Source organism: Myzus persicae, unplaced genomic scaffold (assembly GCF_001856785.1).
Source record: "Myzus persicae strain clone G006 unplaced genomic scaffold, MPER_G0061.0, whole genome shotgun sequence".
In the NCBI taxonomy this organism is placed as follows: Eukaryota; Metazoa; Arthropoda; class Insecta; order Hemiptera; family Aphididae; genus Myzus; species Myzus persicae.
Genome location: NW_019103133.1, coordinates 199,508 through 271,596, shown reverse-complemented (window position 1 = coordinate 271,596; position 72,089 = coordinate 199,508). Strand labels below are relative to the sequence as shown.

The following is a 72,089-nucleotide window of genomic DNA, read 5'->3' as shown; positions in this document are numbered from 1 at the left end:
ATACATATTACATGCACTCAAATTATAAATTCACAAAATGCACTTTTTCAAATGAAAATATATAGTATTATAAATTATATTAAAGTCAATATACTCAATATTATTTATTTGTTGATATTATATTATTAATAGGTAATAAGTTTAAGTCATAGACCTAATAACTAGTTATATGGTTCAAGTGCGTGTATATGAAAATGTATTGAATTATTGTATGTTATATATAAATTATTATACATAGTATATAGTATATACACATATCATTTGGTGCGCAATGGTGTTGTGATTTTAACAGGTAAAAAGGGATCGGGGCGCAATCGTGTTCCAAATTTTTTGCGCAATCGTGGTGTTATTAACCGGGTCAAAAAAGGAAAAATTGCGCAATAGTGTTGCAGCGCCGATATTGGATACCGATTTTGAATGCCGGCTAAAGCCGTTGAAAACCGAAATCGGAAAAAAATGTTTTTAGTTTCAAGCCTTGTACTTAAGTATTTAATCCATTCCTAACTTTATTTACACAGAATTATCATATTATAAAACTGCAACTCGTATAGTTCAATTCACAAAATTATAGTAATAATTTGCTGTATTAGTTAGTATACAATTAATAAAATACAAACTACAAACTGTTTTCTATGAAAAAGTTCTGAAACTAGAACCTTTTCAAGCTAAAATTAAAAATAATATATTTGATTAGAACTTTTTCATTCTTATATTTATTAATTTTTTATTTAGCAGTTTAGTGATGTTGTGATATCATACTAAAGACCGTAGCTCCGTGTTTGTATTCATGATGCAAGTAAAACAATAATATTATCAATCATTGTATACCATAATGGTTAATACTATAGTACAATAATATTTTACTATTGGACATTGGTTGTGATTAATCAAATTAGAACCTTTTCATACAAACGTTTTGTTAATAAGATGTACATCAACTTATCTACATTTTAATGACAAAAATAATTAAATATTATTTTTTTTTATAATTTATATAATATAAATTGGTTCAGTGATTGGTTTTTATATTTTATACCAGCCAATTGCACTAAATGCATTTATTATTTTATTTTTACATACTAACAGGTGGCATCTATTATTACACCCAATGATGTAATCCTATTTTTATAATTTACCTACATTAACGTAATGATAATTAATATGTGTAAAACATGTTTTGCGCAATCCTTCTCAACAATATCTTTCCAATAATATCTATTTTTCTTTAGGCATACTATGTACCATATAGATGGAGTTATTGGTACGACAAAAAAATACTCGAGTAATAATACATATATAAAGATAATTATTATATTGGCCACTGTGAATCATTTATTTTAACAAAATTTATTTACTGACAACCAAAAGTTTAAGAAAAAAATATTTGAAACAAAAATTTAACTCAAATATGAACAGATTACATAAGAGTAAAAGCGCCAAGAGGTTGACAACGACTGCGACCGTGTGCTGATATATTTAAAATTGTCCCAAAACCACCCTTGAATAATACAATAATATAAATGCAAGCCCGTCTGTTGATTTAAAAAAATAATTATTTATTAACCCTTATTGACATAAAATAATTCTCATTATAGAACACTATTTAAAAAGTAAGTACACGAATCAAACAAAAAATCAAGCACTCAACGTAATTTTTAATTTTCAATTAGTTAAATATACATGTATGAATTCATTCGTCATTTCTTGCAGCCAAGACAGTTCCTTATTAGTCCTCTACTTCTGCTCTCAAATAATAGTTTTCAGTTTGCCTAAGGAAATCAATGAATTTATTTAATTTCAACTTTACTAATTATCATGAAAAAAAACTATACGAACTCTATGTCCACGTGCTCGCCCATAAAAGTGCTGTTGGTGCCGTCACACGAGTTCGATGTATAGTCATCCCAACTGGAACATTTATGAGCCACATAATCTTCTTTGGCCCATATGGAGTGTGCGTAGTAATGATAGGCTTTGATGTGGCTACACGAACCCGTAGCTAAGTACGAATAAAATCGAACAATTATATTATATTATATTACTCCTATTTTATGCTTTGAAACTACTACCTAAAAAGACTTGTAGAAGTTGATTTACAATATTTTAAGCGACGAACGTATTTTTGATGAAGCAATATAACCGAAATTATTCAATTTGGTATTCATTTTATTTAATTTTCAACCATAATATTATTGTGAATGGCCGTAAACACTCGAAACATTATCTTAGTAGATACCTATTGACATTGTCTTTTCGAATATATTTTAGATCTGAGCTGAGTAGATCAGCAAATAAGATAAATTTATAAGTTATAAAGCTACAATGATATTATTTTTTATGAAATCTGTACCATCTTTTAGACCAGTAAAAGCTACATATGCTTCAATATTCAACTTTTCGGTTGGTTTGTGGTAAAATTGTATGCGTATATTATTATTCACTATAAGCATAGTTAAATGTTGAAAATATTTAAATTAATATTTCGCTACTTATACCATGAATCTATTTTTAACTCATTTTCGAATGCATTACCTCTGTCTGAAGATCCGCAGCCGGGTTGCCTCTGTCCTCCGTTTGGGAAGAAATCGATATGACCGATTGATTTCGTAAACCCATTTTTGGCACTATTAGTGTGCATGATGTCTACAAAATGTGCATCAGTAATATAGAGCCTGTCGTTTGGGCCTTTGTTTTCGTACTGTGGCTTTGCAGGATCTAATCCTGAAATACATAATACAAATATTTGTGTATTAAAGTAATGTGTATTGTGATTAAATTTGAAAAAATCCTTCTTTGAAAATATACATTGCTCGGAACTATTACAGTTAGGTAGGTATTTACCGGTAATTCGAGGAATCTGATCGGGCAATTCTTTGCCTACGAATCCGACAATGTGAGCTCCCATACTGTGTCCGATCAAATGCATAGTCTCGACCCCTACTGTCATGTTATACGTTATCCTTTTCAGGATTTTAGCTATATCGTGAGCGATGTGTTTGGCTCGTGCTCTTGCAACTGAATATGATAAGTCAGTCGCATACTGTTTCCAATCCACACAAATCACATTATACTCGCCCACCTTAAAATACGCTGAAAAATATTTGATGAACTAAATTGTATTTAAAAACTTCGAATACGTACAAGTATAAGTATACTAAATATACTATATTATCGAAGATTATTCACTATAGATGAAAATAAGCAAGGCAGTAGCAGTCATACCACAAACTCCCAATTAAGATTTATAAACGAAAAATTACTTTTGTAAACAGGTGCGTCATGTGTAGAACTATTAATTATTACGAATATTATTATCTAAAAACTGAATTGACCTAATCTAATAATATATTAATTGTTATGAAATGTAATCTAATGTACTTCTAACAGTCAATATTGGTATCGATTTTATTTCAAATCTATAGGTACCTATATACATTTCAAATAATCAGAAATGATATTTTTCTAACTTTCAAGACACAATAATTATGCAAAATTACAAACTTACAATTCATGTTGCACATACAAAGACTATCTTTTTCTTTAGTGGTACCAAGCCAACCGTGCACTATAACTTTAGTTGGATTTGATGAATTGTACGTTGTAGACTCGATCAAGTGCGGTTCACTTCTGTTTAAAAGTTGACCGTCGGTATTATCTCTAAAAAGGATAGAAAAAAATGCTTTACAAATTATTTTCAATAGTTGAAATAAAATGTTAACTATTAGATTTTTAAACAATTAAACCTCGTGTAGAGCCAGTAAAACACATGTTTTGATGTATGGTAAAGTCCATCATCGTTTTCATCATGAAAGTCAATATCGTCAATGTTTTTTTGGCCATCATTAAATTCGTTGGAAATGGCCACTGAGTCTGAAAACAAAATTTTAAAACACTGATAATTATTCTACAATAATTTGTTTAAACATTTTAATGTAGTTATTTGATCAACTAAAAATATAAGACTGTGGGTAACGCATCATATTGAAAAATCATACTCAAGTTTACATTGAACTAAGTATAGGCGCCTAATAGATATAATAGTTCGTAAAACTAACGACGCACATGAATTTAATTCAAACCAAAATCCTTTCTGGTTTTATAATTTTTTCCTCGAAAGTTTGGTGGAAATAGACGATAGGATTAATTTACATTAATTAATAACAGAGGATAAATTGCAAAAATCACATAAGTACATGTCACATGTTACATACAAATAAGTACGTACAAACAAGATATTATGCGTTGCATTGTTTTTATATACTCAGTGACGAAGTTGTTCAGTTGTTCGTATACTTGTAATGTTGTTTGTTGTTCTTACACCTGTTGTACCTATACGAAATCGTGTTTTTTTTTTTTAATCAAACTATTTAGGTGATTGTTGGTTATTGGATAAATACGATTATCCCTATCAATTTGTATATTCATCGAGCCACTTGATAATTCGTTCTTGTACTATAGGTAGGAACTAACCTACTTATTATATTATATGAATCATAACAGGCCATAATATTATTATTTATTATTAAGTAGAATATTAAAAGTTATAAAATGTAATCGATAAAAATTAAATCTTTACTTCTTCTAATTTATATTATAAAAACATGCACTGTTTATAATAAGTAATAATAACAACTTACCGCTTTGCAATGGAATATCGTAAGCATGAATAAAAACAATCAACAATGTGTTTATAAAAAAATATTTCAAAAAATTAAACATTGCTGTTAACTTATTTTTCAGGATCACAAATATTAATAATATCTATAATATAATTGAATGTAACTGTCACAAAACCCACTAACGAAGAACACTGATTTCTATCGAATGATGATTTTATACTTAATTAACAGATACTTATAATCATGTCAATATAGCACTTATCCATTTAAAAGCTATTTTATTAAATTTCAATAAATTATATAATGTATAGATAACACTATTTATATAACTATTGTATTCTATTTTAATAAATTACTTATAAAAACTATTTTATTTATGCGTTTAATTTTAATTGACTTCATTTCTTAAAAATGTATTTGGTCATACTACTGTCATACGGCTCTGTATGTAAAAAAACAAAAAAAAATTAAAGCGATACATCGTGACAACAGAATGATGCAAATGAAGACTGGATATCATTTGGATCGTACAAAAATGGTGTTGAACATATCAACACGTTCTATGACCGGGTTATAAGACTATAAATTGAAGAATATTAATCATACAAATTTAAAATTACACCACCTATACCAACATATTTACCACAATATACATATACCTACTATAAATTTTAAATTCAGAGGGGGGGTTCTTGAAACACCCCCTTCAATTACCCATATTAACCCAAAAATATATGTATACTAGGTATGTGATTCAGATTTCAAAATACGTCGCAATAATATGATTATTATTATTATACAAATATGTACTATATTAATAATATTATGAAGATCGATAAGTGATGACTAGACAATGGAGAGCTCATTAACGTGTTATATTGAAGTATAAAATTAAAACAGGTTAATAACCTGAGATGTTGAAGCCTTTTAAGCTAATAAAAAAAACAAAATTAAAACACCCTCCTAAAATAAATTCTGGTTACGCTTCTTACTATATAGTATCTAACTATAATTTACAGTGGCTCAAACAAGGTATAACAAGGCCCCCTCCCCTGAAATCTTGTTTGTTTTCCTTGTTTTTGGTTGTCAGCATGTTATTTCTTATGTTTATACGTATTGAAACAGTGTAATACAAAGGCCTTAATCCGTAATTTCTTGTGCATGTATTAAATTTCCATCAATCAATGATAAAAAAAAACCCCCAAAACCAGTGGAACAGTGTTAGTATGATAATGTATTAAAGATAAAATCAACTTAAAAATTATTGTACTACAGACACTACAAGAACTGATTATCTTATCTCAAGTGACTTTCTGTTCCGTATACTGTTCATGACTAAATATATAACTTGAGAGAACCGATAAAATATATTATGTTTCCGGTTCTAAGACGAAATTTTATTATTAGATATGCGTAAGTAGTTATTATACGATCTTTTTATTGAGCATCTTAAGTCTACTAAAAATGCAGAGTTAATGTATATTAAATAATATCAAGGTTAGAATCTAGTTGATAAAGGTACTAAGCTACCGAAGAATAAAAATAATCAAAAAACATTTTACCTTTATTTTGAGTTTTCGATACTGGGTAGGTTAGGTTAATAAATTCTAGGTTGGATAAATGTATTGATTTTACACAAATGTGTGTTTTTAATAACCTTAGGTACTTTAAATGTTCAAAAAATAGCCATATGACCATTTTTCATACATGATAATATATCTATATATATATATATATAAGAACCTATCCTGACTGACTGATTCATCATCGCCTAACCTTACCGGCAAAAAGAACTTAATACTGAAGCAATAAGTTCGAACTATGGTCAGTAGTTTCGTTTTATGATGCAAAGACCGTATAAGAAAGAACTTTCCAAATTTACATTTTAAAGAGTTCCTCAAACAAGGATTTTGAGGTTCACTGTGGACATCGAAATGATTTATGTTTATAAATGGTTTGCAATTAATTACTCTGGGAGATGAGTTAAAACCATACATAAAATTGTAGCGTTTATACAGCCTCAGTTAAAAAAACTATCTTAAAAAAAATGTAAGTTTGTAACTTATATAGGTACTCAAAAACTACTCGATTGATTTCAACAAAAATATCAGATATTATTTTACTTTTTAGGGATATCAGAAAAGTTTAAAGAAAAATTTAAAAATATACCAAGTAACCAAGTCCTAAATCTAATTCACGACTCATGGTTGTCCATCTAGGTCGAATTATTTCACAAAACTAGATAATCTGATTTTCCTGTGAACTGAGGTATATACATTAAAACTGAAATACACCCAAACCGATACGCACCTGTATAGTGTATAGCATTGTATTTTATATTTGTTAATTTTTGGCAAAGTCAGGTTTTACAGCTATGCATCTACAACTATAAATCTAAAGTTTTTGAGCGATTTTTATTAAATAAATGTCCGAATCTGTTGACGAAAGCTAGATCCATTATGTCATACATAGTCTATTTTTTATTAGCTAATTTTTATTTTTCCACACACGAAAAACTATCACTATTTTATTAATTATATTGTTACCATTGGTTATAGAAAATAAAATAGTTACTGAGATTGGATATAATTTTTGACCTCTGTGTTATAATGGTCATGACAAGTCGAATTAAGTACTGTGTTGAAAATCGGAGCAGATTTCATTTAACAGAGTTTAAGATGAGTTAAGTTCAAAGACATTTATTTTGTCACAAGAAACGCCCAAAATTCAAACCCTGAGAGGGGGTAACATTGAATTTGTCACCCAGCCGAAACCACCACTATGAGTATGAAACTTGGTCTTTAGTTTTGTTTTATGGTGTTAAGACACACTGAGAAAGGATTTCCCCAAGTTGTATAAACGGAAAACATTATTTCTTGGTTGAGTTTTTCGGAAAAAAATTATCACACCAATAAACTGCACACGGTTGAAGCCGGGTTATTCAGTTGATATATATATAAATATATATTTATAATTTTCAAAATATTTCTCTTATTCAATTTTTAAGCTATTTGTAGTCATGAGAACTTGGCTATTTTTCTTATTTTTCTGTGATTTTAAAATATGTTTATTTATTCAAGTATGCTAGGCTGACTCATCGTCTTCGCTCAAAATAATTTTCGTATGCGATGATTAATCAACAAATTCAAATTTAACACATCCATTCAAATGACATATTCAACAACTATAGTACAACAGAGTGGTACCCACTTGTAAACCTTTTATAATTTATTTAATTTATAAAATAATTACCCGTAGCTACTTGAAACTTTTGAAGTATATAAATATATTAGTATATTTACATTTTACATACAATGAAATTTTCAAATGCGATGTTCTCGGCAATAATTAATACATCTTACTGCATTACACATTTCATTAATATCATAGAGTACATATACTTAGGAATACCTGTAGCCTGGCTGACCGTCTTCGCTTTTGGCTGTACGACATAAAGGTACAAAAATGACCTATCAATTGCGCCAAAATTAATATTTTATTTAAGTATTAAGTAGATAGGGAGTTATTTAAAAATGTCTATATCTTATAAAAATTATATTATATTAATATTATTATGTTGATAGTAAATTATAATATAGGTAGGTACTTGGTACATGGTGCATGGTACGTGGTACATGGTGCATGGTGCATGGTACATGGTACATGGTACGTGGTACATCAATATTTAATACATTTAATAGATTGGTTGCTTTTTTATAAAAATAAAATCTCGATGATAAATTATAATATACATGCACAATGCACATCAATATTGACGCTTACACGGATGCTTACGAAATAGGTACTAACAATATGTTATAACACAAACTGCTCACACACACTGTCTATTTGACAATCTGTCGTAATCAGATAATACGCGTTATAAGCGATATAAGCGTTTGGAGTTTTTGAGCGATACAGTTCTAAATTTAATATCTGTATTTAATTTCTGGCGCTTTTGTACGATACGACTTTTTTTTCATACCTTATTTTGGCGCTTATGTCTTCCACCGTCGCTTTTGATATCGGTAAATTCAAATTTTACACTACTAACACCTTTACAGTGACCCAGTCGACCTACCTTTATTGTACAGCAGATCCAGTACCTACATGCCCACCTATTTTCGGTAACAATATCGAGAGGGAGAAAAAACCAGCAAGCATTGCAGTAAAAAATTAATAACACAGTGTGTTGCGCGTGTTAACAGTTTTGCCATGATTAATGTTGAATAATTAATTCATATTAATAATATAATATTGGATAGTTAAAAAATATGAGTTTCTGTGTCACTCCGACCTCGACGTAACTTATTTTTAATAACCAAATGCAGCAATTATACAGGTGATCTGTGTTATGCAATAATTTTAAATGCTTGAAAAAATCATTAATTTTATAAATTCTTAGGAATACTTAAGGTTTATTATCTAAGATGTTCTTTTTCAGCTATCAGTAAGGCTTCCGGTTTTTCATATAACAAGTTTTAAGTAGGCATAGCAAAAACGTAGGTAGGTATTGCACATAATATCAATTTATTTCGTAGACTCGTATAGTAGGTATATTGAATCAATGATACAAGTCTAAATGACGATTAGCGAAAATACTTTATTACCAGTTTAAATCATGATATTATAATTTATTAATATATTTAAATTGATTCATTGTACAACTATTATATAAACTATTATATAAATGTAGTATAGATTGTAGAATTTTGTTGTTCGGTCACAGAGAATCGATCAAAAAATCAAAACTAATTTATGTGTTGAAAAATAGACTAAAATTAATCGATATGGACAGTATAAGTATAATAATACATTCACCGAGTATTAATATACAAATCAAATATATATATCACTGACACTTATAATTTTTAATAATAATACAAAAATTGTCCAATAAAGAAACAGAGTTGTACGTCGCCCTGTGTCTATTAATCTTGGACGCACGCATCTAAATAATAATCTCCGTGTTCCCTGAAACAAAACAATTTTATCGTATTTTTACTTAATATTTTAGCAACGGCGTGAAAAATATGTACGAATAGACCACGAACCCGTCTTTGTTTACCCATTCGCCCATCAGATTTACGCTGGCATTGGTACACAGATTCGCTTCAAAGTCGTCCCAACTAGGACACCTGTATGCTATATAATCGTATCTGGACCATATGGAGTGTGCGAAGTAATGATAGGATCTTACGTGACTACACGAACCATCTATATGGACACACAATAAATCACCCAAATATAATAATATACGTGTCAAATTCGCCACCACTGCTATTCTGGGGTCATGCAGGGCCGGCCTTAGGTATTTCGGGGCCCGGTGAAATATTATGCTATATGTCCAACGGACTTTGTCCATTTCTCCAGTCGAAATCCCCCTCCCCCTGATTACTAATTATCCATTTAAAATTGTAAACCGGCCCTGGCGTTATGCATTCACGTTTATACGGGTGTCAGAGTTGGCTATTCATTAAGGGACACAAGTTTCTATACGTCCAGTTAGGCGACCATACTGCAGTAGGTCTACGGAAAAAATATAAAATCAAGCCAATTTCATAAATCAAAAACGACTTTACAGGAAAAACAATTACGCCAAGTAGAATTGTCGGATTTTGATCTTTCTTGAAAGAGTATATACCCTTATTTAAGTGACATCTGACTGTGGTTTTTGAATTGGCTTAAAATAATGCCCGAAATATAAACTTCAAAACATTAGAAAATTTATATGGTATAATAATATATATTATATAAGGACGTTTGTCACAAATTCTGAAAATAGACTTTTGGTAATATTTTGAATCCAATGTGACTTGTGCATTTCAATTGTGCAAGTTTTCATCTTTCAAATAGAAAACAAATTTATTTTTTGTACTAAAAATGCATCGACTTCAAAATCCATACAAGAGCGTCAGTAGGAGGACACCCACTTTAAAATAGTTTTATTTATGAGATTTTAATGAAATGTTGAGAAAAATTAAAAATATTAAACCTAAATATTTAAATACTAAGCTTTAATTTTAATTTACTTACAATTGCCTATATATCGAGAGAGAATAAGTTAATAATATTACAATAGAAATATATCATATTATAAAATTCCACACTATTCGATTTTAAGGAATTATATAGGCAACTCATTATACGTATAACCTGGTGGACTTCTTGTGTGACAAGACTAGAGAGTATGATGATGATGATAGAACTGTGTGTATAAACTGATAAACACAAGTCAATGGTCTTGGACCATAAATCTATTACTGTTTGCAACTTTGTGCATCGTGGATAAAAGTTTAAAAAATATTAATTTAAATCCGATAGTGAGAAAAAACTGTTAAGTCCCATTTAAAAGGCTATGTTTTTTAAACATTATAAAATAAAGCTAATTTAGTACCTATTAAAAATTTGACGATCAACCTGCAGTATAGATATTTTCCAATTTCTAGAGAAGGGAAAACCTATAACTGAAAAAAATTTGAACCTATCGGCTACAATAGTGTTCATATTAAATTATAGTATTTTTTTTTTTAGTTATTGACTAATATTCTAACTAATCACGTTTGTTTGAACTATCACTGCAATTGGGTTGCTTTGATCCTCCATTTGGGTAGAAATCCATATGACCGATAGATTTGTCAAGTCCATTTTGACCAGCGTTAGTATGCATTACATCAACAAATTTCGCGTCAGTCATATCTAGCCTGTCATCTGGTCCACTTTTCTCGTACATCGGTTTTGCTGGATCTAGACCTGAAATCAATTGACAGTAAAAAAATTAATTTCATCGGTGGGTTAGCCAGAGGAGTGCTGGAGGTTATGTAGGCTACCCCCAGAAACCTTAAGGAAATAAAAAAAATATATCTATGATCTATGAAAGTCACTGCAAATACAAATTTGTATAGCCGTACAGGAACTCAAACCTGAAATAAAACCTCAAAAGATTGTAATTAGTAATTAATTAATAAGACAATTAAAAATACGAGTACATAAACAAGTACTGAATGATAAAAAATGTGTTAAAAAATACGAAGTATGCTTAAAATATGTCCATGGGCAACGGTTTAAAAACACCTGAATAGTTAGAATAATTAATAAATAATTGTCAGTTTGTAGTATTTGTGAAATGTTCATTTGGTGATGCGTAATTGCCCATGTGCCAATAATAAGAAACTGAGAACTTAGGTAATGGTGAATTATGATTTATGACTATAATAATATAGTATAATATCGTATTATCGTTAACTTTTAGGAAACGCCGTTAACCCGATCTGAAACAAGGGTTTCACAGAATTATGTAATCGTCAGAAACTCCTGGCATCGTGATTTGGGGTGGACGAGAAAAAAGTGATTATAAAATATTCATTGATCTATCGAACAGGTGAAATTAATTTTTAAAAGCATAAATATTTTCAGAGTGCATCATGTTTGCACGTTTTCAGGTTACCTGAGATCCGATAAAGGCCGGGCAAATTTTTTCCGACATGTCCGGCAATGTGTGCTCCCATACTGTGTCCTATCACGTGAATAGTTTCATAGCAGCCTTCCGTCATATTGTACGTAATCTTCAACAACATCTTAACAATATCCAGAGCAATGTATTTGCTTCTCGCCTTCGCGACCGCGTATGATATATCAGTCGAATATTGTTTCCAATCCACGCAGATCACATTGTATTCGCCCACTTCTAAATACGCTGTAAAATATTTTCTAAGAGTATAATAACTAATAATAATAGTATTGTATAGTATGGGGCTAGCATTTCAAGCACTAAAAAAACATTTTAAGAAATGTGCATGGTGCATCTGTAAACGGCTACAAATGTTTTATGCCTACCTACATTTTTATTAAATCACGCTTAAACCTAACCATAAACAATAGGCATAAAAATAGTAAACTTGAAATTGTTGATGTCAATTTTAAAATGTGTACTTTGAAAGATATATCTAACAAATCATAACAATAAATGCAAAATCCTATACAATTCCAGACCTAATAATAAAAGGTTGATTAGGTATAGACGATTAAATGTTAGAAAAAGGTCGAAAATGTTATTTTTCTAATCACTCTTATTGAATAAGACTATTTACAAACTTACATTTTACATTGTAAGAACAAATGCCCGATTTTTCTTGAGTAGTGCCAAGCCAACCATGCACTAATACTTTAATTGGATTGCTTGGATCGTACGTCGTTGACTCGATCATGTGTGGCTCACTTCTGTTTAAAAGTTGACCATCGCTATTATTTCTAAAATTTGAAGAAAAAAACTTTCAATCGATTGTATTTAAAAATCAAATTAAGATGTTAATTAATATGGGTACTATTTAAAAATAATTATACCTCGTGTAAAGCCAGTAGAATACATGTTTCGATGTTTCGTAATGTGCGAAGTTCTCGTAACCAAAGTCAAAGTCGTACAAATTATCTTCTATGTAATTATCAAATTCATCATTTAAAACGTCAACTGGGTCTAAAAAAAATGACAAGATTAATATATATTCTAAAAATGTGTTTAGCACAAAATATAATATTTTAATGTTCAATCATATATATAATATTATTGAAGTGCGTGAAACTTAATCAAACCCGTTTTTGATTTTATCTTTTCTTCCACGAAAATATAATTAATTTTGCTTCAAATATAGGTTCAGATTATAATTTAAGAAATTGAAAAAATACAGAATAAAAATATTCTATTTATGAAAATATTTCGATAGGGAAATATCAAGGATATTTTAACAATATTCTCCATCACTCGTTTATATACGTATTTAATTTATTTTAATAAGTGAGTATAAACCTCATATATCGATAATATAATTTGCCTAGTTTTATTGCCGAGATAACAAGTGGAAGCGTCATCAAAATCTAAAAGCCAAATTTAAATTATCCTATTCAAATACTGTGCTAATATACTTCTTCTTATCTAATGACTCACACACGCTCACAAAATGTATTCTTGTTTGGGGACAAATGCCTCTAAATTAGTTGGCAAACATGTATTAACTATATTGTTCATTATTTTTATTTTAACATGCAATCCTAAGTAAGTACTTATATGTATAATTATAATTACTTTATATTTTTTCTTCACCGTTATTTTTCTGTAATCAATTCAGATTAAAGAATAAATATGGTAATTACTAATTACCTACATTGATATTGCCTATGTTTATGGGAATATATGGTTTATTTTAAATCATAATATTTTATAAAAATATTCTTGTTATCTAACTTAATTGCAATTATTTGCAATTATACAAATCAATTAAAAATTTTAATTCAATTTTGCTTTTCATTAGAAGGTGTTAATAATTTTCGATCGATAGGTCATTTTAATGTGTAAGTTGTTTTTTAAATTAATTATACATTCGATTGATCAGCGTGTCGAGATAATTTTTTCATATGGTTCGATTAATAAATGTGTTGCTGGAACTCATACCTACACAGTTTAATGCATCACATCCAAATAAAAATGTAATGTATTTTTGCAATATATTATATAACAACTTACCGCTTGCCAATGTAATATCATAAGTAAAAACAAAAACGGTTAACGTGCTAAACAGTATTTTCATTGTAATTGGATAATTTAACAATTTTACTGACATTTGACAGAGTCGTTTTCGCGGTAAATTAAAATTATATTGTAGTCGACAATAATCGAATCGCAACAACTGTCATAAATACAACTAAATATACGACACGAATTTCAATTGAAAGATCCTTTTAACACGCACTTGTGTTTATGTCAATAATAAAATTAATTTTTATAAAATACCCATATCTTTACATACATGCACCTAAATATACATAATGTATTTTAATTGGATTCTTGCACAATAGATAATATTTAGATAACATTATTTGATCAAACAAGGAAATTTATAATGATTACATTTTATTAAATAGTTGTAAATAGTAATTACCTACCTACTAATTGCGTACAATTTAGAAAATAATTAATTTCAAATTCTTTTCTTCATACTCATATTTTATTATTTACACTTTAAGATAAGCATTGAGCATTAATTTTACTCTACAACGATTCTGGAAAAATAAAAAAGCTAAATTGTATTCTTTATAATAATACAGTCACAGTGGTGTTAACTATTATCAATTTGTGTGTATGCATCGTAATTAATGTTGTGTTTATGGTTTTGGTACGAATATTTATTATCATAGAAGGTTTCCAAGAGAAAATTTGAATTCACCCGTCAGCGATGATACATAGCCGAATCAGGTATAAACTAGTGGACCAACATTTTGCACAGTACCTCTGCGCCACTCCAGTCCACTAAACTTAAAATATGTACCTACTTATTAGTTATAACTAATACCCTAGTCAATTTATCGCCCACTCAAACGAAATTTTATTTTTTAAAAGGTATGAAATTCTAGGAAAAGTATTCTTCATAAGAAGTTTGAAATATAATAATTATTAAAACATTTTAATTAATGCTTTCATTAAAAAAAGTAAATATTTAAAAAAATGATACCCATAAGAAACTGTAAAAATGTATATCTTTTTAATTACTTTAAGTTTTATAAAAAATATTTCCAAAAATCTTTAATAATTTTCGAGAAACAGAATAATAATCACCTATTACAAAGAATCGTCAAAAAGATATAATAATATAAATATATTTATATACATATATACAATATATACAATATATTTGAATATACACAAGTAGTATGTAAATAAACAAGAATATTTAACTATAACAAGTAACTACTTATCCTTAATAACATCCATCGTGCAGATGCATAAAATATTAAAATTTAAAGACAGTTAAAACTTTTAACAATGGCTTTATTTATTAATTCATCTATCGATGATCATCATTGGTATCGTCTGATTCTATTGACTGATCGTGACTATCCTATATACACGGGGTATATTTTATATTCTTATGTCATTAAAGGCGTGAATTTTTAATTGTTATGGATCAATAATAGTTATGGAATTCCAAAAAAATTAAATAATACTAAATAGACGTGATGCTTTGTTTTTTAAATGGCAATTATTTAGTATCACAATTTCAAAATGTTTAAGCACGCTGTTTTACAGATAGAAAAATAAACTTTATTTTTTTAAATAGTAACAACAACGTTGTTTGAGTTAATGGCTAAGTTAAGGTTGATTACTAATAGTATTAATTGAAAAAATTGTAAAAATTCATATTATTGTTTAAATATTTTTTTTTTTAAATGCGATTTCATACATTTTTACACACTTATTAAATAAATAATATAATGAGAAAGGTAACCTGCGCGCACATACACACACACACACACACACACACACATAAAATGTATTCGTTTTGGAATGAATACCTACAAACATACTTCATTGATTTTATTTTAATACAAGCAAGAATAAAACAAGTACTATTAGGTAATGTATAATTTGTTAAGCATCATTACATAAATCTTAGTATATTTTAAACTAAGTATTTATTCTAGTTATTGATAGTATACATAAATGCGTTATGCACTATCATTGTTTAAAGGGCTAAGCCCGTCAAATCTTAATAAATAAATAAATAAATAAATAAGATAAATAACCATAATTAATTGATTACCGCACAGTAACTTCGTTCAAAAAAAATTTAAATTGTGATGAAATTCACTACTTAAAAATAAAGAAACTTAAGAAACGCCTCTTCTATAATTTTTTTTTATAAATTTCATACTATCGAATCATTATTATTTAAAAACTATGGATAAAAGTACTACATAAGATAGGTACATTCTTTAGCTACATAACAAACAATATATAGCATCTATAAGCAAAATTTGGAAAACTTGAAATTTCACAACCCCGATTCGCGATAACTTTCTAATGGATTTTTGATGTCCCTTATAAGAGCTCTTTCGTAAATATCAGTGTTCATAAGAAATATTTTACCTATTGTAAGAGTAAAAAAATATGTTGCATATCATATATTATATATTTACATATAACTATAAAATACATCTTTTGATTAATTAAAACTGAAAGATACACATTTATAGGTAGGTATATTATACGATAGCGACTATTGTTTTACTAAGAAATTAATAATTTGAAGAACTGAAATAAGTTAGATATTAACAAAGTATATGAATACCTAAGTATACAATATAAAAACCATAACTACAATTTTTCTTAATAATTTCTAAGAAAGTTGTTGTTAAAATCAATGAATATACAGGAATAGATATTAAAGCTTTAAATTTAAAGATTTTCCTAAGAACGATGAACTTACCTAAACTTCAAACGTCTGAAATTCGCCTTTCGTGGAACGAATGACAACGTCGATAATATGTCAATTTATGTGATAACACCGCACCACACACAAGTCATACATTATGTCTCGTTTCGAGAAGTTTAAAATTAAAATTGTGTATTGCAATCTTTCTTAATATTTTATCTTGCTCCGTCGAGTACCAGACACCAGTATAACTCATCATGTTTTATGTGTATAGTCGTATTGTTCGCAGCTAACACGTAATGTACTCATGTGTGCAATATGCCAATATACGTTACATAATTCGCCAGCTACTTATTAAATATGAATGTAATTTGATTTTTTAGTTCGATGCAAATTGGTATTTTAAGTTTCCAAGATATTTTATCGTAATTCTAAGTTCCAAAATCGCAACTATAATATGGAAAATTGAAAACTGCGATGTGACTAAAAGATATGTAATATGACGTTTACCCTTGTACAGGAATGATATTTTAGAAAGAAAAATATATTTTTAGATATTAATTGATGAGCATAAATTGTTCATTGAGCCACCGAATCAATTGGTGAAACGAAAAAACGATACTCGTCCAGAACTCACGGCTTATCCAGAAATGGATTTGGTTATATTTATTACGATAATTATTGATGTTATTAATGCTTAGTGCTGGCTCGTCAGTTATATTAAATCTATGATGTATACCTATTTACCATTGTTCCGCAGCTGTTTGTATCAACTCTTTTATTTGTATGGGCTAATGATGATCTCTGTAAAGTGGAGTCTGATGCAAGCATGTTCCGATTCTACTCTAAGTATAAAGTTTCTACTCGTTGAGCTTTTTGTACTGCAACATTACGAGATGCTTTTTTTGCTTTGAAAAAAAAAAAAAGAACACGTAACTATAGTAAGAGACCAATAGATAAACATTTAACGGTGCTCCGATCCAATTCTAATAATAGAACTACGAATTATATACCAAAATCCTGTAACTTGCTCGAATCATTAGATTTCCAAAATGCATTAAATTTACTATAAAGTACTCGATTATAGGTAGATAGAGATAGGCTATAGGTAGGAATGATCAAATATTGTATTCCTCTTGATTGTATATAATATTATGATTTCAAACAAAAAAATGTATTCAAATTACCCAATTCTGTATACCTTTTGACTTACTAAAGGTGCGTTTCGAATACCCCTTGATAGTTCCATATAGTGTAGGTACCTATAATACCCATACAATTTAAATTTAGAACACTCAATTGAATCTGTTAACATTTTTCCTGTGTTATGTTTGGGGAAAATGTTTATTTCTTTAATCGACCTGTTAAATTGGACACCTATTAAATTGTGTTAGATCATTTCCTATGTAAATAATAAAAATACTTGACACTTACTTTATTATTATAAACTGAATTAAGCCTATTTTTAGGAACTGTGAAACGAATTTACAACTGCTCATTTAATATTGATGGTAATATGTTAAACTTGCACTATTTAGGAACACTTACTAGGCTTTTTGGAAGATTACAACTAATTAATTGTTGGCGAGAACCAGGATATTCGTATGGATATGACTAAATAATGAGTTATGAGTATACGTGACCTGAGCTCCAAAAGCCAAGAACGAAGAAATTAATTTTTAATTGTGCTTGAAAGAAAGTTTTTTTTGTCGTTAACAAAATAGAGTTTCATCTTAAATTTAAAAAAAAATATAGATTATTAATTATGAACTTGCATAACATACATTATGTGTACAATAAACGTACCTACATCGGTTATCTGCACATATACTTGTATGTAAGCTATATATTACCCACCTCCATAATATAATAATCCCATATAAAAATACATTTGCTTGCTAAAATTGACCTGATAGTCGAGAACTGAGCGGTGGAAACGAAGTGAATTTTGTTGAATTTTTATTTTAATTCCTATGACATAACGCAAAAATAAAATTGAGAATTTAATAAATACGGCAGACAATAGGACTTAGCTTCTAGTTGGGAATACACAATATAATACACATGGGTACCTATTGCAGAATAAATAAACCGCAGACGGGCTGATGCAGTTGTCCGTCTATAGGGTAAATCGCTATATAATAATGATGACCCATTGGACCGGTGTCAATTTTTTTTCATTATTATTCAGTGTGCATTGTGACTGACTACTGCTAGCTGCGATGGCAGTTCGTTATAAAATGCAATTACTTTCGAAGAAAAAAAATCCTAATCTTTGTATACAGATAGGTACAATACAAATATTTTATTATTGTAAATATGCCATTATTATATAGGTGATGTATAGGCATCGCCGTTTGAATCAACATCGGACGAAACATTGGTAACCGATCGGCCAATCCATCATTTTCATCCGTACGGAAATCTTTTATATTACGACTGCGACGAGATTAATGATGGTGTCACGAAATCAAAGTTTATAAAAAATATATTTAAATATTGACTTTTTAAATAAATAATAATGAAAACTGGGAAACTCGCTCTGATGTAAATTAGGTTTCGAGTGTATAGCTGCCCTGCCATTAAGTAGGTCACTGTAATTGATGTGCCTTCATAATATATTGTAGTATTGTACCATATTTGGTAAACATTTCAAGTCGCACGATATTATTATTCCCTTCTGAATTACATTTAAGAAACAAAATCAATTAAACAAATCGACTCTGGAGGTGTTGCGTAAATATTCCCATTTTCAGGTGTTTTTATTGTTAGTTTTTTTCTCAGTTATTCAGAAAAATATTAATAATTTCCTGCTTATGACCATCAATGTGAAAATTGGAGCAAATTGTTTGCTTCAAAACATGATGACAAATGACAATAAACATAGTTTAAGTATATTTTTTTTAAATATTTTATCAACCGTTTGTTGAGCTTATGCACTTCTTGAATGTTGAAACGTTTATAATTAATACAATTATTATTATTTATTTATATATATAATATATATATCATTTATTCGTTTAGATTACATTAATAATATTATAATACTTTAATGCTAAATGAATTTGTATACAATCATTTTATAAGATCATATAAAATCAAAACTACTGATCACAGATATTAATTAAAACGTAAACAATATGTTTGTAAAACACAAACTTTAACATTGTATAGTTAAAGTGTTACAGTGATTATGTATAATATATACTATAGTTAGTATACAAACAAATCAATTTTTTTTTTTTTAATGTTGAACAATACTTCTACGATATATCGATACGAACAGCGCCACGGCTTACACAACCGACAAATAATATTTGCCCGAATAACTGAAAAAAATTTTAAAAATATATGTTGAATCCACAGTACTTTGCTTTTAATCGTATTAATAAAAAGTATTTTAGTATTTAACGATAGAACAAAAATAGTTTTAAAACCACAATCCAACCAGTGATACATAATAAAACATAAAAATAATACAATCGTAGCTATTATTACTAAAAAACAAATACCTCGAATTTGCGAATTCGCCCATGTACGTGTAATTCTCGGGATCTTCGCATTTGGACTGCTCGTAATCTTTCCAACTGTCGCATTTGATCGATTTGAATTCGTCTTTGGACCGAATGGACCGAGCATACAACTCATAGGCTCTATAATGACTACACACCTCGCCGTACACTAAAAAATATATCAAACTCGTGATAATATACACAGTTGAGCTTTATAGGTTTTTTATTAGTAGACAATAGATGTATAAATTCGTTTTTGTAGGTCTCTGATCGCAGTTTCCGTGTTATTACTATGTGTATCGATGAACCACCTGCCATTACGTAATATATATTTATTGTATTTTAAGATGCAATACCTGTTTCGTCAATGTTACAAAAGCACGCATCATAACATGCATTGATTTTGACTTGACATGGCATGCAAAATGTCAAAAACTCACTAAAGATGATATTGATTACTTAAAAGAAGCTAATAACGTATATGACGATGTAGCAAATGCCCCAGCCCCAAAAGATTCTTTCTCAGACTTTAAAATCCAACCAACCCAGAAAATGTTGATCTATTTGATATCAAAGAAATTCTACAACTCAAGGATAGCTTTCAACATGTCAAGGACGATACAGTCAAAAATGTTGATAATCTGAATACTAAATTTAACACTATTGATAATTATTCTATAGTTATTCATTGTCAGCTATAATATTTTTCAAGCATTTTTTTTCAAATCTGTATCTTATTCTTACGCATCTATAGATGTGTAAAACAATAGATTTTGTTCTTTTCCCTTAACCACCATATTTTTTTATATTATTTCAGCTACATTTTTTAACAACTGTGGTCATACAAAAAATCAACATTTTCAGCATATTTTTGAAGATACCTATAGTTGTTTTACACAAATCCATAAAAGGTCGTCTTAAAAGTTTATATTATTACTATTGGATTATCTATATATACTAGATGTTTCCTTCACACTTTTCCGGGTATAGGGCATTCAATGTTTTTCAATTCTCTGGTCTAATTTTACATGTTTTTATTTTGTTCCGTTGCAAATAATTTTGTTCATACAAAATATCATGATTTTCATCATCTTTTTTAAACGGTAAAATTTAATATGATACCGGCAACAAATATTTTCAGAATGAATGTATATACCTAATACTATGGGTATGGTACTATATGAGGTGTATAATAAACCTACGCATATTCAAATTATACAATTATTATTGATCAGTGAACACACGTAGGTATTTTATATTCACCAAAAAAATAATATCACATAGGTTTCGCCCTTATTATTTACCGTTGCCAAATAATCGAGTTGACAGTATAGGTACGATATATAGTCGTATTGATCATACCTATTAATAGATATCATTATCATAATAATCATTATTATTATTGTTATTGTATGCTTATCTACCGTAATCGTATCCACAGCCCGGTTGTTTCGTGTTGCCACCATTCGGATAGAAATCGATAATTCCTATCGGCTTGTGCTGCCCCATCACCAGACGTGTCGTATGCACTACGTCCACGAATTGCGCATCTGTTCTGTCGAGTCTCTCGGCTGGTCGTTTGATGGAGAACATCGGTTTAGCAGGATCCAAGCCTGGAACGTGTATAGGTACGTCGTAAAAAAATCATTATAATATTAAATCTGTCATTTACTTATTATTCGTTTTTTTTTTTTTACACATTTTCTTATTATTCTTGTTCTAAATTGCTGTGTCTATATTACGCATTAATTATCGCATATTTTTTTCGAAATGTCGTCGGGTAAGTGGTTCTAGGTTAGAGTCAATGGTTACACCTATTTGTAATATGTAATATAAGTACAATTTCGGAATAAAACACTATCAGTGACGGGTTTGAAAACTCAAGGATGAAAAAATTGAATTTAATGACTGCAGTATATTATTACATTAAATAATACCAGTACAAGTGTGTAAACGTAAACACAATTGTAAACACAGAACGTGATTTATCCATCAGTAAATTAGATTTACTAATAATTATATACTGTGTGTTCTGTGTATGTGTGTATTTATTCCTTTCCAATTTAAAATCTAGAAGCATATTCGAGGAACCCATCCAAGTGGTCTATTGTCTACATACATCTATATTGTATGTATACAATATAACAATGACAAATTATATTTTCTGTTCGAAAAATGTACGGCTTGTTCAAGATGAAAATTATAGTATGAACATTTCCATTCGAAAAAAAAATAGAAACATCAAAACATTCAGTTCTGTATGGAATTTAACCCGATCTCTTACAAAATCCACACTATACTTTTATTTTTTATTATGATTGTTTTTTTTTTCTATTAGTCATTGTTATTGAGTTAAACAGTTTAATCTTTTGTCGAGTATCCACTCGATGTATTGAATCTAGTCATCAACAATATTTTTAAGAACTGTATCTATTATACCTGCACACGTTCGGCGCAAAATCTGCTTCAAATAATCGGGCACGGGCTTATATTTTGTAGTCAAACACGTTCGAATGGTCTTATTAGATTAAAAAATAATCATTTCTCGATTTCTAATGTGTTAAAAAAGTATGTATGTATAGATGTATTTGTACGATAAAGCATAAAGTAAACGTTATAAGCAAAACGATCGTTTTCAAAAATTTACAAACAATCAAATTCTTTAAAAAACAAAGATACGATAAATGTTAAAAGCTTCGTAACCAGTGCACTACATTTAAGTAAGTATTATATTATACACCTGTCTATTATCATATTGTGTTACATATACCTAGCTTATGTCTTTACCTACTTATACATATATTATATTATATTATCAAAGCCGTAGTCAAGGGGGGTGAACTCCACTCCCCCGAAATTTTTTTTGAAATAAGATTTAATTATTTTTCAAATAAAGATTAATTTAATTTAAATTATATTTTTATAGTTTCATATTTTATTATATAATATAAAATATTTATACTCTAAACCCCCCCCCCCTCCTCTAAATTTTTCTGGCCACGGCCTTGTATATTATTATGTTTTAATTTGAAATTATTTATTATAAATCAATGTACTAAATATTATAGCCATATATATTACACTGTCTGTTTAAAATTTTAATTTTAATTTCATTCCCTAAAATAAAAATCATTATTATTAGGTACCTATATTATTAGCATCATTATTCTATCGGAAAACGTTAACATATGTAACTCAAAATAAATTAGTAGCAATCGATATCGCATTTACATATTATTATATTATATTACCAGTGATCCTGTGCACGTTTCCCTCAAGACGTTTACCGGCATAACCAGCGATGTGGGCTCCCATGCTAAAACCAATTATGTGTACATCGTCGTTGGTCTGAGGCGTGTTTTCCGTCATCGTCATTATCATTTCAGCTACATAGTTTCCGATGTCCTTGCACCGCAGCCGGGCCGTAAAGTAAGCAAAATCCAACGCAACCACGCTCCAGTCCACGCACACCACATTGTAATCGTACAACGCGAAATATTCTGAAAAAAATGTAATGCTTCAACATTGTTTGAAAGAAAATTCCAACAAAACCACAACTTGTACGCTGCCAGGTCTTAGAGTTAAATTTCTATCTAGGACCTATCGCGCTTATAAAATAAATTATTATACTTTGCCCCACCCCCTCCGCTTTATCAGCCTTCAAACATATAGAACATAACTTCATAATGTCAGCTCATTCACGACATCCACTTATTAGGTATCCTTATATGATTGGTCTGAACGGTATACTAAACTTAACTCACTTATTTCCTGCCAATCAATACAACAAAATAAATGCAATTATATAATTTATTTTGCATGATGTGAGTAATTATGGTAATGATTAGATTTAAAAGTTGAAGCCCAAATACATGAAATTCAATAAAATAAAATACTACATACTCGTATTATTATGATGCCCAAATGTTTGCGAATCCGAGAGGGAGGTCGATCTATATTTACAATTCACCCCCTCGGTTTTGCTTTGTGCAAATAGGTAGGTATATTTATATTATTTTTTCCTTCTCAATCTGTTTCATAAACATTTATATCGAACAATAAATGAATGCGTGTATTGGCATAAGGGAACGATTCACTGAATAAGGAATCTTCCCATTGAAGAAACTTCATAGTGCGGCGAGTATAATAAATTGTATATTTTATCTATTTTAATTATTATGTATAATTTTTTTTTTACTATAGTTATTCGAATGTCACTGATATATAGAACATAGTTTTATCAGTGATTTATGTGCAACAACATAACCTGCCGTGAGTAATCTACACTCATTGGGTTTGACTTTTGAGTACAATAAGTAGGTACCTATAGTGTTCCGACAAAATCCCATTTAAGTCCCTGGAAAGATAGGTCATATTTTTTAATTAATTTATCGGGACAAGTAAAATTGTTTGAGTTTTATAATCGTTTATTAAAATATTATTGTACGTTTTATCACATTACACTACATGTATAGGTACTTTATGTAGCTCTTGACGGTTTTTATAATATTATGGTGTCGACACACATCATCTCCACTGAACGAGTAACCTTGGATGTTTGGAGCACTCGACCAGATGGCCTGACAACTTATTCTTAGTAATGATTGAACAAATCAACAAAACTCGCTGAATGTGTCAATTAATCAAGTCTTCGATTGATTGATTGCGAAATAATCTAGTTTTGTCTCGACAAACCGTGACGCTCATCGAATTTTCCAGGCAGACAGTAAGTAAGAACCAAAAACCATTCGTCGTAATGAATCAGAACCGTACACAATGTACACATAAATACCTACTCAAAATATTGATTAAGGGGCCCGCACGTGACCTCTCAAAAACATAAATTACAGGAAAAATTCTCACGCCTTATAGAGTGATCTGATTTTGATCATTTCTGTTTGGTTTTTTTTTTTTAGCAAAAGAAACGCTACTCACATGGTGCATTGGACTTAGATTTAGATTTTGAAAATTCTATTTTTAAACCACATAATAATACGATTTTGAATATGATCAGTCTTCACAAACTTTTATTTCTTATTTTAAGCTACGAAATTAAAAATTCAAGTCCAATGCTCCCACTCACACCAATCATCATTTGCGACTAACACAAATGCCATGGGCGTCAAAATTGTCTAATTATTGCCCCTTATTAAAAACACACAAGCACACAAACAGCCAGTTATTTCGACCAAAATGTTCCAATCTTTTGTCAATCATACCGATGGGCGATGGCCCCAGTCCATATGGTTATGATTTTGTAAAGTGATTTGATTTAGTCTTATGTCTACTTAAATTCAGGTTCACAAGAGTTTTCAAAAATTTTCTTTGATTGATAAAAATTGTATGACATTTTAAATGTTGTTTATTCGAAACTCAAATGAAATATTACCTAAAACACAGGCTAATCAATCTCAAGCAGACATATACTCAAATCATATTCATAAGTCTCATCAAGATATTGTTTCACCGCCGGTATGATTAACAAAGAATACATGCAAATGAGCATAAATTGTTTATCGATCACGGACAGAACGTCGAGGTGGTGACTTGTACGTGCGAAAGGCACAGTAAACATACACTAATAATCACATTTACATAACCCGCAGGCGTGCAATTTTAAATTGTACATTTTGGATCTCCTTAATAACTGTCCATTTGCAATCTCAATAACCCAATTTTAGCGCTTGGCACTCAAACCGACTGCACCGACAAGTAACAACAATAATAAATATAAATTATATTTAGCCAATAGGTACTCACCGGTCTTCAAAGTCAAACAGACGCTCTGGTCGTCTTCGCTGTCGCCCAACCAACCGTGAATCACGATTTTGGTCGGTTTTCCGCCATCAAAGCCCGACGATTTCAAAGATTGCAGGTCGTCTGGCACCAGCCTGCGACTGTTGTTGGGGCGCACTCTGCGAACAAAATTCAAAGATTGTCAAGTTCACGACCGCTGCGCAAAGATGGCGCTGGTCGTTCCGAGAAACAAAAAATAATAAGACTATTACGTCCATCGTCGCGTGTGACAGTAGAAAACAAACTTCCCGTGTTCGCGTTCTACCAATTTTAAGTACCTGGTGCACTAATACTGTCAAAGGGAATGGACAACGAGGAGAAACAAGTTAGTGCCCAAAATATTAATTTATTTTTTCATTCAATAGCGCCTCTGTGCCGTATAACATGTAAATAGTAAATTTAACGTCATATATTATATATAATATTTTTTATTTTCACCGATTTCGGATATTGATGGATTTGATGAACCATAACCAGAGAAAATCAACTCGGCTCGAATAGAACGGATGATAAATTATTCGTCACATCGTTTCGGGAAGTTTTTACTATCCAAGTATACTCTGAAAAGGATTGATGTGCTTGCCGGGTTGCCAGGCGCATTGCAACGTGATGCGTATAATGTTTTTTAATAGTGAGAGTAAATTTTTTTCACAGAGTTGATCTCCTCGAAACACGTTTGTCGCATATTCCGTTCTGAATATCTGAATTCTCGTGACGATGATGACGACGCAGTGAAGATCGAGAATAAATAGTGTGGTCACTGATACTTTAAATTAAAATAGGAATGGTGGCGATCCGCGACTGACCCGAAATAACACTCTATAAGCTTTCCCCCCATATGGGCCATCATAATATACCTATATTATGATCACACGATTGCAGGCTAATGAGTGTTCAACCGTATATTAAAATCAGTATTGGCGACAACTAGTGAGCTCGTGACGTGTAAGCTCCCGCCGTGAAAATGATAAAAATAATGTATGCATATAAGAGGAGAGGTTCAAAAGTTCCATCTAGACGTTAATTAGAAATTAGAAATTGAACGCAGATATAGGTTACCCTCGCAGAACATAAATCCTTATTATTAAGAGAGAAAATATAAATGTGTATGATATAAAAAAATACATAAATGCATTTATTTTTTTGTTTTCGTCGTTTGAAGATTTCTCGAACATCGCGAATCACGCGTTCAACATAATAATAAACCACTGGTTGTGTGAGACAATAACTTTTTTTACGAATGTCAGGTACCTATTTTTTTTTAGAATTATGACATTACTTAAATTGCAATCTTTTACAAAATTACAAAGTTAATAATTTTTTTTTTTTAACTCTTCGAAGTATGCATATTATAATAAGTATTTATGTATGATACAATAATACATTAATACATTAATACATGCGATAATTATGTAATAATCATACATTTAATATTTAGGTAAAAGGTAATAACCTGATAAGTAAAGTAACTACAATTGTAGATAGATCTACAACCTTGTACCCATAATCATAAACAATGAAAGACGAGAAGAATAAGAATATTTATCCTAAAAAAAAAATGAAAACTGTAATATTATAAATGAAAACCATTATCATTTATGGAGTTTATCAAAAATGAATGGTGATTAAATAATGTTTGTTATCAATGTTTTAAATATATTTTATTAATTCCGTTGAACGGTTATAACTTATAACTTATAACTTATGGGCAATTCCTGTGGTGGCAATTTAGTCCTTACAACCTTGCATGTTTCTTGTTATATTTTTATAATTATTATTTGGGACTAATTTATAAGACATCTTTGACAAAAAAAACTACCTATGTTTATTGATCCGTCTAATACCAGTATTACCTCAACACAAATCCTCAACAAAAGTCAACCCCACCTATGCACGCTTATGTTTAAAACTTTTTAATAGCGAGTATAATAAGCTATATGGAATATTAATTATTCAGTTTTATTAAAACTATTGCGCATATTAATTAGGTATAGGAATGAATATTTTTTATTTTGGTATTATGAAGTAACTCCACTGTTTCTTTTCAAGCCTCTGCTACGAACTGTGTTTTTGATCAATTAAATCTGAAAAACAGCTGTCGTCGGAGCAAAACAACGGTTTCATTTCATCCCTAACCCTTACTTTGTATACAACCAAAACGTCACAGATTCGTTAACGCTGACGAGAGAAGAGTCCATTGTAGATTCGTAGTTTTCTGAAATTTTGCCGCGAAATAAATCGTCGAATGAGTTCACTTGAGTCGATGACACTGCAAGAATAAAATAAATATTTCAATACAACAGTCTATACAATATATTATAACAATTATAGTACCTCCGTGGCCGTACGCGCGTATACATACAACGTCACATCTTTAGGTAATAATTAATAATATACAGCGGTCGCCGATATTATTGGACTCACGGCAAAAGGCTACTGACAATTGACTCAATCACCTATTGGACTCAAAACGGCTGGTCCCGATTTGCACGTGAACTAACGCACAGCACACACCAGTTAATGGGGTCATTTTGAATAGAAGAAGGGAAAATCCAATCAACTTTTTATATATTTTTACCAATAATTTATTATTTACATAGCTTATTACAATGGTTTACTACTTTATTTTTGAATGAACAAAATTGTTTCTATTAAATATCAATACATTATTTATACTGTTATACATTTAAATGCTGAAATCTCAATAAACATTTTTTAAGTAAATAAGTATATATTTTTAATTTTGTTGGGGCCTTCTGCCTCATTGACTCGTTCGGTTAATGGTGAGCCCAATGGTCTGGTCCTAACGTGAGTCTAATAAGCGGCGACCACTGTATATACATTATTGTTAAATCATCGTTTAATATACTATCGAGAAAATGTTCAGTATAAACATATAGTTGCATCGACATTATAAAAACGAACATCTCCTGTACACAATATATATTATGTATCTCGTATGGTAAACGACACTTGTTGAGTATTGTCAATGTCGCGTTCGATGAATAGTTTGTGCGAATGTGCATAATATAATATAAGATATTATGATATATACTGACAATGCGCTTACCTACATCCGTTACGGCGATGACGATTGCCAATTTGAATTATATGAATTCAAATCATACACCGATACGCACACGGATGCGGTATTTTTAAACAGAAAATATTTACAATAATATACAGTGAGTATAATATGTTTTGTTGCAATGAATACTGTACTTGGCATGATGGTCGCTTAAATGCATTATATACTGCTACGAATGGAACACGAGATTTGATTTTGAATCGTTTTTCTATAATTACATAGTATGAAAAGTATCACCTCGTGACAAATCTCTTTTGAGGCAGCTGATGCATTTAAATGTTTAACTCGTACACAATGGTGTCAATATCAACGGTGCTAACCTATATTGTTGGCTTACCTTTTTATACATACACCGGAGAAACGTTACGATTTTATCTTTACGATTGCTTGGTGGTCAAAACAACGATTTAGTGAAGAAGCGACATAATCATGATGAACGCTTTTCTCCCCTGTCAATAGGACCTGCACAAACTAATATGGTGGTGAACGGTATTTACCTTAATTGGAAATGTGCATTCGTAGTGATTATTCAGACAACGACACAATGTCGTGTAATGCACGCGGGTACACTAGCTTTATTTTTTGATATTGAGGTTATACGTGACTGTATTTTCCAGGACACTGCAGCGATTTTCCGCTGAGTGCTACGACTATATAATATCTATAATTATATATTTAACAGCAAGCCCTATATGGTTCGGAAGGTTTCTGTCATGACATGATTTTTTTTTTCTATCAGCTGTTTAAAATAACATGTTCGTATGTTCGTTGACGAAATTATTATGATCATTTAAGACCATTATTTTATTTTTGTAAGCACGATAAGCCTTATTGATGGTTTATACATATTACAGGAATTCAACATTTTGTTATAATTATTTCATTAAAGTTATTATTTAAAACATAAAAGAAGTGAGAAAAAATACAATCTATAATATGATCGTTCTAATACTCTCTGCAGGTTTCCATACGCGTAATATTTATTAATCGAATACGATAAGACTTATAATCAACCATTAACGTCATATAATATACCTACTATGCTATTTCCCAAATGATTCAATACATTCTGACTATAATATATTATGTCTTACATTATCATAGACGCTATTGAAACGATATACAAGAATATACAATACACATGATAGGTACAAAACATATTGTATGAAGTACAATATAAATAAGTGTGTAAGACAAGTAAATTGATTAGTAATTATATTGGCAATCGTGCGATGTATGCATAAAAAGCTAAATAATACACTAAAAACCCTGCAATGATACTTCTTTATATTATTTAAGTGTTAAAGTGTGTGTACACGGGTTGTCACAAAAGGTGGTTATGGGGGTTGAAATTCCTCCCGAGTTGCTATTTCAAGGATTTTTCTCGTTTATAATAGTTAATCTACCCAAAAGGAATAGTTACTTATAGGTAATGTTCTCAAACAGTACTTGCCTACAATAATATTATACTTTACATTATTATGTTCTAAGCCGTTCAATTCATTTTGGCACTCGGCAACCGTTACGATTTTTTACAAAAAGTGATCCAAAAACTATATTATGAAATATACTGAAAAAAATATCACAATTTCGATGACTAAGTCATTAAGATATATAGAGTGCCTGGACGGGGGTTATACCGAGGTAATGGTTTATCACTTGTTCGAACGAATATTACTTTTACATGACTTTGTGTGACTTAATAATAGGTAGGTATATAAGTGAAAATTTCATATTTTTTTTCATCCCTGCAGCCTGTATGGTGCGAGTGTGTTTATTGAGACAAATATTAAGTCCTATTAAAAGATAATGTTGGATTCGGTACCCATTTAGTGGTTAGACCAACAACGGTGTTGGTAACAAAAATAACCTATACAGGTACCTAAGTCGTATCCTCACATATGTGAAAACGAAAATCAACACGTTTGATAAAAAAATACTTAATGTATTATTATCTAGGTACATGGAACGGTGATGTATGATTGATTGTGTCAAGGTCACATACTACCGTAATGGATTTATACGTGTCGTGTGTGTATGTGTATATGCAAGTGTAATGTTACTGTCAATTAACAAGTTTAATGTGGTGAATATCGTAACATATATAATATTATGTCTGTATATATAATAATATGTACTGACGGTGAAATATAGTAAAACTGAGATAAGTTTTTGTAAAATTAAAATAATAATAAGTAAGTTTAACAAGATAATAATTATTATACAAATATTAATATTCTAACGAATTTACTATTCAAAATAAGCATTCAATTGAATGCTACTTTTATAAAATACAAGTATTCGTATACCTATTGAATAATGTTTACTGTTTTTTTTTTTTTAATAGTGAAAATCGATGATGGTGTGTCTTATATTACAGCAATATCACTGCAATAGATTACATGAGCTTCGGCATACCTACCTGCCCCCGGAGTAACGTTATTGTTTAAGTCATCGAGACCATCGTAAGAACTGTGTAAAGAGTTCAAACTTTAAAATATACATAGGAAATTTACAAAAAATGTGTTTGACTAAAGACAAACGATACTGAACCGTCGGCTTTAAATCGAGCTAATATAGTAATTTAATCTTATCATTCGGTTAGAATTTGTAACAATAATATATTACGTTTGCAGTCACCCGCAGCGAATCATCAATAATTATATTACTCGACTCGTCAATAATATATTATTGTTATGCATCGAAAACTGGGCGACGTATTCGCACTGGTTACGAGCGATTTTCGTCAACGTAAATGACACGCAAAAAGTTCGATATTTAGAAGGTGGGTATATGAAGCTTTAGTATATAACGCGTTACACAGTCCCCTCCCGAGGAAAGTTTGATTTACCGGGAAAACGGGTACCTATGGAAAAAATTTAAAAAAGTCGGTCAGAAATTCACAGGAATTAAGCACTAATTTTGCTCGAAAAAAATTGCAAAATTCAGATTTTGGAGTGGAGGGGTAACGTACGTATATGCATAATTAATGTATGCGCTACACAGTACCTATATAGGTATAGGTTGGTACTCGATCGTGCCACCGGTATAATATAATAATAATATACAGTATACACGTTTTCCTCTATCGTCTGTAGTTTACTGAACCGGGGTTGTCCATATATATTTTTAATGATTTTTTTTGGAGACACGGTCCAGAAGAGGAAGCGAGTTCTGCAGGGTTTCGGCTGAAACAATGATACAAATGGAAGGTAGCATTATCTGAACTCGTTCGGAACTGACGTGCGAAATTCCTGGTTTTTAATACCTACACGCTTGGAAGTTATGCTTTTTCGGTGAAACAAGACGTTTGTCAGATTTTTGTCGGTATAAAATGTATACCTATAACTACCACTGTATAATATAATAGTGAAAGCTCTGTTTCTCATCGCTCGAGCAGAAATCCAAAACAATTTGATGATAATAACGACAACACGATGACAATGAAGCGTACTAATATATACACACATCACGTACGACAATAGTGTTTTTTACAATAATTTACGGTCACCATGCTCATCACAATGAGCGCATATAGTATATGTAGCACCATAAGCGTGGGCACGGGGTAGTCATAGACACTTGTCTACTCTGAAAACTCTCCCCCCCACACACACACACCATCAATATTCAACAGTATCATGACAATCAATCATTTTATTTTTATTATTAAAATACATTTTTGATATAGTAAATACACAGTTAAATGAGATTACCCCATCCGACTCTGTGCACAACGTAGGCGTGGAAAAAAAATATCATATACGCATATGTGTGTGTGTGTGTGTGTGTGTGTGTGTGTGTGCGTGTGTGTTGTTATCATTCTACGACTACCCTGCCAAAAATTCCCGAGCACATTACACAATAATGTTTTATTATTATCGTAAACACAGTGATGGTCATGTGCTGTATGCGGCGACGGTCGAGAGAGACGAAGCCTCCGACACTCGCACACCGCTCGGTGCAGATCAATAACGCACACCACACGGGCATGATACATATTGTGGTACGACTATCGAATATTTATTTTTTATAATAAAATAATATTATTATTATCATCATAATATTTATGGTGACGCTTGTTCGTGTGTGAACGTGTTGCGCGCGTGATTGGACGTTTTTTACCTATACATATTCAACATCATCACGTCTGCCGAACTGTTCGACTCGCGTGGTGAAGCCGATACCGTGTGCGTGAACACGAATATAATGATAATATATTAATAGTATTGTGACATTAAAATATGTGCACAGTGGTGTAATCAAAGGGGGGGGCATACACCCCATCCACCTACACCACCACCATTATTCTTACGTAATATTTTTGACAAATACTGCGAGATATGTAAAAAATAAATATTTACCGCTTTTATAAAAAAAATCTCCCAGAATAATCAAACTATTAGATTTGATCTTGGACACAATATTATAAATAGGTATAAATGGGTAAGAAGTACCTAAGAATATTTTTTTCCGTAATATACGATGGTCCAGGTTGTCGGAATGTAATATTATTAAGCATATATAACACTAGTCGCTTGACTGTTCTGAAGGTGGATTACCAGAGTGTCGTATTTACGAGCAGTGCAGAGTTCCGATATAGATTTCCGGAGACGTACGTTTTCCCGAAGCTGCTCATAATCGAAAAAAAGTAATAATAAACACTCGCATCATCGAGGAAGTCAAACTGCAGGGACGGAGTAACGCAGTCGGGTATGGAATAAAGTGGAGGGGTGGACTAGACATACAAGACAATGAGCATCTATGTACACGACAGTGTACAACTCGTGTAAATGTATATGAATCGAATACTTATAATTTTTAAAAGTGATTTAAAAATACATTATAAGTTATATCTGTATAATATATTTTAGATACTACACGCCCATCTCAATTGTATAAGCCTATTCAGCATTGCACATTTTTTTTAAAGAAAATAACTATAATACATGATAAGTGCAATATGTCCTTGGAATAGTATCTAAGAAAGGTTTGCGCTCGCATACCTATAATCTTTTATTCTTTTATTCCACCTGTAAACACCTATATTGGTGCAGGTTGAAATGGCCACGGACTTCCCAGTGCACACACTTCTCCAATTTAGTTCTAAAAAAAAAATATAACTCAATAATTGAAGAATATGAATTTTTGTCCAAATTGTATTCGGCTATAGTAAAATGAGTGTATGTTATATATGTTTATGCTGGGGCGTTGCCAGTTTGAACGCAAAGGGCACCCTACACAAGAATTACCTAAAGTCATTTGATCAAACTTTTTTGCCCATTTGAGCTCGATTACAATTTCTACCTTAGAATTACAATAGATCGTTTGAACTAGTTTTGTATTTAATTTGTCTACCTAGTTTATTTGAGCGCATTCGATTTTTACTAATTCGTGTAAGACGAGAATTGTTATGTCAATAAAAAAATCATAACTCATTATAAACGAGCATTTTTTTTATTATAAATTCTTCAATAAAACTTGTTAATAGAAGGTATTATTTATTTAATAATTTTAGTTAATTGATATTTACCCATCATCAATTAAACACTTATTCCGGTTGTCACTATATTATATAACTTTTTGCAGCACTTCCATCATGTACTTAATTATAATACTTATGAACAAATGAATAATTAATGACAGTTGAAATGTTTTATCTAAATGTAGACTAACAATGATATCATAGACGTACTAGAAATGATAAGCTTTAAGCCTATAATCTATTTATATACATAAATGTCTGTCTGTCGGTCTGTCTGTGTGTCTGTCTGTCCTTTATGCCTACCTAAACGGCTGCACCTATTTTGTTGAAACGTTTTGTGTATGTTTGAATGGTTCCCTGGATGTTTTGGATTCACAATTGGACCCAATAGGTTCCAACCCGGGGAGGTGCATTGGTTGATCGAGTAAATCAGGTATAAGCATGCATCAAATCGAATTTTCGTACATTGCCTTCCAAGGTGGCTGAGTTGCACTTCTAGCCGCTCATCGGAGTTTGATTGTGGAATCAAGTTAAACAATTAAATTAAAATAAAACATTATTCATATACCACAGGTGGATTGCCTACCTAAAATCCTATAATATACTAATCGCATTATCACCAGCGAGTCTCATATGGAGTTTGAATTTTTAACAGACAACGAAATGAAGGGGATCAACTAGTATAATATTTATACATATAAGGTAATTCAAATATTTTACAAACCTTAACATTTGGACTATCCAATTTATCTTTTCATCCACTCGAATAAAATAGTAGTTTCCAAAGTGTGTCTAGAAATTACCTTTATATGCCAATGACCAAGAATAAATCTCCTATCTCGAGTTTTCAAAAATATCCTATCTGGAAAATCAGACTCGCCTACCCTCTTATCCTTGATGGTTTTGATTTACCTTAACGATTTTTCCGATATTCTATCCCTTTTGCCATTCCACTATTAAACTATATAGTTAAATGAACCCAATGTGGACCCCTCTTCCTCTTTTTAAAATTTTAAATAATATTGTTGTATTTTGTAAATTAGTATTGTTCTTGTTATCGTATTTATAAATATACTTGTATAAGAACTCAATCAGTCAAATCTAAATAGATAAGTAAATACTATGTCCAAAATAAGGTATCACCCGATTGCGTCCTGAGAAAAAAAGATCATATTTTGTATCCATGGCCCGAATGTATCCTAGTTAATTTAAGTTATCCAGGGTGCATACCACTATATACCACAGGTGGTTATTTTTATTTATTTTATTATTTTAGGTTGCACACATTTTTTCACATTCTCAGAATTCGGGTGAGTGTACTAATAATTTGTTATAACATTTTTTTTATTTGTAGAAGGTATCTATAATTTAACTTCACATTCTTTTTAAATTGAAAACACTGCTAATTAATTAACTAATTAACAATAGTAACTACTCGTCCACTATAGCATTACTTAGCCCATCAGTTCACCACCCACCAGTCGCCAGTTTTGTGTATAGTAGGTATTCAAACTTATTGAACTATAAACGAGCATTGTTATAGTCTGTAGTTATCCACTGCAGCAGTTACTATCGGAGTCAAAATTCACTATGTTTACAGCCGTTAATTACGTAAATAATAGAATAGTGTACATTTGTACTATCATAGTTGATCGTCGGTTCTATGCCTAAGAGTTTTGTCTGCTGACTGAAGGACGGAGGTACTCAGCCACTAAGATTATGTTCAATATAAATATTGTCGATAAGACTGCGAACGAACTCGGGTTATGAAAAAGGTAAAAATTAAAAACGTCAAGTACTCCAGACATAGCGAATAAAACGGCTTAGCCTAGCCTGGCATAACACACACAAATTGGTCATTGAAATCGCGCTCGTATTATGACCAACGGATATGCATATCTAAGCACTTTAAAACATCCGACTTCCGTTTATCATGTTATAAAACGTAAATAAATGTATTTAAATATATAACCATAATATTATGTATAAATGGTACTTGGAAATTAGAACTATTCATATTGTATTGAGATGCTTCGTCAAGAAATAATAATAAACATAATAATCGATCGCTTTGCAAATTATAATATTATATAGATAGGTGCCCAATTTAATTATTACTATTTACGAACGACGTCAATGAAATTAAATAACAAGCTATCTTATGTCTAGAAATGTATATAAAATGAATTGTATAAGTATATAAAAAAAGAGAAATGTGTATTACATGTGTGATACTGCAAAGTGCGGGTACCTACCTACTTGCATAAAGTATTCAAAAACGTATGAGGAAAATATCTGTGCGTGATCTACATTTTTAATTAATGACCTCTCCCGGATCTATTCGTGTCCTCCTTTTTTATACCGCGATTCCCAATTGTTTCAGAATAATTCAATTTAACCCGACAATATAATAATATTATGCACAGGAACGATTACAATATACGACCAGCATAGCAATATTACTATGTATTTAGAATATTATTATTATTATTACAGACGTGGCTTTTGTGAGGTGGACAAAATGGTTTGAAAATGTGTCGGAAAAACGTTTGGAAAATTCATATTTTTAAAAAGGTCGTGTTATAATGTAATGCATATGTATAATCTAGCATTATTATGCATATATATATATATAGGTACGTGACTCGCTCGCTATATTTACTCGCACAACAAACAAACACGATAATCTCACACTCTCACCACTCGGTTCCTTCGCAGATTTATCTCTCTTCGATGAATAATAATATATTTATATATATTAAAATTGTGTAACAACGGTGAAGTAAAAATGTGCCACGCATTAATGACCGTGGAGGCATATTATAATAATATAGATAGGTGCTACTGATTTGGTTTCGTCGACCCGAAGCGTTGAGAACACAATATATATTCGTGTTTGAATTTCGTTCGTTATATTGGTGTCGACGATGTATATACATTTTTTTTAACGGAAAATCGACAGAGGTTCATCACGTACACCATCTCACTGCTCATAATAGTATATTCATAAATAATTGTATAAGTACATTAGGTAATTAATAAATAAATTGTCATAATATCGTTGGAATAACCGTACCGTTACCGATTAAACATTTAAAAAAAAAACCATAGGTATCTACATAATATGTGAGATTCGAGAACAAAAGTCCAATTTTACTACGCTGGTTGTACTTACCGTAGTACGATACCTGCAGCAGGCAAAGGAGAAAAAGCTGAAAGCGGCCGAGTGATGACAGCATCTTGTCTGCAAAAATGTCGCAGCTGTAGTGGGGTATACCGAGGTATAGTAAGTGGTCGCCTCTCGAATTGCAAACGGAAAATGCTAGTATAATATGTCGTCGGACGACTCGGTGGTTTTCTCATTCAGACTATATTGTACACTATAATATTATTATTATTGTAATACCTGCGGCTCGGATCAGCGCACTCGAACAGCAAAACGATACAGATAAAAAATCAATTAATCGATACAATGTTGTACAAATCGATTGGGATTTATTGGCCAAAACACGAAAAATCAATTTACTGCCAAGAGTGCGATCCGGCGATAACTGTATACAATAATAAGTATGCACAATAAAAATAATTTCGAGTGAATCTCGAGCGCGTATCAATAATAATACCTTTAATTGATGTTATAAATTGCTCATATTATGTATAATGTTGCAGATTACCGACGGACGACAGAACTATACGATATGAGAAATCGGAAACTTGAACCATCATACACTCAGGTATCGTAAGTTGTTTCATTTTCACGCACTTAAAGGTTATTAAATCACGATTTATGGCCACCGCAGTACGATAATATACAGGGTGTAACAGAAGCATCAGCCAAAATATGAAAAACTGGTATGCAAAACGTACGAAAAACATTTGGAAATTCTATGGACAGTAAATATTTTATTAAGACTCACGTATGTCTGAAAATTCCAAAAAATAAAATATTTTTAAACTTTATTATGTCTCGAATTATTTTACTATAAAAAATATTGATATTTTAAAAAAAAAAATTAACTCTTCGACTTAAATACAAATTTTTACCATAAACAGTTTCTAAAAGTTAGATTTACAAATAATTTGTGGCTTTTATTGGCAATTTTTGAGGCATTTTTTGAACAAATTATTGGGGTCTTTAAATAAAATTGAAATTTTTTTGTTTCCTGTATTATTAAATAAAACAATACATTTATATGCTGTAGAGCAAGCATCTATTAATTATATATTATGTACAAAAATGTTTTTAATATTGATCAAAACAAAAGTCATGTCATTTGTCAGGTCATTCTATCACACCTTGTATACTTAAAAGTGTCTACATTTTGTCAATGTCACACCGGCCACAATCGTATATAATATATTTTATTGTTTATTTTGTAGTGCAGTCTTCGCAGAAACATAAAATATAAAAACGGACACAATAGCACTACAAGGGAGCTAATTTTCTGGGTTCACACAAACCTGTGCTCGTGCAATTATCGTAGTCAAGTTTTAAGTCTTAAAAAATCGTCGATAGTTGTGAGGCAATAAGACCGTGGACATGGAACACAATACAGTCACATTTCAGAAAAATACGCGGCTCGGGAATATGACAGCATTCGTTGCACATTAATAGTGCAGTGCGGCTGCTGTATTTTTGCGGTGCAGCTGATGACCAAAGAGAGCTAAATAATAGTCATGAAAAGTTTCCGTGTCCCGCTGTCTCGATGAATAACGCCGAGAGCAACATGACCGCAGACAGACTGATGATCGATATTTATAAAAAATAATCTGCAAGATAAAATTTGAGATGATGCAGACAACTATAGTATATTTCACGTCTCTCATATATATACATATATAGGTATATTATATAAAAAATTATCAAGAAAATGTTTTTTCTTTTTTCTTTCAATATTCGATAATGTTTTCCATGTTACTGCACTCCACACTGTACCTACTTATATACAACTGCAATCGCTGCAGTTTGTCGTTAACAATATGTTTATTCTTTTTAAATCGATCTGATTTATTTTGTATTTTTGCATTTGTATAGGTAAAGAGTCAGTGCATTATATACAACTATAACTTAGATAGTTTATATATTATAATATTTACGATGCGTCTCTAAAATAGCCAATTTGGGTACCTATACCTTATAATACGACTAGGTCGTTTTTCAAGATGCAATTTTTATCTCAGATTAGAAATTTGAAACCTGAATGCATAATATTTTATTTTCACTTGTGAAAGTATGTTTATAAAGACTGCTCGTAAATATAAGATAGCTAAAAGAGTCAAAAAACGTCTAAATGCCCCATTTGTATAATATAAGACATTTAGCGGTAGTATAAGACCCGACATAATATTATTCCTACACTCAAATATAATTTTCTAAATATATAAATACTTATTAAGTTATTGTAAACTTACCATTTTTTTTTCGAAATATAATATATACTAAAAGATTTTATTTATGGCCCGAAATTCTTGGCAGCGTAATCTTCAAAGTTTATAAGCTTAAAACACTCGCCATAAATATTTATTCAGTTATTTTACCGAATATATTTTTACAACCAGAACGCTGTTTCGAAAATTGTTTTCATAAAAATTGCACGGATTTTTCAGATTATATATATAGGTACTGAGAACAAACTACTCTTTTAAAAGTAATATTTAATAGTTTTTAATAATAATGCTCCCCGTAAACGTCATAATCATAAATACCTTATAAACTAATATAATTATTATTATTTAGGTACTTACTAACTACTTGTTATTATTATTTTTATATTACGTAGGTATTTAACATTATATTATAACAACATAATACGTTTTATAATAACGACATAATACAAAAACTAAATAACGCCATATTATCATGATATAGCTAATATTACTATTATGGGTGCAGACTGTAGATACGTGGATAAATTTAATAACAAATAACTATTAATACTTGTTGTTCGGTCGGCCGTCAGATATATTTTATTATAATATTTTATTATTTCAGACTTCAGTCGTATCGTTGCCACATATTACTAATGTAAATTATATAAATATAATATAATACTATATATTGTATAGGTGGGTGTATGGGTATTCTGCAGCTGCAGCTTGGAAGTCATTGATCACGTTTCAATTTATTTATTTGCAAAACATTATCATCTCAAATGTGAAACTTAAATTTGTCGTCGCCATTAAATGCAGCACAAAACAAAACAAAAAACTCGCAAAAATAGCGATCGAGTGCTGCAATTATATATTTTAAGCCAGTTATAAAGCTGGTATATAATTTATACGTATTGTATTATGTACATTTTATTACAAAATCACAATAAAAATTATATTATACTATAATAATATATACTATTGTTGTACACATACTTTAGGTGTTTCACTAACTATTCTCATCTCCCTTTTTACCTTTGATAATATTAATAATGTGAGTTTATTCAAATACTGATTTTTAAAACTTTTGGTATACTTTTTAATGTCCGTCGTATGTACTGTCAAATAGATACCTGATTTGATTTTTTAAGTCATTTAGGGATATGCTCAGTAGCATTTTTCTTTTTAAATTTCTATCTAAATAAAAATGCGTACAAGTATAAGTACCTAGATATCTACATGGTTTCTAAAATATTAAAATGTATGTACCTATACCAAGGATAATAGTTTCTATTAATATTAATGGTTTCACAAAAAAACAAAATAGATGTAATATTTAGTCTAATACTTATTATTACGACTTTACAAATTATAAAATGTTGATACATAAATATTATATAATCACTATAATTTTTAAAAACACCATCGCATCCCTATTCTCATAGACCCTATTATGTTAAGTACCTATTTAATGTTTTACAGCTTGAAAGCAACTCGTTTGAAATCATCTGCTTAAGATGAAAAGTAAAAACGGTGAATAAAAGAAGTTTGCAGACCTGACATTTAGCCACAGGACAGTCTTCAAAATTATATAAAAATATTATATTAATTATGCTTAAAATTTCCATAAATTTGAATTTGGATAAAAACAAAATTAAAGGAAAAATCAGGTGGGAGCATACTTAGTGTATCATCCTGTACATAAAGACGTGGTATTACACGAAGATAAACAGTTACCATTTTCGAGGTCGAAGACTCGAAACTTTAATGTTACTATTATGTAATATTAGAAATGCATTTATTATTATATTGATTGTTTAACTTATTATTTTTTTTTTAATTATATTTATCATGAATTTATTTATTTTATATCGACAATAAACAATGGGGCAGACACGCAGGCACTATTTTACACTCGTTTGTGTGTTTCTTCGTGTTGAGTTTGTTCAAATATTAGAAATAAATACAGTCCTTTTATTTATTTATTACCGTTGTGCTTGATTTTATTCCAAATTTTTAGAGAAAATGATTTCTCCATAAAATTATAGTTATAATTAGTTTTCGCTTTGAAAATCAGAAGAAGTAAAAAGGACACATAGAGAGAGAATTTTAATTTTGTATGGAAAGTGAATTATTTAGGGTAATAGTGACAATGAAATCGATTAATTAAAACTCAGTTAAAAATATATTTATTAGAATTTTTAAGATTATTCAAGATAATTTTTCGATAGAAATAAACTAAAGTTGATTAATCTATATCAGAACCTCTATACAAAATTAAGTACTAACTCGAATGAACTATCGACTTTTTATATATTCACATCCATGTCGACTTAAATCGTATACAAATATTAATTCGTTTTAACTTGAAAATAATGATAAAAAATGGAATGTCGAAAACGAAAAGCTCTCAAAAAGCTATATTTTTTTCTATTCGCGGGTTGTGCGCTTTGTCTTTAAATCCTGATTGTTTCGCATTCTCCGCAACCAGAAAATTTTTTCAAGGCATCAATATACACAAATAAAGAACGTTGGACCAATACATAACGTTCTATATAATTTATAAAAAAAAACGTTTCAAGTTTCGATGCAAGAGAAACAAGGTGGTGTCCAGGGGGGGGGGGAGATATCCCTGTAAATGATTCCCTCTACAATGTAGAGTCTTATCCAATCGTCGAAAACTAAAAATACTTGCATAATTAATTAACTATTATTATCTGAAACATTCGATACTCATAAAGTTATACGTCGTATATTAATTAATTAAAAAGCCAAGCAATAGCCATTATTATAATAGCCCAATAATTCAAAATGTAGTGTGAATAGTTTAGTGTATTTTTTTTATGTAATACCTATGTATAATTTATGGCCTGCCATGGCTAACATGATTTACAATAAAAAAAAATTTTGAAAGCACTTTTTTGAATTCCAAAAACGATAAATTTTATCGAATACCCTTTTCCCTACTTATTGTCTATTGAAAACATATTGAAAAAAAAAACGATTTTTAAATCGGTTTAGTTTTTTTAATGAACGAGAACCATAATATCTCAAAGTTTCGAAATCTAGCAAAAACCATGTAAATCCTAACGCGTTACATGTTACCATTTTCATACTTTTTAGTAGATATTATAAAATAAATAAGTCCATGAAATTGGTACCTTATTGGCTTGAACTTATTGACTCCAAGCCCATGTCAATATTTTTCAACATGAATTTTTAAGTCTGCTACTCTTTACTCTTACTGCAATCCTTTTTAGGGGGTGACAACTTCACTTATTCCTCGACTTCATCCGATCCATTCCAATCCTACACCAATATTTTTCAAGTGACTTGCAACAAACCTAGCCAGCTAACCATGTGGATGATTAAACTTCCAGATCAGATTTACACACACGGCACACTTTTGCTCATTAACTTGTCGCACACTGACAGGTCACAAAAATACCGTCATCTAAATTTGCCTATATTTTGCTCCTTAAAACACGGCCGCCTGCAGTCCCAAATATCATCTGAACGCTTTAATACCGTAGACTGGTGTAATTATTAATATATTTAACAATTTTAAATCAGAGTATTTTTTCCCAACTCTGTCCATGAATTATTAACAGGTACGTTAAACACGGATAACCTACACTCGCCTGTAAGTCCCAAACCATGGTATCTATCGTTGATAAGAACTTATGTGTTTCACCTCGTAACATATTCCAATTATTAAACTGTAACAGTTGTACATATTTGATTGTTTGTTTGTTTTTTTTTCATAGTTCGTTTTCTTTTATGATCTTATTCAGTTGAAGTCGAATGCTTGAAAAGTAAAACTGACAGTTAAAGTTCGTATGCCTGCAAGTCAATAGGATGTTATACCTGAATATGCTGCCTCAAGTTAATTTTAAGTTCAGAATGGATTACCATCTAAGGCGATTGCAAACGATCAGTTATTTCAACCAAAATGTATCAATCTTTTGTCAATCATACTCAGGTGGCAAAGTGGGGGGAGCAGGGAGAAGCAGTCCCAATACCTCTGACGGCTGTTAAAAGGATTCCCCTTTAACAAATTAGAATTAACATTATTCGGGGTGATTAAAAGTGGGATGAGTATGCTTACACAATCAACGTTTGAACACATTCCATATACATAAGAAATTACCTATATACACAAAATGAAACAGATACGGGACGCTTAATTAGACATATAGGCCTCTTGGAATTTTGAAGTCAATTAGGTTACATTTTAAGATTTTCAATTTCAATTTCAGACCCAAGATCTGGACATTTTTTTCACATTTCGTTCACCAAATCATATACATTTTAAGTATTTAAATGTTTGATATTTTGAATGTTGACTATCCGAAATTCAAATTAAATTTTAAAATGTGGTCTAAATGAAACAGACATTTTAACGAATTCAAATCAGTTTTCAAAAGTCTTACGCCTTTATCAGGTCCATTGATAGATACAGTGACATGTACTATACAATAACAATCACCCACTAAGCATACATTTACATTTACACACATGCATACACATATAAAATTGCCTATATTGAACTCCTTAAAAACTGTCTATTTGCATTCTTTTGTTATTTTTAATAAATGAGTAAATTAAGCTATTATTTAGGTTTAAAGAAAATAATATTATCTAAGACTTATTATGATACTTTTATTTTCAACCTAGTTATGAGTAGTATAGAGTAGTATTACTGTACATTTGTTGTATATTTTCTAACGCTCATGACTTGCGGGTTTCACGTCCTTCTAACAATTTTGCGCCATTTTCACGCCATTTCAATATTTCAATAATTACCTATTTTATGTCTTGGATACAACGTTACTGGTTTTTTTGAATTGTTCATATAATGATGATAAGTGGTTATTTATAGCAGAAAATACATTATAGTAATACCAAATATTAAATTTGATTATTGAGAAGAGGCTATTTTTAATTATTTTTAATATAGTACCTTATATTTTATAATATTTATACCAAACATCAAATTTTTTTTTTTGTTATAGCAAGCCAATAAATTATTTTTTTCATACTCGATTATTGTAGAATACCGTTGGAATTGTCAATCGTGTGTCCAAGTACAATTTGTACTAAGGATAATAGTCCGTAATAGGGATATGCTTGTACAGTTCTACACATGGAATAAAAAAAATAACTAAACAAATCAAGAAGGATTTTACTTGGTATTTACTTAAGTGTTTGACTAAATAAATATAAAATGACGTATTATTTTGTATTATGTGTATAGACTATAGATAACAGCGTATACTGTATAAGCATATCCTTCTTCCCTATTATAAACTCTATTATCCTTAGCACAACAAGTGTAATAACTAGAAAACTACTCGTTCGAATTTTGATTTCAATACATCAAAATTCCCAAAAAAATTATCCGCTAAATAATTCAAAGAAAAAAGCAGGGTTTTCATTTAAAAAACAAAGGTTCGTATCGCCACAGGACACTCCTTAAGTGGCACAACAAATTTCAAGACTATGGTCTTTGAATATATTTAAAAATTCCAAAATTCAGATTTTGAAAAACTTCATTATAAAAGAAAAAAAGAGGTGAGCATACTTGTAGGATCATCCTGTATATAGTTCCGGGAAAGTACCCATTTAAACGAAAAATTCAAGTTTACCACACCACTGCTGCAGGTTATATATGGTCTCATATATACTTGTTGCACGTGAGGGAGACTCCATTTTTTAAGTGGCTCGCGCTAAAAGTATAACATAATATATGATCTAAATAAACGTAGGTATCTACTAAATTCGCTAGACAAAAATGTATCACTACGCAGGCATGCGTATACGTCACGCATGTATTACACGATGTACGATAGCTGGTACTTTGTGTTGCAGGACTTGTTTTAAAATCCTTAAAGCGTGTGTTTGGACTGCGTAGCTCGAAAATGCGGAGGATAGTGCAATTTCCATTGGTACCTGGTGGCTAGTATAAGCGAGAGCAGGGTGCACAAAGTCGTGCACACTTTTGAAAAATATTTAAAATAAACCCTAGCTGGGTTACACGATTGTAATATTGTCATGCGATTGATCCAAACCAACATAATATTATATGTATAACTGCTCGCCGGACGATTGTGCGTGGACTTTGGGTACGGGTGATGGACTGCATCACGGTGGTGGGCAATATTAGCCAAACCGATCTAACGATTTACTTTATTGGTCGAGCGCAGGTATATAATGCATATATATTATATAGGTATCAGTAAAAAAAGCTCGGTGTATGGCAGCATCGTCCACGTAAAAACAACAACAAAAATATAGATATTTCCTCCCAGATGGGATAAATAAGAAAAATAATATCTGATACATATTACACAGTGCTCAACGGTAATAGATTCGATCAGTTCAAGAGTTGATCTCATTATAAGCCTTAGTGTGCTGTTTAAATCGAATAAAAAAAAACAGTCCTCCATAGAGCCCCTGCATTATATGACTTTCGCACTCATCGGCCGCCGCCGGGTTGCGGTCTAACGCACACGCCTGATGTATATATATATCGTGATATCATGTCATTGCGTAAATATTTTTTCGCCATACCCAAATATAACTTGCAATCACAGATCTCTGCATAGCGATTTCGTTTGGCGTTTCAGATCCATTTGTTACCTATATATAGGTATGTACGGAATAAATAGGTATAAATCCATGGAGGACTATTACTATGGGTGTATAGGTGAGAGGAAGATCGACGGTTGTTTTCGCAGCCGCGGAAAGGTGTAGAAATAAATGAATAAAATGCAACGTATTTAAGGAATAACAAAATGTATTATATCATTCGCAATATTTTACACAAAAAAAGTAATGTTCAATCGAAAAAAAACAATTTCTATTAGCGAATACATGTTTTTTTTCATACATAATCAGTATAATAAAGCTCTAAAAAAAATACAATATAATATTTTTTTATTCGTATCGTAATAATATTAATAAAATATATTCATATAATTTCATTATTATATAAACGTATCTACGGTTTTATCAATTTTTTTTGTTTTGTTTAAAAAATTGTATCATTTAATTATTACTTCTTATCACCCGGGTAACATATTTTATACTCATCAATTAATATTGTTGATAATCTCACGTTTTTTATTTAAAAAAAAAATGTTATAATAATAAAAATAATAATAAATAAAGGAAGACTTAAGTAACGGAGCCCAGACGAGTATTTTTAATCATTTTTTGTGAGGGGGGGGGGCCTGTTTCGGTTTCGCGAACTGCACACTAAACGAACGATTATTAACAACACATAATCAAACGAATTAAACGAAATGAGAGAAAGACCGCTGCACTTTCTCCTGCACGCGTAGTGTGTATAGAGGGTTAGGTTATGTATTATTTTCTTTTTTTAAAGAAACAAAACAATTTTAACTAACGTAATACGATATAAATATTAGCCGCCCGGACAGTGTTCATATTTTGTTTGTTTATTTTATTTCGTCTACACGCGTACCTATTACGTCTCGTTTTATACACAATTTTATGCTAGACTCGCTATAGTAAATATATTATTATCACACAGTTAAAAAAAGTAAGTATGGAAAAAGTCAGGAAGACTGTTCCTACATAGCTTAAACGTTATAATCGCACTAAAAAAAGTTTTGTCTAGTAGCAGCGAAAAACACTATGAAAAAAAATTGTTAAACAACTCATTTTTATCATATTATATATTATATCGATATATTATATAATATTATTATAATTATTATAATAATATTTGTATATACGTATTTAATAGGAAAACAATGTCTACACGGCCGCCGAAAATGAGAACTCGCGTAAAGTAATCCCCCTCCCTTGTGCTCCTGATTCTACTCGAAAAATAAACGAAAACACAAAATAAAAACAAATTGTTAGAATTTATCATTTTTTTTCTTATTTTTTTTTTTTTTTTTGTACTATCACTACCGATTAGCCTATACCCCAATCGGTTTTCTATAAAATTGTCTACTTTAATATAATATATTGTCTATGTTGTTTAATATCATATAATATATAGTTATACATTCTCATAATATTATATTTTAATTTTATACATACATATATTAATTTATTTTATACTCTTTTCGTTCGATTAAAAAAAAAAAGAGACCGATTGGATGAATTTAACACAGCCCTTGTTTGATTATCTACAGTTACGAAAAAACAAAAAATACAATATTCATAATTAAATTATCATGATTATCTATGTACACGTCATTCACGATACATATGATTATGCGTAAAATGAAAAACATAATCAAATGCATACTTATTCGTACGAACATTGAAAAACGTTTCGAAAACAAAAAAAAAATACATTTTATATATATTTATAATAGTAATATAAAGTAATGATAATAATAATAATAATAATAATAATAATAATGAAAAAAAAATAGATACAGAGAGAAAAACGAAAAAAAAACATTTGCGCGAATTGGTCGTTTATTGCACATAAAAATATTAAAATAAAATAAAATGGTCATTTTTTGTAATAAGTCTCCCGGACTGCATATAAAATAATAACACATATATCGCACGTGATCATGTGCACAAAAACGTAGTAAAAGGATAAGACGCACACCACACTGCGGACATGTCGCAAAGACAGGTGTGAAGTCGATTAAATGAAATAAAATATAAACTTTAGGAGACAGTCGTATAAGTGAAAACAAAAATGTACGTTTTTGTTAGGTTTGTCGACCACCTTACCGGTCGTCGGGTGACGACAGCGATGGCGGTTATGACTCAAGCGAGGCGATCAGGTTGCGGAACATTGCCGACTGCATCTCGCTGAACATGGACGCCTGTCCGCAAGACAGGTTCGTCGGCGACGTGGACCCAGTGGCCGACGACGACGATGTGGCCACGCCGTAATGCTGATGCTGTTCGCCGAGCGACGGGGGCGGCGGTGGCAGCGACAGCGACGAACAGCAGTCTACCGATGCGGAGGTGACGGTGGTGGGCTGCAGCAGCACATCCTGATGTTCGACCGCGGCCGGCACCTGGCCGCCGTACAGGTCGAGGGAGTCGTCACAGCACGCGTCCATCAGCGACCAGCAGTCGGGCGAACAGAGGTCGGTGGCCAACGGGGTGGAGTCTGCTGCCGACGGGGTAGTCCCCGCCACGACGGCGGCCACTGCGGCTGCGGCCGCCGCGGCGGCTGCCTCATCCGTCCTCAGTCTCTTGGCTGCCGGATACTCGTGTAGGTCCAGGTCCACCACGTTCACGTCTTCGTCCTCACGCTGGTTGTTGTTGATGAACTGCGACAACAGGTCGTCGAGCGGTTCGTCCACACACCGCTTCCGCTTGCCGCGCGGTGACGACGACGGTAGTTGCATCATTATGGACGCGATCGTGTCATCGTCCACGTCGTCGTCATCTACTTCTTGGTCGTCAACGTCTTCGTCGTCCACTTCGTCATCGTACCCGTACGGCAACGGTCCACCAGACGCGGTCGCCGACGACGACTGCTGCTGCTGGTGATGGTGGTGGTGGAGGTGGTGGTGTTGTTGTTGTTGTTGTAGTTGGTGATGGTGGTGGTGGTGGTGGTGGTTGTTATTGTGGTGGTGGTGTTGTAAGTGGTGGTGGTGTAGTAGGTGGTGATGGTGGTGGTCGGCCGCCAACAACAACGACTGAGCTTCCGTCAGCGGTTTGTTGTTGTTGTTGTTGCTGCTAATATTGTTGTTGTTGTTATTGTTGTTAGCCAGGGTCTTGCCGACCGTGACCGCGTTACCGCCAACTCCAACGCTGCCGGTGCCATTGGTGCAGGACGATTCCCTGAGGTTGGTGATGTCCACGAGCTGTGGGTTACCACCAGGGCCGCCACAGGGTTGCGACTGCTGAGGACCGTGGTAACCGTAACCGGCGGACGTCGGCGACGGTGGTGAGGCGGGCGACGTCCGTCCCGTAGTCCGGTCGTCCCTGGTCTCGGCCTGCAGCCTCTTCACCGTGTTGTTGATCAAGACGGACCGGCACAACGAACTCTCGGCGTCGTCGATCTTCTTCATCTTGTTCACAGATATCTTGAGCACCTTACGCCTCTCTTCTTTCAGCCGGTACTTGGCACTGATCATCGATGGCCGCGAACCCGAGTTCCAGCCGTAACTCCTCCGGGTGCCTAACAGCTCGTCGATCTCGTCCATAATCGTAATGTTCTCGCTGGACTCAACGGGTCTCATGTCCACAAGCATTTGAGACGTGATTCACCAATAGCATATCATTCTGAAAACGAAACAGGGAAAAAACTGTTAAATATCGATTTTAAATGATATCGTATATTGTATAAGTAATAAGGGTAGGTGATGTATCGTTGGAATGTAGTTGGAAACGTCGTGTGCGTTACAAGAGATCCGTAGCGGTTTTGGTCGGAAAAGAGAGGGGAGAGATTAGGTAGGGTGAAACAGTTTTCAAAAAAAACGACGATCGGCAATAATCAATTTTTACATCTCTCGGAAAGGGTTCGCCGGTGGACGGACGGTAGGCATATAATATTATTCATTTTTGCCAACGGGTCAGGTATTTTTAATATGTAAAGACCCCCTCGGCGTCGTCACACATTGTTGTGTACCCATGCATGCCACACCCCTATGTGCGGGAGACGACGACTGCAACGACGGCGGTGGTTAGCACCCCTCGAGGAGGGTGTGTGGGAAACAAACCGAAATCGGACGTCCGTAATACAAATACATCAAAAGAGAGTGAGAGAACAACTGCATCTGCGCCGCGCCGTGGCAAATAAACACAAGACTCTAATGCTCGCGCTGCGTGTAAATATTGTACAACAATAATTATGAATGGGTAATATTATTATTGAATAGGTACTTGTGGTGTATAATACGTGATTTTACAACGACGAGAAAATGCGCAGCGACGGTTCCGAGGCCGAGTCAATATTATATCGTCGATCGACATCATCTGCTGCGAAAAGACACCACGAAAATAAGACTGTGCAATACACTATAATGGTCCTATGCGACGGAGCTACGAAGTTTTGTGAATTTTTAATATTTATACCGATCACTTTTCATTCACATGCGATAGTTTCGCAGAAATCGCGAAGTAGTGACAGCAATGGAGAGAGAAAATTTAACGCGTAAATATTAGTCAGGAGGTCATTGCGTGTCGTCATCGCCGCCGCTTGGAGGTTGCCAAAGCAAGGCCGAGACGGCGTACACGACTTGCGCATCACAACATACACAAACATACACAAACATACACAAACATACGCGTGCAGCAAAAATCATAGACTCCGTGAAACAACGTCGTTGCAAAAATTCGAATATGCCTACGACATGTGCACCAAATTGACCTTGGCAATTACCAAGTACGCGTTGAATATTTGTGAACATTTTTGATACCGTTAATGCGAATTTCTAAAAAGACGTCGACTTAAAGGCTATCGGCATTAGGTATTCGTCGAATTAATCCGTTCGAGTTTACCGAAGCCACATGACACCTATATTATGCATTATTAATATTTTCGGATCGTGAACGTGTCCCAATGTCAAAGAAAGTAGTCTCTGCTGTCAAAACAATAATTACGGATAAAAAATACGTAATACACTCCGTACGGCGTATTATTATTTATTTTTAGTTACAAACGTAAAATGTATACGAATTTACCGGAAAAGCTTTTCGCCGACGATACGATATACCTCGGCTTCAAGGTAAACTATAAAAGGACAAGACCGCAAGGTCGTCGTAACGTAATACTGTTCGCAAACGTTACAACTATTGGTAATTGGTGTACCGACGACACTGCAATATCGTGTTGTGCAAGTACGAATATATTGTTATTACTTATAAGTTATTACAAACGAACCAATTAGAGCTTAAACGAAATGATGACAGGCATATATTATATTAGTATTAGCCTAACGATTGGAGTATAATATTATTTTCAACTACCTACAGGAGTGGGCGATATCACAAACCTACCACAACTACTGTTCAATCGGAAATCGTTCTGGGACGCGAATTTCACGAGATCTAAATATGACGTGTAGGTAGGTACCTAAGTGGGAAAAAAAATAACAACAACACGATCACAAGTCGGCCCAACACTTTCTCTAGTCCGTCCGAGCGGCTCGGCGCTGCGCAGTTGCCATTCCGGCGCGTGACGAATGATCCGAACAAAACGCAAAACCGCAAGTACGGCGGCGGCGGCTAACCGGTGGCGGTGGCGGTGGCAACGAGTGAAAAATCGAGTAAACGGGTAAACGACGGTCCGACTAACGTTTTGAACGGACCACTCGCGCGTTTGAACGTCCGTCATTTTCACGAAATTAGTTGTAATTAAGACGCGCAGATTGCGTACATCCAACAGGAAAAATAACTCAACACGCCTAATGCCTACAATAATCGGAACAATAAACGTTTAAACGACACTAACCGCTGAAAGTGGCACCGCGACAGCCCCCAGCGGTCGGGTGCCCGCGACATTGACCCAGATAATTAAATTTGTTATTTTTTCGATTCCCCTCCGCTGTGGCGGAGGAGATAGATCTCTACTCGTGGGAGCACGGCGCGCGCGCGCACACACTCGCCGCACACGCAACCTTCGCGCGTGCCGCGACTACTCCGCCGACAGTGTTGTTATTATTGTCAAATTAATACTTAGACGGATTTTCACGCGCGACACGGCGAAACAGTGGTCGCGAAAATATCAAATTAGGAGAATCTCGGAAAACTGAGACGAAAAACGCGATGGAAAACGATAATTTTTCCGGTCCGCGAATTTTTTCCCGACACGAAAATAAAATAAAACGGTCCGAAATAATATTAGGACGTTTGGGAAAAATTCTGATCGACGAGAAATGTGTCGGCGGATCGGTGGCGAATATGTAGGCCACCTCACCGCGGAAGACGCGGCTGACCGCAAGTCGTGACACGGAGACGACGGCGTCGTAGGTATCCGCGAGCGCGGAGGGGCGGCGGGTTTTGTCGGGTACCAGTCTTTGGCGGTGGCAGGGGCGGGTACGACAACGACACTGCTGTCCGCAGGCAAGGCCGCTTATTAGGCCGCCGCCGCCCACAGGTGTATTATTATAATAACATAATAATAATCATATAGATAGATAGATATCGTTTGGAAAGCGATTATATTTAATAATTAATATTAATATTAGTATGAACGAGAGTAGACCTTTTTCGAATTGGGTAAAATTATTCATAATATAATCGTGATTCGTCGACAGAAGACTTATCGTCGTGATCCGGACGAGTAATAACTAGCCAAAAATTCACATTCGTGCGAAAACGACTGATTTTCGCGTTTTGATACGATGAAAAATTAAAATAGTCGGCTACTATTTTTGTGCGAAAAAAAATTGACTGGCAGTGAACCGCCACTTGCGGCTGAACTTGGACGGCGCCGGAGGGATTAAAGACGTCAGAGACAAGCAACACTTGCAGACTCGGCTGGACGACCGATCCGCGGGATGAACTGGTTGATACCGGATATCGTGGGGACTGAGGGTGTTGTACATACAAATCCGACTTACCGGTGAATCCGGAGCGGAAGAACGGTAATCCGAAAATGTGTCCGGAACAGTTGTGCACCATTAATATCGTAAACGATCTCGGCACGAACCGGGTATAACCAATAATTGATTGAATAATTGAAAAAAAATAATTACGCACAATCGCTGGTATTCGAAAAAAAAAATGTTTTTCGCAAAAAATAATTATTCAAACACCGGAGCACATAAACCAACGCACACGGTTTACGAAAAAAAAAAATTAGCAATATCAATAAAATAGTCGTACGCGACTTTTGGCGGTCGGTCGCGCGGAGACACGAGAACAACGCACCGCAAAACACCAAGACGGACGGACACGACGACGCACACGGACTGGCGCGCGAAATTAGACTGGGACAGATTATGGAATCAATTACACACGCGCGCGCTCTCACAGTGGGCGCGGGGCGGGGCAGCGGCGGCGGCGTCGGTGGTCACGGAGCGAGCGAGCGAGCAAGTAGCGACGTCGTCGTCGAGCGGCAGCCGTGTGATGAGCGAGCGGAACGATAGCTGGCACTTGTGGCCGGCAGACGGGCAGAAGGCGAACTGGAGAATGTGCGGCGCGCCGTGCGCGCGTCGTGTGCGTTTTTTCGTTCCCCCCGCCGCCGCCCCGGCCACCGCACAGCTGTATCCGTCGCCGAACGGTCGGTGGGGGGAACTCCGTTATGTGAGTCGGCCGCCGCCGCCGCCTCGTAAGTTTGTGCGTGCGTGTGCGCGCGCGTTACCGTGTGCTCTCGTGACGTCACGCCCGCCGCCCGATGGTCGGACCGTAATGTGGCGCCGCCCGTCGGAGCGCCCGACAACCAAACGCGACATCGGCAAAGACGGGCGGACGGGCGCCGCTGGTTCCTCTCCCAACCGCCCGCACCGCCGTTTCCATCGCCGGCACGACGCTCGCCAAACGGATTCGACTCGTCGCGCCAAAGACAATATTAATATTATATTATATTATTATAATGTTATCGTTTCATTTATTTATAAACGCTATATAATGTAATAATTAATAAATTAAGTAATTAATTAGTCTTATGAATAATATTTTGCCGAGTCGTCGAGGCTTTACAATACCCGGGCGTTCCGTGCAAAAAATCGTTTTCGTTTCTTCCTCCGTTGTTTTTCCGGTGTCGGCCGAAACACGCAGCACGTTTTGAAGTCAACTCCTCGCAATGGCCTTATTACGCCGAGTTCCGGGCAGGTGCTCATTCTGGCGTTTAAATTTCAAAATATTGTGTTTTATAAGCTCGTGTGTCACGTGTACGGCACACGGGCTCCTAAAATAAAATATTGTGGCCCTAGCACGTAACGAAGAATTGATCGTAACCAGTGTTAGCATTGTTAATCGTTAGTTAATAATAACTAATAATGTTACTCAATCCTTAGTTTGCTACGTTCTAAAACCGAGTATGATTTGATAATATTATATTAAATATCGATAATTCTTTATAAGTCTAACTTATCATGTCGTTATCGTTTAAATTATTTTTTCATTTATTTTCCCTTGTGTTGTACCGAAATTGTATTCATATTAATTGCATTTTAATAACCATTTAGAACTGTTGCACCCAGCTTAAACCGTATGGCTTTCGGGAGTAATCTCCTCTGTACTTTATCGCGTTCAATTTTCTTAATGATTATTCCAAACAATTATTTTTTTTTTTCTTTTTATCAATAGTTAGGTACTTATGATTTTTGCTCGAATGTTTACGAATGATGATTTACAATAAAATTAACGTAACGTTTTAATTTCCATTTGTTTACATATTAACGAAAGATTTGGATGACAATGTTTTCGGCTGTCAAATGTAGTGTTTACTTCATCTGCTGCATGTAGTTGTTTTTATGTGTGCTAATTGGTTGAGTATACATTTGATTTGAGATTTAAATGATCATTAGGCACAATGCGAGCACACAAATCGCAAGACAATAAAATACGACGACGAATAAAGTAAACACTTCAACGATTATGCGTACAACTACTACACGTAGTACCTGGTATTATGTTTAATGTAGGTCCACTTATCTCCATGAATTTTTTTTCAAGTGAAAAATATGGATGAATTATATAATTACGAATAGCCTTGCAATAAACCTTTGTAATTAATGTTTCAATATGAAAATTTTGCTCATGTATCGCTTAAAAAAGAGTCATTTGTATAAAAATTAATTTAAATTCCCGACGTGTTCGAGAAAATAAAAATTGAACGTGAGTAACTGAATTATTCAAACCATATACTATACAGACAACAACGGTTGTAATGGATTTTCGAGATAAAAATCAGACTTATACTTGTTGTAGTTGTTAATCACTAGCTATATGGCGTCGTCGTCGTCATTTACCCAGTTCGATATAAAAAAATAAATCCATACACAATAATATACAATAATATAATACTTAGAGTATTTTAAGTATTCCAAAGGAAAAAAAACACTGTGGAATGCGATTAGTAATATAGGCAAGCCAGTATTTATCTTTTATCGCGAGTATCTGCGACAGTACCTACAACATAAAATATTATTATATGATTACATATAATATAATATTATTATATTATTATATTATATTATATTCTAATCACAATAATACAACTAAACTACTTAATATAATTCGATCGAAACACATTCAGAAATCGGAACGTGTATTCGACAACAATATAATATTATAATAAATTATAAAATTCGAGTAATCACACATATTATATGGTATAATAATAATTAATAATATTATGTACGGTGCGTTTCAACAGTTTTATATTAACAAAACAAACTAATAAGTAATAATGGTAATATAATAGTAAGTATTGTCGAAAGTCGAATAGAACGAAATGTGCAGAAAGATAAATTTTGGTCGTTTGATATATAGTATTCTATACACTATAATATTATATTTATTAATCATTAGTACTTAAATAGTACTTATTACTAATGTCCTTGCGTTTCAACGATAGCACTATGCAGCAATGTCTATGCAACTTCGATACGTTTTGAGCGGGTTTTATGGAGGACGGGACAATAACAAATGATGGGATCGGATAATCGTTAGGTACTAATGGGTGTCTTTAGATTTTTCAAAGACGCATAAAATATTTCTCACGGTAACAATTCGAACGGTTCCAAGAAAATGAAAACCAACAAAATTGGGAGCGGAAAAGCGTTTTTCATTTTTCTAGCGTTGTTTTGCGCATCACACATCCGCCTCGACGCCTCGTAGCGGATATAATGCGCTATTTATACACACCCATGCCATTGTGATGATGATGATGATAATGATAATAATAATATCATAACGCCGTACAATTAATATCCGTCGCCGCGGTGTTATTAGATATTATATTAAACGGGTAAGAAGAGACGAAAACAAAAGACATGCGTCCGACAAACGACAAATATATTATGGCACATTTTAATCCTCCTCTGTCGTACATCCATGCGGTGCGTTTGTGTCTTGTGTGTATTTCTCTTTCTCACTCTATCAGGTCTCTCCCTTTCTCTTTACACTATCCATCTCTCTCTCTTTCTCTCTTTTTCTCTCGACAACGACGACGATGACGACGTTGTGTATAATATATTTTTTTATAATATACCTGTCGGCTGTCGGTTTTCTTCATTCTTCTTGTCGACACACCGCACTTGTAAGTTTTAATGATAATAATAATATTCCTATTTAATCGACGGCGGCGGCGGCGTAACAGCAATAATAAAAATATAATATTATTATTTTTATAGGCTGGTCTTTAGGGTCACGATAGTACGTCGAACACACCGTACGAACTACGATCCAAACGATGTACTCAAAGCCCGACCGTTTTCGTGAACATAATTATAATATAATATCAAATTGTTATTAATTACTGTTATATAATAATATTATCGCGCGCGCGCTAGTGTGTGTGTGTGTGTGTGTGTGTGTGTGTGTGTGTGTGTGTAAGGCCTTCCATGCCGCCGCCGCCGCCGCCGCCGGAGGACAGCCCTCCGTCATCAGACCGACCGGCGTACACCCCTATATTATATTATTATTGTTATTACGAAAAATCGACGACGGGTGTCATTGCCATGGCGCTGATGAAGGGGGGAGAGGTGACTGCACAACAAAGACGACGGCTCTCTGCTCCTCTCCGACGAGTGAGTGAATCACATGTTTACTTTTACGACACCACAAAAAGAAGACCCGCCGCTGCTCCGGCTCTTGCACCCATTATATTCACGACAATTTATAATATTGTATTTGGCTCGGACATTTTTGTCCGATCGAAAATCAAATTGACGGCCGTAATAGAAATCGCAATCGATTGCTTGTACAATATAATAATATCGTCGAACGAGAATTAAAAGATTATTATTATTACTCATTTACACGATACGTACAACAGTCAACAACAGCAGTTAATGACGTAAATATTATAATACAATATTATACACTTCAACGTAATGTATACACAACCACGCAGGCGTGTTCCCTGGTATTGCCTGTGTAGCATAATATTATTATAGTGACCGGACACACTACCTGCAGTATTGTTGGCGATCGTATTTTTTTATTTTTTGTATTTCATAAAGTATACAGCATACACACATGATTGTGTTTTATTAATACAATTATTGAGTTTTAGAAAAATATCCAATTTTTTAACGCGCGTCGTCTCTTCCCTGTTGATGTAATACTTTTAATGTAAATCGTTTATTATACTTTCTTTTGAATGTTTTAATAAGTTATTGTATACGTATTAGGTACCTGTTATTATTTAATTATCGTTTTCGACTAACTATACGAGATTCTGCAGTGGCGGGTAAACAATTTAAATTGCAAGTCGTCTGTGTCACGGCCATATATGATGCATATAGTTATAATGGTTTTTTTTTTATTTGGTCGAACAATATATACTTTAACGCGGCCGGAAAGATCACACCGTTAGTATAAAGTCGTTGAAAATTTGTTTCGCATCATCGTACGATTTACGTCATGGCGTAATCTCGGTAAACACGAGCGCGCTCGTTTATCGACTCGTTAATATTATATTGTATGCCATATAATGTACGTAATAAAATAACGAATAGTGTGCGAATGGTACGTACAATATGTGCAGCGAGCAAGTTGCTAATTAAATTAGCCTACCAGCTACATAGGTATATTAATGTACGATAATTATTATAATCGTATACCCGCAAAATATACACAGGTACTTACCAAGTAGATTACCTAGGTACTTGAAAAACATTACGAAGAAAATAATATTATAACGAACACAATATCATATACACATGTACATTGTGTGTTTGTGTGCCTGTGCGTAGTGTGCATTCGAGCTAATGGCCACCATAAATCATTCAAACGTTTTATAAAGCAACTGAAAATATGTTGTTCGCGCCGCGGTTCAAAATATTATTTTAATATTGTTCGCAGCGCAACGTACAAATTACGACGATTTAAATGACTGAAATCAAATCGACCATAAAACGTAGTCATTGTGGACACGATTAAAACTCATTCATTACCAGTCTACCATATTACAATAATATGTCTACAATAATAATGTTGCATACACACGTGCGCGATTTTAAACACAGTTTAATTATTATTATTTTATTACGGCCATTTTATGCCGATATAATTGTATAATATGTACGAGGATATTATAATATTATAAATCCAATCATATATATATGAGTTGCGTATTATACGATCAACTATAACTCTATTATATTGTTATAATAATAATACGAACCTATATACACAACGGTGCCTTGAAATTTATATTTGCCCCCGTTAATCGACTGTATGTGTGTTTTTATTGTTTTCCCGACAAACGTGAGTTCAGCTAGGAAAATGAATTACAACAAAAGTAGATAATATATATTACAAAGGGTACACGGTGTGTGTGTGTGTGTGTGTGTGTGTGTGTGTGTATTAATAAAACTCGTTTGGTCGCGTTTAACAACGATGCGTTGAAATTTGTCGTCACCGCGGTGTTCGTTTACGAACTACGAACCACATTTAAACAATATTATTATGATGCGGCTAAAAAACAGAGCGCAAACAGAATTACAGATCAAAATAAAAATCCATTAGCATCTCTCTTATGAGTAGCTGCGGGCCTCATAAAAACTCGACGGCGACAACAGATCAACACGGTTCGAGAGATTATCAAGACACCCCTCTTGTAATTATTATTTCTGCCGGAAGACTTATATACGCCACGGCGTGGTGGTATAAGGTTTCGGGGTTTATTGAACATAATAAATCAGTTTCTATTTTTTTCTTAACGAATATTAAAAATGTATTCATCCAAAAGGAAGTGGTGTTTTATCGACCAACAACGTCGTCATGGTCGCCGTGACTGGAGCAGTAGGGAAACGACGAACAATACACGAACGTCGTTCCTCCCGATGTGATGACCGTCTTTGATTGTTAAATATTTTCGAGTAAAGAAAAGCTATTCACATACATACATTTATATATATATATATACACACAGAGTGATTCTTCTATTGATGCGGATAGGTATACATACCTTATTATAATCTCTGTAAGTTAAAATACTAACTATACATCGACAATTACAACAAATATTAAAAACGTAAATTATATTCGTTGAAAAAAGTATAATTTATACACATAATAATTATGCAAAACACCTATTACCTATAATTACAGTTGCAATTTGCAAATTTAAAAGTCGATGTCATAGCGTGCCGTTACTCGTTTGACACGCATCGTATTAAATGAGGATAGAGATCGGGATTTCGGGTACTGGTGTGAAAAAACATCATAAGGCTTCTACAATACATCGAAAAGGAATATATTATTATGATTTAAAAGTTAAGTTTAGACATACTACATAAAAACAATAACATCCCTCCATATGTGTTCATAAAGTACCTGCTCTATGCATTATTATAATATCGAATAAAATATATGTGTATGGGAGTGCATCTTAAATACTCCAATATACTATATCTCTACATAATGTTTAATACAATTAGGTACCTTTTTTTTTGGGAGGGGAGGGGAAGCTCTAGAACAATGCATTCGAGTACCATTTTTGGGTAACTTTGTTAATTTTAGTGCTTGCTTATATTTTTTGAGTTTTTAGTGTAAAATTAGGTAGATAACCCAAAATATTATCTCAAACATATATTTTTAGGTGTATTGGTATATCGTTTAATGCAGTGCTCTCAATTTAACAGGCGGTATGCCTGTTATAATGTATAAAATATTTAAACATGCATACAGAATTTAACATAGTCTTTGTTATATATTTTTGAATGTTTAGAATGAACGAAGGCAAGATAATGTAAATTGTTCATCAATAAAATCTATCACCAATCAATAATTAATCTTCATTACGTATTCATTTGAATTTTTGTAATAAAATAAAAAAAATATGTTTAGGTCGTTATTGTGTTGATAAGGCATTCGAAGCTGTTAGGTATTTTTTTTTTTTTTTGATAGTTTTTAGCGCATTTAAACCTTGTCACCAATAAAAATATTACATATGAATTATTCGTATCAGAATAAGTCCTCGGGAAAAAGCCGCCGCAGTAAAAACCGGTTTTGCGCACCTCGTGCAATACAACAACTGTATATATTATATATAATAGTGGTACCATAGTTGTATATAATAGTAAAAATAATCCATACTAATAGTAGTAATAGTAGTAATAGTAGTAGTAGTAGTAGTAGTAGTAGTAGTAGTAATAGTAATAGTAGTAGGTAGTAGTAGTAGTAACTAGTATTAAGTAGTATACAACTGTATAGCGTATAGTAATATAATATTATGTGTATACATAGTTTTATAGACATAATATAATAATAATAAACGAACGCGACACTGCTCAGCAGCATTATAATTATTATTACACGTCGCTCGCCGTCGTGATAACGAATCGCGGACGGTTTCTAATTTTTTTTTTTTCTCGCTCCGTCTTAATTATAATAAATTTATTCATAATGTGTACACCCGAATCGATTAACGCTCTGTATATACGCGTGATGATAATCGAACAACGCTCGTTTTAATAAAGTGTAAACACCGCTGCGGAAAGTGCAAACGAATTTTGCACGCCCGTTACAGTTTTACCGATACATGTGTACAGATATAATATATTATTATCCCACGCACGTGAAACCGAGTGTCGCGTTATACAAATATGTACACAATAATTAGCACCCAAAAGAACCTCGCGCATGCACACTGTAACAATATCATATACATAGTACATACACGTACTTATAGTCCGTATACCTATTATAACATTAAAATGTACCTACACGCCGCCGCGGGTAGACCACCCATTTTGTTCCCGAACTGAATATTATTGCATAGGCAGTATTATGACCGACGATTTGCCTCGCATTTTTTTTCTCACTACTATCATAATAGTAGTATTAATGTATTATACACTATTGTGGACTGTTATAACTTATAAGAAGTATTTATGTATATTGTACAATTAGAGACTGTTAAAATAAGTATTTATGTATTGTATTGTAATGGGCTCTGTGGAAATAAAAAAATCGAAACAATATTGTATTACACCATGAAAGCATATTATAAAATAATATGCGCAGGCGGTGTACACCCAATTTATAATAACATTTTATTATTATCAACAATATTCCATCAAAATAATGTGAGCCAGTGAGCGAGTATATATAACATAATACTATACATATTATATTATGATGTGTGAATTAAAAACAAATACGTGCGGTCAGTGTTTTTGTATAAAAATGAAAATAAAATTATCCAATTGACGGGCGTATGAAAAGTAAAACTGAACGTGAAATAAATGTTTATGTAAGTGCAGTGTGTGTGTGTATTATATACATCGTTATTCGTTGAACAAACCGCGTATAATGACGAATGGACGACCTACATGCCAAGGTTCCCGGTATATACTCGTTTTCGCAATAAATAAAACCTCAGTAGTACCTCATCGGAATGACATAGTCAATCTTAAAAATATAATATCCTTTAATGCATCCGTACTCCGTAGTATAATAATATATTGTACACAGGCATCCACCCTAACAAAATCAATTGTTGTGAGTTTCGAGATTTTGACGAGTTAGTTGCAAAACCGATATTTTTTACGTAATTACAATAATAAATAATAATAATAAGAAAGATATGGAAACAATATGGTGGTTAGACATTGTACGTTATACAATAAACTATAAGCACATGCATTGAGTGTTCTGTAAGTTTGTAAGCTCGACGAGTGACGACGAATGCAAGCACCCCACACGCATGTACAAAAAACAATATACCATTATAATAATAATAATAATTATTATTATTAGTATTATTATTATGTACCATTATAACAAAATAACATTTAATATTATGCATCGTGTATGTACACGCACATGCATTAATGTTTTGACGATAAGCTAATACGCTCACAAGCCAATCACGAATTAATTTCGATTTGAAAATCGGTCGGTCTCGATACTATATCAGTATCATACACAATATAATATACTGAATGTAAACATGGTCACAAGGGTACCTATTATATTATTGGATGGTGTAAAGCCATTCAACAATAAATGTGTAAAGAAATGTGTATGTGAGCATGAAAATAAAATATTTTAAAACTATTTTATATTATATAGTATACTTGTACCGTGTACGGTAATATTGCTTGCATTGGTATATTTTTTTATTTTTTTTGTCAATGATTTTTTATGACAATATCTACTCGTATGATAGTTGTCAATTTATTGTGGTGGTTTTCAGAAAAGCGATCAGTGACCATCCCCTTTACCACTTTTTGGAACTTGGTTGTTCCAATTACCATATGTAAATACAAAAATAATAATTGATGCGGCAATAATAAAAAGTTTTGATTAAATTTAATTAATTAATCGTTTTAACATACCGAAATATGTTTTTACAAAGTTAATAAAAAAGTAAATATGCTTGTGAACAGTCTTCGGCTCTCAGCCAAAGTTCAGAAAAAGTAAAACAAACAATTTTTTGTGACTAAATTCTCTCTATACCCCCTCGACGTTTTATTAAAACTTACTTTACTGATAACCAATTTCCGCTTATGAGTAACATATAATATTAATTTTGTTTTTTATTTACCACACTACAAATTGATTGTATTATTGAATAAATAATTGAAAGATAATATGTTATAAAACAATGTGTATGTTTAGTAAATAGTAATATATTACTTAAGTTATCGTATCGACGTATAATTTAATACTAATTAAGATTATAGTATTACTAAGGATGTTTAATGAATGGCATATGAAACATTTTCGAAAAACTTTTTTGAAAAAAAATTATGCTCTTTATCCAAAAAAATGGGTCACGAAACTGTTTTGACAAAACGCGTGATCATTAAATAATTGTATAAAAATATATATTAACGACGGCGTGTCAAAATCATTCAAATATCACAGGTGCATTTCCCTGGCACTACGGCTGCTGCTGCAGCATTCCACTGAAACGACTAACGCATCGTACTTATTAGCATAGGTATTTATATTTGTATTGAATAGATGTAGTCATATTATATATTATGAGGTAGATGTTATAATGATATAGGTACAGCAATAATTAATAATCGTATTACGCGGTAGTTACGTATATTGTTCGGACGAACAATTAACACAACTATTTAACCAGCAGGCCTGACGCAATAGAGGTTTTAGCAGCCTATATACCTAAATACGGTTATACGTGAATATAATAATATTATAATCTGCGTATATGTGTGCGTACATATAGAACTATAATATATTATATTAAACATATTATTGTGCCGATAATATAACCGACGGTGCATAGTTGAAACATGAGTGGTGGGGAGTGGAGTGATTACGATACACAATCTTTGTATAAAATCCAGCGGTTGGCCATCTATAAGAAACCCCCTCAGCACCGATCGAGCAAAAAAAAATCCCAACTCACACCGCCCTGTAACAGAGGAAAATCGTGTGTATATACCTACTCTACAATTCTCGTATATTATTTACATATTATAATAGTTATAATATCAACAGTATTTTATTGTAATAATTATTATGTGATGGACGATGGAAGCGCTTGCGACTCGTATATGACTATCTCAAACGTCGTATGTGTGTGTGTGTGTGTGTGTGTGTGTGTGTGTGTGTGTGTGTGTGTGTGTGTGTGTGTGTGTTTAAATACGTGGACGCGGTTATTGCGTTCGAAAAATCCATAACGCTCCAACACAATGAAAACTGTTCGAATTCGAACTTTTTTCCTTCCCTCGCCCCGCACGTACCACTACAAGTACTCACCCTCTGTTTCTCGCAACACGTATCTCTACCACCCCTATTCGCCATCCATTCTCCGACCCGCCGCTTCCTTTACAAGCAGTCGCCGCGACTATAGTTTGGTCGCCACATCGCGTATATAACAATTTGTTGGCGTCTTCTCTCTCTCTCTCTCTCTCTCTCTCTCTCTCTCACTCACTCACTCACTCACTCTCTTTCTCTCTCAGTCAGCCCAATCGTGTATAATATGTACAAACACGTTGGTTGATGATGCTTTATCGACGGCGATTGAAAAACTTTCACGTATCCTAAAAGGAGTTATTTCTATTGAATTTTATTGACGAGGGAATTTGCTCGGAACAGTGTGTTGTCACTCGTTTCCCGCCAATCGCCATCTCCGCGGCGACGACCGTCGAGATTAACACTCTGTTTCATTACTGTATAGCTGCGGCCGGAAGACGGAGAGAGAAACAGAAAGAGAGAGAAAATGTAATTTACAAAATACCTATGTACGTTTTAAAGCAATCGAGAAGAACGGTTGTCTGTAATCCACACAGTGGTAGAGTACAATATCGGTGTCGAGTACAGGCAGAAAATAAAATATATAATATTTTTATATCCGCGGAGAAAGTTATACTTTATGTTTTCTGCGATTTTACGCGTGCGCAGTCAAACTGGGAGCGATTATCATTAGTTTAAAACTATTTACAACTTCACTACTATGTTATACCCGTTTTTAAATTGCACTATACTCGTTTTCCATTCGTAATAAATAGTAATTAACGGTTTAATAAAGGTGAGTTTAAAGGTTCCACCACTAAACACGCGCTCTTAGGTCGAAAAAAGAATCGGTTGTGTAAAAATACAATAATTATCATTTTCGTTGCTGGTGCATAGATATTATATAAGTTGCAGCTCATTACGTCATTCGTTTAGAACTCGAATAATATTTTTGTTATTCTTCTAATTATTATTATACATAGTATAGACGATCGCGAAACTTCACTAGATACAACTACGTATAATACGACGTCTACGTCGCTATACATCTGACACACTTGCGCACACTCGAATCGCGTTTTGTGTTTTCCGACCGCACACAATGGTAGTGCGTATTACACGTAAATAAACTGTATACGTATACTACAAAATTAATATTTATTTTCAAATAAATAAATATTGTTGTTTAATACATGACTACCGCCATTGTCGGATCCGCAGTAATCACGTTATCGCGTATTGTTGCATATTATTATTATTTATTTTTATTGCGTCCTACGTACATGAATGTTATACACGTAGACCACAATCGATAGCAATAACAATATTATAATAAACGCTGTGGCCCATAATATGACCATTTGGCCGAATGCAAAAAATATAATTTGACATTAATAATATGACAATCACGACAGCGTAATGATAATATCATCATCGCCGCCGCCGCCACCACGTGAGTTGTAAGCAATAACTGTTAAGTCGGGTACGGAGAGGGCGAAGTACCAGCTATAGACAAATATATATATATTACACACAATTGCAAATAGACGATCCGCATACTGCGGGTTACTTAAACATGAGTGCAAACGGATGCAAACAAAAAAATCGGTGTAATTTGATAATTATTTTCCGCAAATGGTGTAGTACAAGGAGAAAAAAAACATCTACATAACGTGAGCACACGACAACCAATACATATATAAACTATAATATACGTCCGCCGCCACACGCGAGCGTCGAGCCCTCCTCCTTCACCTCTCGCTATTCCTCATCGCTGCCCACAGAGCGTAATAATTTCGCGACGGTTCCCCGCGATCGATATGCGTATGCACGTACAAAGGAGCTTTTGAAAACGAAAATTGTGTCTTATATCGCACGACCGTTTCCGGTGAAAAAACATGATAACCTCGTCGGAAAAATGCTACACAAACTGCAGCGAAACGCACGGAAACAAATCAAAGAACGCAGTGCACTGGATACGATGATGACGAAGAGAGAAAAAATGTATGTAATTAAAAGGCACTTGCACACTCTCTCGGGAGGGAGGGCCGCTCGTTAATCCTGGAGAGGGTGGTGGGGGTGCTGTAAACTAACCGTTTCCGGTGTGACCGACGCGGAGGCGGTGGAATAAAGTCGGCCGACTGTTGAGCGTCATTGTTGCCGTAACGGACTATCGTCGTCTAGCTATTTCGAGGCGGCTTAATCGAATTTGCTGGCGGGCCGCCATCGGCAGAAGTCACGAGCACAATCTGACTGACGAAAATCGTGTCGCGTGTACGCGTGGATTATTGATTTTTCTCGTCATCGACTCTGCCGATCATCGAAATTATAATAATATGTCATTCATAGGTCCTCGAGCTCTAACGGCTACCCTGCAAGGCTGTAATACAAGAGAAAATGACCAAAAAACCACGAAACGTACGAATCCCAGACATCTGACCCCCTCTCCTACCTTTGGTTTTACTTACTGTGTACATTTGAGTCTGCTGCGGTGGTCGTCTCCCACCCCTCAGAAAAATATTAAGACATTTTAATTAGTAATAATATCTCAGTTGGTGACTGCAGGAGTTACTAAAGAGTAAAGTTACAATATTGAATTACGAAGATTAAATCTAAACAATATTGTTGAGGGGTATATATTGTATATATTATTGACTTTTATATACGTATTTTAAATGCCCCCAATTTTTCCACCTTACATAGTATCGGGAATATACGCAATTAAATATACCGATAGTCGGACATTTCGTCATATGAGACATTGAGTGAGGTGACATATGTCCGCATTATATTGACCGGATGTCGTCTGATTGACGTAATAGACAAGGAGATAATAATAAAATATCTCGTGATGTCGTTTTCGGATAGCTCTCTAATCTTCCGGATGTTATGACGAGACTATTTATAATAGACTGAAAGGAGAGCCTCCCCCAAAATCACGGAACACTCGAAGAATTCTACCGGTAATGTCTACGCGTAAAGTTAAGAAGAAATGCGTGACCGTTCACGGTCGGGTCGGGTGGTGGGAAAATACCGAAAATAATATAATACGACGTACACGCGTATTAAAGTAGAGTAGTAGTGCTAGTGCTAGTAGTAGTACGTATAAACCATACATATAGATGTAAGTACGCATTATTATATATATTACAATAATATAAACTACGTTACAATATGACGTGAATATGTGTGATATGTATTAGAGCGAGTGCAACGGCTCACGGAGGGAGGCAGCGGCGGCGGGTAGAACGAATGCGTGCGTTTATGCATGTGTGAGTGCACGCGCCCGCGCGTCAGTGTTGCACATCGGTGGCGGCGGCAAGGCGGCGGAGGGAACACAGACGCACTCGCTCACTCCAGCCATCACGGTCGGTAGTGGGGGGGGGACGCAGTGTAAAGTGAGTAAACTAACTCGGCGCGGCGGCGGCAACGAAAATAATATATAATAATATAATAATGTAATAAGGCGTCCCCTGGTCGCCGTGTGTAATGGAACAGCCCGATAATGATATGAAACAACCACACGCACACAAATGCACAAACACACAAACACACAACAAACACACACACACAAACGGACTCGCACATAAATGTACACAAGGCGCGCGCGACGGCACGTAGGCGAACGGCGAGACGGGACGGTGCGCTGGAGGAGGAGTTGGAGGGGAACAAACACATCGCCGCGGGTCGTCAAATTTCGACCTTTTTTTTCTGTTGGTTTTATATTTTTTCAACTACACTCACGGGTCGTCGTGTCTTCTTGACTCTCGTCCTGTTTTTCGGATAAAACGTTTTTATTACTTTTGTAATAATATTATATTATTATTATTACTATTACTATTGTTGTTATTATGTTTTTATCATCATTATCTCCCATCGTCGTCGATGTTTATTGTTATTGTGTGACGTACAACACGCGCGCCCGCCAGAAATCGTTATCACTGCGGCGAGCACAGTAAAATAATATATAATATTACGGAAATATTGTTCACCGGACCTACCCTACCTTTGCAATGACAACAAGACACTCGCGCCCGTTTGAAGAGGGTTTATTCTTTGGGTGGGAAACGAATCTAGAGTCATTTCGGCCGATTTAATTTCGAGAATACAGGCGCGAGACGTTTTACCTCAATGGGCCTGTTTCGTATCTGTCGCGGCGCTCATCCCGCATCACCGAACAAAAAAATAATATCAGCACGGTCTTCTACTTGTATCCAGCAATGTTTTCGATTTCGGGAAACGCCGACGCATCGTTGCCCGACGTACGTCACACGGCGCGTTAGTTGCAGCAGACGATCGTGCAAAAAAAAGGGCAAACCTCCGAGGACGCTCCCGTAGGAAACCGCGTTGAAACAACAATGGAATGTCTTCCGAGGAATATTACGAGGAAAGAAAATATAAAAGAACGAACAAAGTGACATTCCGACCGAGAGTCGAACACGCAGTAGTGTACCAGAGGGTATGTATGTGTGTGGATCGTGTCCGATTTCAATTCGAAAACCAGTTCTGCATAAAACAAAACTGCACATACACACACACCTATATTATTATTATTACCTGCCTACTCGGTCTATACTCGCGATCGATAAGGTCGGCCGGTGCAGCAAGAACGACGACGACGACGACGAGCGATTTATATATTATGATATTTCTGCCTTTCGCCGATTAATATTTTTGCGCGCCCCTCACACAGTCATTACTATACAGAATATGCGTACATTATATAATAATAATAATTATTATTATTATTATTCATGGTATTAATTATTAATATTATTATTATTATCATTACACAGGCACGGCGGCTAGGCAGCTACCGCATCGCGCGGCAACAGCAAAAAACCGTAAAATTACCGTCGACAGGCACAATGCCCCCCGCGACCGGTTTCGCGAGCAGTCCCCTTCCTCGCACTGCTCCTCCGACCAACAATCGTTCGGCGGCGTTCTCTCTTTCCGTTCTCCCCGCTCTTCACCGCGTTTCAATCGCGCCGCAATTTTCCCGTTCGCACGAATAATAATAATTGTTATTACGTCGCGCCCGACCGATTTTCGACTGCGTTTTTCGTAAAACTCTCTCGGCAGCTATACGACCTACCTACTACTAATCACTCCTATACTACTGCGCTTACACTTTTTTACAAACGTTTGTTGTACGCACCTCACACATACATAGACGCAACCGAACTGTTAAAAAACCGAAACCGTTTTTTCGTATCATCTCCAGGATGAGCGTTTGGGTTGACGATCGTCGTGACGGATCCCGGGTGGTCCGGAGTATAACTGACACGCTGACCTCTTTACTGAGAGTGGAATATCATCGAGACCTTTGCACGCGCATGGCTTGTCTAAACGGGTCGTATTTTTTCGTATACGAATTGCTTTTCTTCAAGATTTTTTAAATATATCGTGGATTTTGCGACTGACCTATATCACGCGTTTATAACTAAATAATATTGTACTTTTGTCTTTCGTTATTATTTCAGTATCTTTTTATCAGTAATTGTAGTCTATGGGTAAATGTACGTCATCAATCATGCTTTTCCGATACATATCGTACATTTTTCAAAAATAGTTATAGAAAAGTCAATTTCCTCAGTCTAAACATCTTATTTCCGAAATTCGTTAAGACAAGAGCCTAATTGTTACAAACATCAAACTAATGATTTAGAAATGATCAGTAGTCAATCTACTTTATTAAAATGTAAAGTACAATATAGTAATATTATATTAAATAGTCACTGATATTTACAGGAATTGAAAACCTGTTAAACCATGTTAATTTTGTTTCAATTATTCGTTACGTTAATTGAGTTGTAATTACAATAAGACATGGCAAGAAGAGCACGGATTTAAAATTATTATTTTTTAATTCAAAACAAACGACTGAACTACACCACAAAGCATGCCGCTCTCTAGTAAAATATGAAAAATTACACCACTGTTGACGTGTTGCCAACAATGTTTCAATTTTATACACATTTGATATTGTACAGTCGAACTCTCGAATAAAAACGATATCTCTCACTCGACATTTCGGACGACCTCTCCTCGTCGCTACTTATCAGCAAAACTATTTATATACACACATACACACACGTTTGGACGCCACTTGGTCGTTATTATCACATTATATATACCATAACATACTTTGTCCGCCACTCGTGCGTTTTGTGCACACTGCAGTCTACACAGACATATTATTCTCGTAATTGCTTCAAAATGAAACGAGAAAATGATATTATTTTACGCCGTACCACCGTAGACAATGCGGTGTGGCGGTTGTGCTTAGAATTCATAAATTATTATCATGGGAGTTATACAGATTTCGCCGTGTGAACGTCAATGATGATGACGTCGAACACGCTGCTTCGGTTCCCGAAACAGAACACAACAATAATAAATTTGATCCAAAAACGTATTCCGTAATATAATACAATTATAAATTATAATACGACTACTTCTCTGAACTCTGAAGTATAAATATAAAATACATTGCAATATTAATCTCGTTCACCGTTCGACGTTATCGCAAATTACGTAGAAGTTGTAGCTAGCGGCTCTATATCACACAGCTGATATTCCACGAACGTGCCAAATTCCCAATTTTGTGCACAAACGTTAATTCGATTTATGTTTATATATTTTTTTTCATTTGACGTATGAATTTTTTACGAATTGATACGATGATATCCGGAAATGATATAAATTTATATTAGATGTTATAATAATATTATCGCTATTTAAATTATGACGAATTCGTCACTACATTAGTCATTAAAATTTTTGAGCTTTATATCTGCAGTCCACTGTATAATGACAGAGGTAATAACAATAATATTTCTGTTTTTTCGGTAAAATACCAAATCTCGACGATTTGCCAACGACCGGAGCGAGACAATGTTTAAAGAGAAATGTCAATAAAAAAAAACACTCGACAACAAGGATTATGAGTGAGCGCTCGGAGTTCATCGTTAAAAATAAAATGGTAAATACCGACGACTGTGATTTCGTGGAATTACAACGGTGGCGTTTTTATAATAATTATTGTCGTTTGTCGAGGTGCTACTCTCCCAGCTAACCGGTATACGCAATATTTTGATGATCTGCGGATGGGTTGTACAGAATGGGTGCACCGTGGGGGGGATGGAGCCGTATTTTCGGCATAATAATTTGTTTCGTTAGAAATCTTTATGAAACGTTATCGCAATGATATAATAAAAC

General features: G+C 33.3%; 4 protein-coding genes and 1 long non-coding RNA gene across 9 annotated transcripts; 1 reads left to right on the top strand and 4 right to left on the bottom strand.

Moving 5' to 3' along the window:
* Positions 1-1,533: 1,533 nt before the first annotated feature.
* On the bottom strand, positions 1,534-4,835 carry LOC111033847 (pancreatic lipase-related protein 2-like). Its single transcript, XM_022314777.1, has 7 exons — positions 4,638-4,835; positions 3,744-3,870; positions 3,506-3,657; positions 2,842-3,090; positions 2,533-2,721; positions 1,837-1,999; positions 1,534-1,769 (listed from the first exon to the last, which is right to left on the bottom strand). The coding sequence occupies exons 1-7, from the start codon at positions 4,717-4,719 to the stop codon at positions 1,727-1,729; spliced, it is 1,005 nt and encodes a 334-aa protein (XP_022170469.1). The 5' UTR covers positions 4,720-4,835; the 3' UTR covers positions 1,534-1,726.
* Positions 4,836-9,467: 4,632 nt separating this feature from the next.
* LOC111033848 (inactive pancreatic lipase-related protein 1-like) lies at positions 9,468-14,340 on the bottom strand. 5 transcript variants are annotated; one of them, XM_022314779.1, is made up of 7 exons: positions 14,137-14,339; positions 12,963-13,092; positions 12,718-12,869; positions 12,067-12,315; positions 11,181-11,372; positions 9,674-9,836; positions 9,468-9,593 (listed from the first exon to the last, which is right to left on the bottom strand). In XM_022314779.1, exons 1-7 carry the CDS (start codon positions 14,231-14,233, stop codon positions 9,551-9,553), a joined length of 1,026 nt encoding a protein of 341 aa, XP_022170471.1. In that variant the 5' UTR covers positions 14,234-14,339; the 3' UTR covers positions 9,468-9,550. The 5 variants fall into 5 exon arrangements, with proteins under 5 accessions (XP_022170471.1, XP_022170472.1, XP_022170473.1 ...); XM_022314780.1 differs by lacking the exon at positions 9,468-9,593 and adding an exon at positions 11,017-11,110 and having other exon boundaries at positions 9,710-9,836; positions 14,137-14,340; XM_022314781.1 differs by lacking the exon at positions 9,468-9,593 and adding an exon at positions 11,017-11,086 and having other exon boundaries at positions 9,727-9,836; positions 11,174-11,372.
* Positions 14,341-20,018: 5,678 nt separating this feature from the next.
* Positions 20,019-38,121, bottom strand: LOC111033840 (lipase member H-A-like). Its single transcript, XM_022314772.1, has 7 exons — positions 37,879-38,121; positions 28,273-28,399; positions 26,095-26,249; positions 23,586-23,834; positions 21,759-21,947; positions 20,335-20,503; positions 20,019-20,151 (listed from the first exon to the last, which is right to left on the bottom strand). The coding sequence occupies exons 1-7, from the start codon at positions 37,940-37,942 to the stop codon at positions 20,118-20,120; spliced, it is 987 nt and encodes a 328-aa protein (XP_022170464.1). The 5' UTR covers positions 37,943-38,121; the 3' UTR covers positions 20,019-20,117.
* Positions 38,122-38,226: 105 nt separating this feature from the next.
* On the top strand, positions 38,227-40,985 carry LOC111033841. Its single transcript, XR_002604474.1, has 3 exons — positions 38,227-38,437; positions 39,084-39,546; positions 40,770-40,985. It is a non-coding gene; the product is annotated as an uncharacterized LOC111033841 (long non-coding RNA).
* Positions 40,986-47,965: 6,980 nt separating this feature from the next.
* Positions 47,966-54,179, bottom strand: LOC111033842 (GATA zinc finger domain-containing protein 24-like). Its single transcript, XM_022314773.1, has 2 exons — positions 53,597-54,179; positions 47,966-50,315 (listed from the first exon to the last, which is right to left on the bottom strand). Exon 2 carries the CDS (start codon positions 50,282-50,284, stop codon positions 48,833-48,835), a length of 1,452 nt encoding a protein of 483 aa, XP_022170465.1. The 5' UTR covers positions 50,285-50,315; positions 53,597-54,179; the 3' UTR covers positions 47,966-48,832.
* Positions 54,180-72,089: the final 17,910 nt, after the last annotated feature.

Coding starts and splice junctions, on each gene's coding strand:
- LOC111033848 (XM_022314779.1), bottom strand. CDS start 14,233: ATGTCAGTAAAATTGTTAAATTATCCAATTACAATGAAAATACTGTTT. Junction 12,316..12,717: donor TTGTTCTTACAATGTAAAAT/GTAAGTTTGTAA, acceptor AATATTTTACAG/CGTATTTAGAAGTGGGCGAA. Junction 9,837..11,180: donor CAGTGATAGTTCAAACAAAC/GTGATTAGTTAG, acceptor GTGTCCATATAG/ATGGTTCGTGTAGTCACGTA.
- LOC111033840 (XM_022314772.1), bottom strand. CDS start 37,942: ATGCTGTCATCACTCGGCCGCTTTCAGCTTTTTCTCCTTTGCCTGCTG. Junction 26,250..28,272: donor ACGTTTTGGTTGTATACAAA/GTAAGGGTTAGG, acceptor TTTTGTTCGCAG/AGTGCGCCCCAACAACAGTC. Junction 20,152..20,334: donor GGCGAATTCGCAAATTCGAG/GTATTTGTTTTT, acceptor AATTTTTTTCAG/TTATTCGGGCAAATATTATT.
- LOC111033847 (XM_022314777.1), bottom strand. CDS start 4,719: ATGTTTAATTTTTTGAAATATTTTTTTATAAACACATTGTTGATTGTT. Junction 2,000..2,532: donor CTGCGGATCTTCAGACAGAG/GTAATGCATTCG, acceptor ATTCGTACTTAG/CTACGGGTTCGTGTAGCCAC. Junction 1,770..1,836: donor GGCGAGCACGTGGACATAGA/GTTCGTATAGTT, acceptor TGATTTCCTTAG/GCAAACTGAAAACTATTATT.
- LOC111033842 (XM_022314773.1), bottom strand. CDS start 50,284: ATGCTTGTGGACATGAGACCCGTTGAGTCCAGCGAGAACATTACGATT.